Source organism: Lissotriton vulgaris, chromosome 2_1, assembly GCF_964263255.1.
Source record: "Lissotriton vulgaris chromosome 2_1, aLisVul1.2, whole genome shotgun sequence".
NCBI lineage: Eukaryota > Metazoa > Chordata > Amphibia > Caudata > Salamandridae > Lissotriton > Lissotriton vulgaris.
Genome location: NC_141687.1, coordinates 629274018 through 629346106, shown reverse-complemented (window position 1 = coordinate 629346106; position 72089 = coordinate 629274018).

The window sequence follows — 72089 nt, the reverse complement described above, 5'->3', positions numbered from 1 at the left end:
TGAGGAGGCAGATCGACGATATCTGAGGAATCAGGTTTAGAAATTTCAAAGGCCTCCAGCCAATTCTCCAAATTGAGTTTGGCCCAAGGGCATTTCAGCTGTTTAGCCAGGGTAGGAGGGACGGGGGAGAGGACATGGGGAGGAAAGGGTGATAAGAAAGGGGTTTGACCAAGTCAGAGGAAGAGGGGCGTGGCCTGAAGACTCCAGGTATAGCTCTCCCCTGGCTTCATAGTCTCTGCCATTAATCCTCCTACATCTGGGTGGTTAGGGAGCATTTCTCTGAGAGCTATCCATATCTGGAGCCTGTATGAATTAAGGATGGCCCGTCATGCTCAGTATCAAAGGCGCCATCTTATTTTCCCTGCATTTGGGTTGGGTTAGTACCAGACTGCCTTGGTCTTTTTTTCCTGGTCAGCCCCTCTCCTTCGTCAACTGATGGCTCTGATTCCTGCTAAAAGCCTTTCATTTAATTCTGCCTCTGATTCTTTCCTGATTGGTGCCCTGTACCTACTCCTGCTTCCCTTATACGAGGAGCGCACTGCCCTGAGGTTTGGCTGTACTTCTTGGGTGCATGTTCTTTCTTTCTCTAGTCTCAGCTCATGCCTGACTTCCTCTTCCCATCTATTTAGGCTCATTAACTCTGAGCTATGTGCTGTTCGCCCTTAAACTCACTCTCTGTCATCTCCTCGGCTATCTGGGAAAATCCTGCAGCCTTCCTCTTGTCATTAGTACCCGGGGGACTGGGGCTCCTTTCCTCTCCCCCACTTGCTGAGTCACTATCTAGAACTGCCACAAACCTCCCTGTCACTCGTGTATGTTCGCCTGAACCAGTGGGAGTGCGTGTTCTCCATGCTGTTGAGGAGAGGATGTGGTAGACGGGGTGGTCGAAGTTTTGGGGACTTTTTTCGAGGGACATGGGTTTCACTAGAAGCGTCTGGACTAGCTGCCCTTTTGGTTTTCGTGCATGGGCCTAGCTATCTGTCTTTCGGTGGGGGGCCCATTGGCGCCTAGTATTGGTGGACAGCCAGATTTACGGGGCGCAGCAGTTGCATTCATGCCACCGCAGCACTGGCGATCCAAACGCCTTATTACAACTTTGTCGGTCAGGGCCTTACATTATGCTGGTAGTGCGACTGCAGCACTGCCATGCATATTACGAGTTTTAGGACCCCCAGCGGTGTCATGGAGGTTTTTCTCCCATGCATGAGGGTGCATGCAAGGGGGCACATGATGTGCCCCTGTGTGCATGCACACAATGTTCCTGCATTGCATGGATAAACAGTCTATGCAGTGCAGGAACTTGTATTGGCGTTCCCACTCTGGTGCCTTTTTCAAAGGTGCTGTCGTGGGACCACCTAAGGACCGCCTGCCAGACCAGGAGAATACTCCTAATCTGGCAGGCAGCCGGCAGTCGACTTTGGTGGTGTGGGAGCGTGCCGCCCTGCTCCCACACCACCAATGTCATAATCAGGCCCTTATTATGTTTCTTTGCCGTTGTGGGAAACTTATTTCCATGCGTTTTAATCCATAATAATTTTAGTGATTTTGTGGGCAAAATATGACTTAAATCTTTTTGGGAGTCTTTGTATTGTTCTAATCGTGGGGACAACTGTACATTGTGGCCTCTTTCAATTTTACGTACTATGAGCTCAGAGCTATTTACAGATACATCAAACAATTCAATCTAGACATTTCAATAAACACAGATGACAATGCATATGAATGGTTGCAACACAGGTGAAAAAGAATGCAATATAATGACAGTATCCGCACAATACCAACTTTTCCACACAGTGCAGTTTGCAATGAATAGCAGCACCCTTATATGAAGTATTAAAACATAGGCAATAAAAACATGCAACAATAGGACAGTATTTGCATAATATCAATTCTTGTACTATATACAGTTTGCAATAAATAGCAGCACCATAACACCATAGGTACATTACACAAACTCAAAAAAAGTTAACAGAAAAAAATGATTGGTTTGTCAAAAATCTCCTAGTCTGCTTCTAGCAGATTCTATCCTGTAACCAGGGGAAGCTCTGCGGAGTACACGGTACTAAGTGAGCCTGATAGTCTGCCAGTATGGACTCTGGGACAAAGGTTATAGTGATAGATACAGAAAAAGAATGACTCTAGAACCACAGGCCCTTCTCGGCTGAGCACAAGTTACACCTAGTTTCCCAGGTCCTAATCTTTTCCCCTAATATCAGAATTGCACCCTGTATTACACCCAGGACCAAGCGTACCATCTGTGTCGCACCCAGCGATCCAAGCGACCAACACCTCTCACTCCTTTCAGAAACCAACGGTTTTAAGAAACCAGTAGAACTGAGAAAACCTTTTAGACTAAAAAATATTAGATTGAGATGCCACTCCACCCAATCAGGTTAGCTCTATCACCAAAATAGCATCCTGGGAGCCATAAATGGCTATACAATAAATATTCACCTTTCCTAACGTGCAAACTATAGATAAAAGGTGGCTTCCGCAGGATCGCCTCCGAGGCAGCGTTACGAGTACTTAGCTAGGGCTTATAAAATAGGTAATATGCTACATTCTGTTGGTGGCAAAGTACTCAGGTTATCTTTTTACGCTGCTCCCTAGTTTTCCATATGCCAAATGCATTAGATTAGGTTCTGATGTAGTCTCTTGCCCTCGGAGACAGCTGCTTCAGGACAGATCTCCGCCCCGCAGATTCAGAAGAACTTACAATCAATTGCCATGTCTGTTCACCTTCCTTGATGCGCAAATGTGAATCCATCTTGGCTGGGTTTCCTTCCTTTGGCTGCAGTTGGGTTTGAGGTTCCAATCAGCTCTGATGGTGGCTCGCCAAGATGTTACTTGAACATAAAATCCCTTGAAAAAATGAAAGAAGAGTTGTTTGGCAAAAAAGGAACAGTTTATTTAATTAAACAGAGCAGCCGGGAGAACAGTTACCGGCACAGGGTCTGAGGACAGTCTCAATTTACAATCGGTCTGCTGCCTCCTTTTATTACAGTTGGTGAGGAATGTAAGTTGCTGACTTTGGAGTCATAGATTAATTATCTAATGGAAAGTGCAGGTGGGTAACGTGTCCAGATGTCCTGCATGGGGAGGGTGTGATCACTGCGTGTGCTGTGTCCTCATTGGCTTTGCGTTCCTAACTCATGTAGCATCTGACTTTATCGTGTATAAGGAGCATGCATACCCCTCCAGCCAGTTGTGCTTTATTGGGGCCAATCTCCCTTGACCATTGTAGTGTCTCTGCCACCAACAGAATGTAGCATATTACCTATTTTAAGCCGGAGGTTTTGTTAACTTCACTTTTTAAAACTGTCACGAAATTTACTGCTCTTTTAATCACAAAACGCTCTTGCTCACCTGGCTGAAAGCGCTGCTGCTACGCGCTAATTCAGACCCCCACCTTCAGGGAAACGCCATCACCGCCAGCGCGCCAAAGGCGTAGCCACGCCCACTGCGAGGCCACGCCCATCACATCCATTACAAATGTGTCGACCTCCCCAGCGCAGCGGACGAGCGCAGCGGGAGCGCCGCTTGCGCGCCGAAGGCGCGCCTAAGGCAAGCCCGTCTGCGCCCGTCCGCGCACGACCGGGCCTAGGGCCAGAACCCCTGCCCGATTCCCTTCACCCAACTATAAAGTACTCCCGCAGAGATCTATTGAGCCTCAGACCTCCCCCACCCTCCTGTGATTACATCTATAATCTCAAGGGACCTTTCACTCGTTGCTCCCTATGCAAACCAGTGCAGCTCACGCTACCCACTAAACCCAGCAAACCCGCCACCCTTAACTTTGCCTCTCTGAATTGCCGTTCACTTCCTAAACATGCGACTCAGATTGCCGACATCATAGAAGATCATGGAATTGATATATTTTTCCTCACGGAAACATGGCTCGGCCCTCATTCACAATCAGACATGGTCCTAGCAACACCACAGGGCTACTGTATTCAATCCTTACCCCGTCCTCTAGGCAGAGGAGGCGGGGTAGCCATCATCCATCGAGAACACCTCCACTGCAAAACCTACGACGCACAGATTACCGACGCAGAAAGTCTGCATTTTACCGTCACACTCAACCCAACCACCTCTCTTACAGGACTCCTCATTTACCGCCCTCCCGGCATCCCGGGTCCCTTCACCTGTTCGCTTCTGGACTTGGTCACAACTCAGGCCCACTCCTTATCAAACTATATGATAGTTGGAGACCTGAACATCCACCTAGAAGACCCGGCCAACTCGGTAGCCTATGATCTGATTCAAGATCTAGCGGCTTTCGATATCCGTCTATTAAACTCCGGAGCCACCCACACCAAGGGCCACCTTTTAGACCCCGTATTTACCAACTCGTCCTCAATGCTAGCAAAGGAGGCCTTTCCCCTCCCTTGGACAGACCACTTCCTGGTCTCTTTCCAATTACCTGGAACCTTCACGAAAAACCGTACACCCCCTACCTTCAGCAAGGATAGGACCTGGCCCAGACTCTCCACGGACGAATGGGCTCAGACCCTGGAAAAAAACATCCCTGCTCAGGCCGAAGACCCAAATACGGCAGACAGAAGATTCAGAGACTGGATTACCGTCTCCCTAGACCTTGTACTCCCACTCAGAAATAGGGAAAATAAAAACGGCAAACATGGATCAGCACCATGGTACTCCGCAGAACTAATAACACTTCGCAAAAATTGCAAAAAGGCCGAACGACTCTGGAGAAAGACTTGGCAACATGCCAACAAAGAAGCCTACCAGTCTGCGGTCAAACTCTACAAAGAGGCTATCAAATCAGCCAAAGCCTCTTACTACAACACACGAATACAAGAAGCATCCAATTCAGCCCGAGAATCTTTTCTGATCGTCAAAGAGCTGACCAAGGTCCCCACCACCTCCTCTTCCAACACCCCCAAAGTTGACAGAAGTAACGAGCTAGCCAACTTCTTCAACGAGAAAATCACCCGCATCCTGGCCTCCCTCCCTCCCCCCAGCTCCCCCAGCCTCACGGAAAGTAGTACTTCCCTCGAACCGACTGAAAGCATTTGTCGTCCATCGCTTCAGACTTTCCGACCTGTCACCCCCGCAGAGGTTGAGCGAACCCTAGTAAAAATGAAAAGTGGATCCCCTTTGGACCCAGCCCCTATCAGGTTCCTCAAGACCGTAGCCTCAGTAATTGTCCCTACCATTACGGACCTTATCAACTGTTCGTTTTCCCATGGAACCGTCCCCGACAGCTGGAAGAGTGCTGTGGTCAAAGCACTCTTAAAAAAACCCCAGCTAGATCCATCGGACCTGTCCAACTATAGGCCAATATCCCTACTCCCTGGCATTAGTAAAGTCACCGAGAAATTGGTAAACATCCAACTATCCCAGTTCCTTGAAACGAATAAACTGCTCCGACAATCCCAAACCGGATTTCGCCCAGGCCACGGAACGGACACCGCACTCCTTGCAGTGATTGAAGAGGCAAGGGGCTTACTTGATTCAGGAGGATCAGTGGCAGTGATCCTCCTGGATCTAAGTGCAGCCTTTGACACGGTCAACCACCGTGTCCTTCTGAGTAGACTGGCAAATGCAGGACTTACCGGGACAGCTATCAAATGGATCGAATCCTATCTTACAGGACGCACTTTTCAAGTGTGGGATGACAGCCACCACTCATCCACCCTCCCACTCACTAGCGGCGTCCCCCAGGGCTCTTCCCTAAGCCCGACGCTTTTTAATGTCTATATGGCCCCCCTCGAGGACGTGGTAACACCATTTAACATCAAAATGGTGAGTTACGCTGACGACACTCAACTAGTCGTCCCCCTGTCCCAGCTGATTGACCATCCTGAAAATCTGACTAACTGCCTCATAAATATCCACAACTGGATGAACGAATCATCATTGAAATTGAATGGGACTAAGACAGAGGTAATGTTACTCGGCAAGCAATGGACAACTATCCCTCCCACAATATGGCCCGATGTGTTCGGAGAAATTCCCCCCCCTAAATCTGAAATCAAGACACTCGGGGTGTGGCTAGAGCCACAGCTCACGATGAAAACCCAGGCAACCAAAACCTCGGGCACATGTTTTGGGCTCATGCGTATGACCCGTAAAATCCTGCCCTTACTCCCACCTATGTCCAGAAAGCTCCTTATCCAGGGCCTAGTGTTGTCCCGTTTGGACTACAGCAATCTGGTCTACTTGGGAGCCCCCGAGGCTACCATCACGAAACTCCAGCGGACACAGAACGCGGCAGCACGCATGATTACCAACACCCCCTCCAGAATATCCGCCAAGCCAGCCCTCAAAACCCTGCATTGGCTCCCCGTGCGCCAAAGGGTGCACTTTAAAGCAATGTGTACAACACACAAGCTTTACAACGGATCTGGTCCAGCGATCCTTACTAAAATGATCACACCTTATACAGCAACCAGATCGCTACGATCTCAAAATGAGAATCTAGTCCGCATCCCCAGATTCAAAAAAGCCCGCACAGGAGGCCGACAATTCTCCGTTCAGGCGGCCAAGGGCTGGAACGCACTCCCTCGCACCCTCAGACTGGAATCCAACTTCCTTGCTTTCCGCAAAAAACTTAAGACCCATCTGTTTCCCAAATAACACCCTTCGGTTACCTCCCCTCTCAATAGGATTCAAGTTACATAGCGCGGGGATGCCCTTGGGTCACCAGGCGCTTTAGAAATCGCTAAAAATAAATAAAATAAATAAATCTGCTCATATGTGTGGGATTGATCTAAGGTTTCCTGTTTGTGCGTTTGTCTGCTGGCTACATGGCACCCAACCTATGACCTATCAATCAGTGACGTAGGGCTTAGTTTTTTGCTAATCGGGGTTGATGTGGAGTTCACAACGGGCGAATTCTTTAATAAAGATGCAATTTCCTTCTCATAAATTAATATATTGTTTTTCATATTAGTACCAACTTCTTCTATATTAACAAAGATGGTAGTGTTATATGCTGCAACATAAAACCCGATTTGAGCAGATGTCCTTGTTCATTGAAACAATAATTGTCTATCATTATTTTACTTGTTTGACGGCTAGTTTTCCCTTAAACGCATGTTAGAGACTTAGGCCTCCAAAGTGTTGTTTTTTTATTTTTCACCACTTTTTCTACCTTGCATATCTTTGTACTTCTTAGTGGAGAAGTGTGGCTCACTGGTTAGAGGAGGCAGACCCGGGACCAGGGTTCAATCCCTGACGCGGCAGGGCCTTGAGCTCAAAATGTCCTCGGACGCGATAATTCTCACCTCGGTGCCTACTCGAACCATGGGTTCACAGTCTGCAACTCTGGGCAATAGCTTGCTTAATCTCCAATATGGCCCCACCACGATGGGATGCCTGGTCTTCACCTTGGGGATGCCCAGTAGGGGTAATCTCGCAGGGAAAGGCCAGGACGGGTTCCCAAAGCAAGCGCCTTGCGACCTTACGGTGAAAGGCGCTATATAAGAACGTATGATTTACGATTTACTTCTCTCACTACCTTCCCTCTTTAATTGTCTACTGCTACTCGTCTCTGTATCTCCCTTTCTAGCTTACCTTGCTCCACATCACCCCTCAGTGTATTTCAATCCTTTGCCCTCACTAGATTTCCTTCCCCCGTCTTAAACTCTTTCTGCAACTCTCTTTAGTCTAAAACCTTGCCTATCTATCTACCTCTTCTTTTTCTAGCATTCTCTACAGATAGTGCTGGCTACTTCTCTCTTTAGTTTATGTCTCTTTTTATCTCACCTACGTCTCAATCGCATGTATCTCCTCCTTCCTTCCTCCTGCGCCCTCTACTTTGCCTCTCTTGCCTCACTGTTCACTTTATTTCTCTGGCTTTCTCCTGTCTCCCACTTTCTACTATTTCTCTTTAATCTGCAGTGTCGGGGGTTGCCGTTGAGCCAGAGAAGTGCACACATAGAAAGAGGAGGGACAAGACAGCAGAAGAGAATTATGGAAAAAATAAGAGCGTTTACCTATGGAATGTAGAAAATTGTTGGTGCAGTGATTTGATTTTCACCGTTGTATGAAAAATGTCACTTCTGAAGGGGATGGGAGGCTTATTTATGATTGGAGATATATGATAATTAAAGCTACAGTCTCGAGTGATATGTGTGCATATGTTTTCTTTTAATGTTATGCTCTGATCAACTAAATAACCATAAAGTCTCCTTTGCCTTGTCTTTCCAACAATGGGATGATCCGGCTGGCATGACAGTGAATTCCATGTAAAACGTTGTTGAAAGATGAATAATCTTGAAACAAGAACAAAAAGAAAAGGATTGATCACCACTTGTTCTAGGTTTCTTTTGGTACTATTTGGCTTGCAGACACTAGGAGCTTGAGGTTTTGGCTGTGTCTGCTGTACACGATTTGTTAAAGGTGTGATTCAGTATTCTTTGGTATTACAAGAGCTTGAAACAGCTGAAAGTGGGTAATAAATTCAAACTGTTTTGAACAGGACCTGCAAAATGTCTTGCCTGCTGTACCAAAAATCCTCAACATGGAACTGGCCTCACCACAAACGTTTTGTTTAGCACCCAATTCTTTAAGGGTGCAACTGTCTGTGCAGTGGGACAGGGACTAGGGGTTTTAGTTATCAACTGCTCCATAATTACGGCTATATTTTACTGACAAACTGAAGATGGTCCATTTTTGGGTCTTGCCCACAGGCAGCTTTTAGACTTATTGCTAATAATATATTAAGAGTGGGCTTCAGGCCCTCCTTTCAGCCATTGATTTTCTTCGACCAGTCTCTTTCACTCGTGGCTTGAGACTTTATCAGTTACATCTTGGTGTAGCCCAGTGGAGTATTTATCTCTCACCTAATGATATTGGCTGTTGGAGTATATCTATCCACCTTCACTCGAATGCTTGCATTGAACTACACGAGGGACTACTTTTACAACTACTATAGCTCTCTCTGTCCACTGTTGCTGGCTCCCTTCCATGAGTCTCTTATAGTGTGCTAGCAATGTATGTAGAAGCACATTAAACCCAGAACTATTGGCGTCCCAGTGCTTGTTTTTTGCATTAGGGTACACAAGGGGTGTCTCTATTGCCCTTTTGTGAATTAATGCCCAGTGTCTGTATGAGAACTCTCCCTGACTCAGAGCCAGTAGCTGTGACCAAAAAGCTGTGGATAGACCAAGCAACAACCAGTAAACGAGTTTCACCAGGTCTAAGACAACTATAGTTCAGTAAAATGCAAAACATGTCAGGCTTTTTGCTCGAGGGCCTGCGAGCTGCACCCAGCAGTTGCAGATGTTACAATGTATGTCCATTGTGCTGGCTCAGGAATCTTGGTACAAGCAGGCTGATTTGCAGTTTTGCTGGCGGAATTTATCTCCCCCAGTTTGGCAAGTGTTCAGGTTGGGTGTAGAAAGCCTCCTCTGGGTGTTTCAAGGAGAGAACCAACCACAGCAGAAATTGTGCCACTGAAATGGTGTCGTTGAAAGAAGCGCTGGGCAAGTAATCTTCAGGAATACAAGAACAACATTTTTAGCACTTTTGCACTAGAAAACCTCCTTAAACCACTGAGAACTGACACTGCACAGCCCCGCCAGCCAGTGTGAAGGTTAGGGCTCTCTGAGAGATGCTGACAAGCGTCCTTGGTTCCCTGATGCCCCCCGCTGCTGTTTGGATGACAGATGTAATATTGTCTGCGTTGCTCTGGACATAGCACATCCTAACCCTTCATTATTTACTTTAGAGTTAAATGTGATTTATTTATAACTTTTGACTGCCTTATCCAGTTTTAATCTTTGTGTGTCCTTTTTTTGATAACGAACCTGTTACCTTTGCGCAGTAAGGACATTGTAAGCTCTTTGGGTTCTATTGCTAAGCGTTTATACAGTGGCTCGCTGCGCACATAACCACGTGCTTTAGCTCCTGGGATGGCCCAGACCTCCAGCTATGCTAACTAAATGGAGCAAAGGCGCTTAACAGTTTACCGCTATCTTTACCACCGAAGATGCTTCTGTTGGGCAGAGGGAGCTCAGCCACACCTCACAGTTAAATGCTGGTTTCTCTCTGATGCAGCCTGCCAAGAGCAATTGACTACCCTATCCGTAGTCCTTTTCCCTCCTTTAACTGTACACCTACCCTAACCTAGCCCATACTCTACTCGTAAGACTCACCCTTAGCCTATATAGAAACCTCACACTCACCCTAAAGCTAACTGTGAGACAAACTCTACTTCCAAACCTAAGCTAAACCTTCATTCTAACTCTAAATCTTATTCCAAGCCATAACACGAAGCCCAACTCTAATATTATGCCTAATGCAAACCCTACTCCTAATTCTAACTATAAGCACATGGCCTCAACCCTAAACCTAACACTAATTCCAAGCCTAACCCTAAATCTTGCCTAACTCCCATTGATAACCATTTCTGTAATGCTCAATCTTAGACTTACCCTATCTTTTACCATAACTTAAACTCTAAACCTAATTCTAAGCATAAGACTACAGCTCCAGCCTTAGAACGATACAAACCTCAATCAGCCAATCAAACAGGACTTGTAAAGTGCAGCTAATCACCCTTGAGGGTATCCAGGCCCTTAGAAGCCTGCTGCTAGGCAGGTCTTGAGTCCTTCCTGATTTCCAACGTAGAGGATGAGGTTCGGAGGTTAAGGGAGAGGTCGTTTCAGGCCTTCGCAGCGTGGTAGGAGGAGGAACATTCTCCAATTTTGTTCTGGCGGATGAGAAAAAGTGGGCAAGGGAAGCAGAGTTCAAGTGTCTGGTGGGTTAGTGGAAGTACAGGCGGCAGTTGATGTATGCTGGTTCTTGGTTGTGTAGGGATTTGTAGGTGTGGGTTAGCATCTTGAATTTACATCTCTTCTGAAGGTGGGGCCAAGGGCGCTGAGGTAGGGGGTGATGTGGGTTGATTTGGGCGGTCGAGGATGAGTCTAGTCCCCAAATTCTTTATGCTCTGCAGTCTCTTCAGGAGGTGCAAGGTGATTCCTATGTAAAATACATTGCAATAGTCCATCCGGCTGGTCACTAGGGCTTGAGTGACGGCTCGTCATGTATTGACTAGGAGTCACTTGAAGATCTTACAGAGTGAGGAAGTAGGCAGAGGCGACTTGGTTGATCTGACTTTTCATGGCGAGCTTGCTGTCTAGGATGATGCCAAGGTTGCATGCATGGTCTGTCGGAGTGCTTGTGGGTCCAAGTTCGGATGCCCACCTGGTGTTGTTGCACTAGGAGGTGTTGTTCCCGAAGATCAGCAGTTTTCTTTCATCCAATCAGTGATGCTCGCCATGCACCTAAGGAAGTTGGCTATCATGGTGGAGGGGGTCTTCCGATGGCGAGAGGATGAACTGGGTGTCATTGGCTTGGGATATGATGTATAGTCCATGAGTCTAATGATGTTGGCCTATGGGGTCATGCAGATGTTGAACAGAGTAGGGCTGAGGGATGAGCCTTGAGGAATGCTGCAGATGATGTGACAAGTAGTAGATGGATTCTCTGGGTTCTCTGGGTTCTTCTGATGAGGAGGGAGGAGGTCCATTTGAAGCTGTCTCTTTGGATACCAATGTGGTAAAGCCTTTTGATAAGGGTGTGGTGGGATACGGTGTTGAACACTGCTGAGAGGTCAAGGAGGATGAGGGCCGCAGTTCCTCCTTGGTAAGGGAGGGATTAAATGTCCTTGGTAATAGCAATCAGGGTGGTTTTGGTGTTGTGGTTGGTACAGAATCCGGATTGTGGAATGTGTCCATAAAATTGTTGTTCTTCAGGTGTTCCATGAGTTGGTGCATGTAGGAGGTTTGCGTAGTATATGGTGCTCACTTATGTAAGTGTAGAACCCTGCACTAATCCAGACAACCCTTATGATGATTTTAGTGGTCTTAGACAACCATAGAAAGCTCTCTAAGTGGTAGCTGTGCAAAGCAGCCTACAGGCTTAGTCCATAAAGAGTGTAAAGCAGATGTTTTACCAGTACTTAATTTTATGGCATAGGTTAAGTGAAAAAGAACCACACAGTCTAGTTATAAAAATATGTATTTATTATAAACACTCACTAACACATTGCAATATCTCCTACCTGGAGATGTAACCACAATACACACAATACTCTGATAATAGAAAACGTAAGTAGCACAAATACACAGGAGTCTCCAGGGGGAGACCAAACCATATACTAAAAGAGTGGATTGCGAACCACGCACTAAGTCGAGGCTGGAGCCAGATGACCTAGAAGAGTCAGGAACCCAAGGAACTACCCAAGGTATGTACCCAGGAACCCCACGGAGACTGTGTGCAGAGTGGGAACACGACCGCAGACTCAATACAAGTCAATAAGTAAGTCACAGTTGCAGTATTAAAGAAGAAGGACCCTTCCCAGCGGAACCTGAAGAAACCCTGTGGAAGATTGAATGTTGGAGAGCCACCCCACCCGTGGATACCCCAGGAACCAGTATACCTACACCAGGGGAGCGGGTTGAATAGGTGAGAAGTGACTTCAGGAACCGCTGTAGACCAGAGTGGAAGACTTCAGAAAAGATGCCGCTGGGGAAGAAGGTGAAAAAGTCAGGTGGCATCCAAAGGTGGATTCAATATGAAAGGTACCTGCAAGCAGAGGGGACAGAGTCAATGCCACTCAGGGGTGACCGGGAGGCACGGATGACGAATGCCCACCGATGTCGGAGCTACGGGTGAGTTGACGGTGCCCTTGAAGTTGCAGCTGTGCGGACCAGGCGACGCTGTGGAAGACCAGCAGCTGTTCACGAACTGTCCCACGTCGGATGTCAAGAGCTAGGGGGAGAGTGTCCGGAGGGGGCACCAACATGCCTTGGCAATGCCAAACAACGAAGTAGTCGAAAAAGGTGCTGTGTCTGGACCAGCAAGGTCCAAGTAACTCACCATGAGCAGGTCAATAAGAGCAGGCCCGAGCAAGCAGGGAAGCCCACTGGAGCCACAGAAGACCCAGAAGAGGACCCACAGGCCGGAGGCACTGGAGTCACCAGAGGACCTCGAGCAGCTCACCAAATGATGAAGGCCCATGGTGTAGAGGATGCAGTGCAGGCAAATATCTTGGCTGCAGGAGATGCTTGAGGCTAGAGCTTCTTGGAGCCCGAAGATCTCTGGTGAAGTCACCAAACCTTGGCAATGGCAAGTCAGCACGATGCACTGGGGTACTGCTCTAGAGGTTCCGACTGGGGATACTAGCTTCAAAACTTGCGGTGAAGACAATGCAGGCCTCAAGGCAGTTGCAGAATCATCACCTGTGTTGCTGAACCTTTTGGAGTCAGTAGGAACTCAGGAACAGCAGACCGGTCAGCTTTGTTGCAGTGCCTGCAGATGCAGGGAAGGGACTACTTCACTTCAAGGGAGATCCCTTCGGGTGTCTTGGATGTCCACAGGCCAACAAAAGAACCTGTATGGAGCACAGGGACAGACGATACAGAAGACTGACAGGATGACAAGACCAGAAGCAGCGGCCATCCTCCCAGTTGCAGTCTCGGTTCCCAAAGCGAAGTCCAGCAATGTTCAAAGTGCCCAGATGGTTGATGATGAAGAAGTTTCGGATCTGAATTTTCTCCCACAACGAATCTAAGGAACCACCCACCGATAAGCCCTTAAGTACCCTAAGGAAACAGTTGGGACACTTCAGGTGTCCCTCCCACGGAAGGGGCTGGACTGTGGGGAGGATACTCCCATGTCCTTTGTTCAGTTTCGCACCAGAGCCTCTGAACTGGTTCCAACTGGAGTATGCAAGGAGGGCACCAAATGTGTCCTTCTAAGCAGTCTAGTGATGCTGGCAAACACCCCCACCCTGTCCCAATACACAAAGTCCTGTCTGGAAGGTGGTCACACCTCCATGTGACAGGAAATCTATTGTCCGCCTTCCCCTGCTTGAGCTTAGCTCAGCTGCAAGAGGGCAGAGTTGTGTCTCTGGTCGGCAGTAGCCATAGTTTGCTGTCTGGGTCTAGAAGACTGGTACAGGGAGCACAGAGGGCCTCCAGAGGAGCTTTACAGTGCATGGAATCATACCGGAAACACCGTTTACAGTGTTGGGGTATGATTCCAACATGTTTGATACCAAACACGACAGGGTTTATCACAGCCAGTTTAGAGCTAGCCATTGTGTAATGACGCATGGCCACTCTATATATCGTAATGGCTGATGCACTTACAACCTGGGAGAATGGACTCAGAGGGTCATAGAGGTGTCCTGTTCATGGTGGGGTGCCCTCATACTTATAATTAAGCATCCTGCCTTCAGGATTCACAGGCCTGCCTTAGGGGTGAGTCATAAGTTTTAAGTGCAGTGACTACAAATATAAGGAATCTTATATCTGTCGGAAGTGGTACTAGAACCAGCTTACACAAGCTGCAGTAGCAGGCCTGTAGTCACAATTTCAGTGGTCTTCCATGGGTGGCATAATACATGCTTCAGCCCATGGGGGACCCTGGTGTACCTTTGCCCTGGGTACCTTGGTACCATATACTGGGTACTTTCAAAGGTACACCAGTAGGCAATTTGGGGGGTACCTAAGTACTAACCATGTTCAATTTAGGGGAGAAGCACAGCGACTGGGGTCCTGATTAGCAGGATCCCAGTCAGACTAGTCAGTAAAACATAATGAAACCAGCAAAAAGCAGGTGTGACCATGATAGCAGATTCTACTTTCTTACTCCGGTTGATGGCTTTGTTAAGGACTTTGGTGGGAAAGCGGAGCAGAGAGTTCTTGAGTTTGCAAGGGTCGGCGGCCGGTTTCTTGAAAATGGGTTTGACCTCTTCACGTTTTCATTCTTCAGGGAAGGTGGCCGTGGTGATGGATGCATTGAAGGTGGCGATGAGTTTGTTGTTGTTCATCAGGTCCAACTTTGCAACCATGTACATTAATTCCAACTTCTAGACCAATTCCAATCTGGCTTCCATCAAGGCCACAACACTGAATCAGCACTTACATACATAGTTGACAACAATCTGAAAAGCTGGATAAAAATGAAGCGTGCCTTCTCATCCTCCTTGTCCTATCTTCTGTGTTTGATACTGTTAAACACAACAGTTTACTAGATTTACTTGAACATAGGATGGGGCTGTCAGGAATCGTACTAGATTGGTTCACTTAATTTCTCCACAACAGATCACAAATAGTTAAGGTAAATCAATTCCTGTCCTTTGCTACATGGGTCACCTTAAGGGTTCCCCAAGGGTCCTCCCTTCCACTTACTCTTTTCAGCCTCTAGCAGATTCATTGAAAGCTTCCAACATTCAATATCACATGAACGCAGACGACACCCAACTGTATTTTAAAATATCTTCCCCAGATGACATAAGGTCCCTCAATACAACTCTACATAATATTCAAAACTAGCTAATGCATAACCATCTCAAACTAAAAACTATCGAAACAGAATTTCTCCTCATCGCCCCACCCAATCACAAACCAAAGATTGATTTATGGAAGAAGCATTTAATAGCCCTCAGCTGCTCTCCTCACATTATGGATTCTGCAAAATCTCTGGGGATAACATTTGAAAAGCTCTTGACTATTCAGGAGCACATCAGTGCTGCCAACAAAGGAGCAAACTACCAAATGAACATTCTAAAGAAATTGGAGGCATATCATCAACAACCGGCGATAATTATCGCTAAATGCACTTAGCGCTAGGATAATTATCGCCGGCTACCGCTGGTTTCTAAAGCGGAGATAGCGTGCTATCAGCAACGCTTATCTCCAAAGTGATAGAAATCAAGGCGCAAGCTGCTAAATGTGCGATTATTGCTGGAAATCCAGCGATAATTGCACAACGTTTGACGAATGCTTGCTGATAGGGCAGGGCAGACTTAGCCATGATATCCACCTTCCATAGAATATCATGGCTAAGTCAGATGAAAAGCAGGCGTAAGGAAAGTGGCGATAACCGAGGTTAGCGCTACTTTCTTATCGCTCTGCAGGTTAGTGTGAGGCTAGATAATAGGAGAAATGTCGGTTAGCGACATTTCTCCTGTTATTCTGGGGAGGAACGCCCACTTTGCATCTCATTAGAGATGCAAAGCTGGGCGTTCAGGGAAAGGACGCTGAGGCAAGGTTTCACGCGATAGTGTGACATTGCTAATAGGGCGATACAATTATCCCCGCTTTGGCGAAAATTGTCTTCATGATATACCCCTCAAAACCTTTCCTCCCTCATGACGACCTCAAATCAGCGGTCTAAACCTTAGTCATTCCAAGATTGGATTATGGAAGTGCAAATCTATGTGGACTCCCTAGATCCACGCTGGCGCCTCTAAGGGCCTCGCTTAATGCTGCTGCCAGACTCTTCACTGGAAATAAAAGAAACAAACACATCTCCCCAGACCTAAAGTCCCTGAACTAGCTACCTTATGAGGCAAGAAAACAACTAAAGCTTGCTTGCATGACTCACAAAGGCATTCAATACAATACAGGGAAATACTTGGCACAAACATTATAACTATCTGGCTGAGACAGATCCTCTAGAAGCAACAACTCCCTGCTTCTAAAATCACAGATATTTCATTACAAAATGGAGCCTTCACAGGTATTGCCCTTAACTTGTGGAACTCGATGCAGTCAGCAAGGGCGCTCTTTTTCGTCTCTTTCAGGAGTTGATGGTATTGGTTGAGGGATGCCTCGAAAATGTCTGAGTCCGTGGGTTCCTTGATGGTGTGCCATTTCCTTTCAAGTCACGTGCAATTGTGTCTAGTGGTTCTAAGTTCTGTGGTGTACCAACTGGCCTGTTTAGAGGATCTCCCAAGTTTGGTGGGATTGACGTGTGCAACTCGGCCAGCACAATCAGTGATCCTGGCAGAGAAGTTATAGATAACCTTTTCTAGGTTGGTTGCGGTGTCAGGGTGGGAGGTTTTGAGGGCTTCGGTCCACTGGCTTTCTGATACTTTGTCCCAACTTTTGTGTGAGGTACCTCAAGTCTAATCCTCAACCTTGCCTTACTCCTAGACATAACCTTTCCTCTAATCCTCAACCGAAGACTTACTCTATCTTTTATCCTAACACTGACCAAAAAGGAAAGCTCTAACTGTAACGTAATCTTACACTGTCAATATACTGATGTTTATGAAGTGATGTGCAGATGTAGTGGATTTAGTGTAGTGGCGGTGCACCTCTACAAGCATTTGTGTTATGGCCAGTAGCCTACATCTTTATACAGTTATGTTGTGGTACAGGTCACGACTTGTGTATTACAGTCTGTCTTTTTTCAGAGATCGTCATTTTAACTGTTAGATTAGTATAGGTGAACCATAAATATGTGGTCTTTATAAAATCAATGCCTCTGAGTGGACAATCAAACACTGTCAATATTGATTGTGGTATGTATTGTACCATTCATGTACAGATTTCTACCACTTTTGTGGCCTTGAAGCACTCTCTTGGGTGATTGAATGAGAGGTTGCCCTGCCACTTGTATATGTTTATAGTGTAGTCTATGTAGGAAGCAGAAGCCTCTTCTAGATAGATACCATCCTCCTGTTGTCAGACATACGGGCAATCGGTTTCACCCTGTGGTGGAGTGTGTGAGGTGAATTCGGAAAGTTGGGTCCTGCGACCTATTCACTACCCTTCAGGTGGTTCTTGGTAGATGTTCTTTATTTTTGAAGACCAGAGGGGAGAATTATGCATTATCTCTTTAAGGTGACAACAGGATGTGGGAGCACACCACTGACCTCTCAGGCAAGGTTCGCCCCTGGGATTCTAGGAAATGCAGTCTCTTGTAGCTCGCCCTGATATTTTCGAGTGTTTCGCCAAGGTTGGCGCAGATAATGCTGATCTCAAGACACGTGTTTCTGGTTTATTAACCGTCATCAGTAGAGAATACAGTCTTGTATTTTGGGGTTTGCTGAATAGGCTGCCAAACATTATATCAGGTCCGGTACCTCTCACTGGCGCGCAGGTGCTTCATCCATGAGCTTGTCAGCTCAATGACTCATGGAAGGATTAAAGTAAAATGTAACGAAAAGTCATAAAAATGACACAAGTCTAGTAAGAGGCACTGTAGATATTATGTTTTAAAATGTTTAAAGCATTATTGGCTTTGATAATCAATGACCCAGGCTCAATTTGAAATTTACCACACTGGAGGACAATGGATACACCAACCATGTTTGTCCTGGTTAAAGATTTTCCCTTCTGACTTAGTCCTTTTATGTCCAACCCACAGCAGAAGTGCACTTTTAAAGACCCCCAGTCTTAGAGGAGGCACTTAAAACTCACAGGGTGTCAGACAGAAGCCAACAGCAGGATACAATCCAGGTCCATTTGCCACTGGTAAGTTGTGTAATTCCAAGAAAAGGCCACTTTTAGCTTGTATCCCAGTAGCTTAAAAGAGAGGTCAGCCGTATGACACTTGGAGTCCACTTTTACCTCTTTGTCCTGGGCACAAGAGGAAGCAAGTCCAGTCTTTAAGGGCTCCTCTCATGTCACAGACAGCAATGCTTTTCTGAGCTTCCTCAGGTCCAGGAAGCATTCTGAAGTGAGTGCCTGGAGGTACCACGTTAATGCTTGGCACCAGTTGGTAGGAATGACTCCTGGGCCTAACCAATGGTGTAAACGATCCTGGGGCCAACCCGACGCACTTTGAGCATTTGGGCAAAAGTCTATGGCCACACTAAATTTGGGCTACAAGGGATGAGGGTGCATGTGGGAAGTGTACTATGGTAATCCCAGTGTCCTCCCACATCTACCAATACAATCCAATTTCAAAAATCTGGTAGGACAAAATCAGAGTACTTCAGCAACCAGACAGTGAATCAACAAGAATTTTCTTGGCACCAAGTGCTCTCCCCTTTTAACTGGACCCCAAGGATTATATGTAACCCCAGAAACAAACTCTAGCAGGAAAAAAAGTAGAGTCCTTCAGCAACCAGACAGTGAATCAACAAAACAAGAATTCTCTTGGCATCCTGTGCTCTCCCTATCAAGTATGCCCCAAGTGGTAGATGTGAATCCAGCAGAAGTGCTTCACCTCCTACGCAGCTCCGCCGAAGTAGCTGCTGCCCCTGACCCTTGCTGGTCAGAATTCGAGGCCCTCTATCACCTGCAGGCACCCCCTTGCGACTCATTCCTGGTGGTCCAGTGGAGAGCTTCTCTGCTCTGCCGTTGCTCTGCCCTCTGTCTCTCTGCCTTCGGCTCTTGTTTTTCCTTTTTCCTTCTCTTTTTAACTTTTTACTTTATTCATGTTTTCTGCTCTTTTTATGCTTCTGCTCGCTTGCCTCATTTGCGCCTTTTTTCCCTGTTCCGCTGCTCGCCCCCATGGACCCACCCCCGTCCAGTGCCACTTCCTGCTTTCCCACCTCACAGTTGTTCAGCCCACCCTCTCTCACTACTTATGTTACCGGCAGTGTAGCCATGCTACTTACGTGCCAAAGGCAAGCCTGTCTGTGCCCGCACGAGCCTGGACCATGCCCAGTGCCACGGACCCTGGTTCTTGGACCATCCACTACTACAACGCCAGCAACCTCCAAACTCTCAACACTCAACGATATGCCGCCTTTCGCCAGGCATCGCTGATGGGCACCCAAGACCCTTTTTCCTGCCAGAACTGCAGCTGCACCGTCACCTGCCACCGTACACCAGCCGCCCCTCACTGCATGACTGACAAAAACTGGATCCGGCATCCTCAACTGCATCCTTCTCAACACACACTCCCTCCATAAATACGCTGTGGAGATCTGGGACCTGAAATGAAATGAAAGCAGATTTATAACGCACAAACTCAGCCCAATGGGCATCAAGGTGCCTAACCAAAATAATTGCATGTCCAGAGAGCTGATTACTAGTAAGCTTTCTTGAAACACCATGTTTTGAGGGCCTTTTTAAAGAGGGGCAGTGAGGATAAGGACTTAAGCTCCAGGGGGAGTGCATTCCAAAGACGAGGGGCAACTATAGAGAAAGCTCTTCCTCCCCATCTGGTCTTCTTAGTCCGAGGCTGTCGACCCCGACATCGTCTTCCTCACTGAAACCTGGATAAACCCCTCATCCACCCCAGACATCACCACCGCAATCCCAGACAGCTACAAGATCATCCACTAGACCGCACCAACAAACCAGGGGGACGCATCGCCATCATACACAAAAGCACACTCTGCCTCACCACCCATGCAGACCAACCTGGACACCACCCTCTGTGGCACCCTCATCTAATGACTTCCCGGACTCCGCCCACCCTTCAGCGATTCCATCATTGACTTCATCGCACCCTACGCTCTCGCCTCCACAGACGACATCCTCCACGCTAACCTCAACTTTCACCTGGACTACTCTAACAACAAAAAACCCTTGACCCTGCTGCAGAATCTCACCACTGTCGAACTCATATAACTGGTTACCTCCCCAACTCACTCAGCAGGACACACGCTCAACCTCATCTTCTCCGCCAGTGACAACATCACCTTCAGCCACACCACCAAGGTCCAGTGGACTGACGAATGCTGCGTCCACTTGGCCTTCACCACACCCACCGCACACCACCAAGCCCACCGCTATCCTTGTAGAAGCTGGAAAAAAAATCACAGACCAGCTCACCACAGCCCTCAGTAAATCCCCAATCACCAACATCCACAGACGCCAAAACCGCAGCACGCAACCTCCCCTGATGGATCTGCACCTTCGCCAACACATTGGCCACCCTGAAGAAAGCCCCAAGCAAGGGAGACTCTAAAGCCAGCTGGTTCTCTCCCACTCTTCATGAGCCTGACGCACCTGTAGACGGCTCGAGAAGAGATAAGAGGAGCAGCAAGACCCTGTAAGATCACTCAGCTTTCAAGACTGATGTCACTGCACACCACCACCTCATCAGAACGACGAAGAAAGAGGCCTTACAAGAAAGGATCAATGCCAATGCACTCAACAGCAAGTAACTTTTCGCCGTGGTCAAAGAATTTGCCAGACCAAGCACAGAGACAGCAGACATCTCTCCCTCCAAAGACCTCTGCAGCAACCTTGGCACACACTTCAACTGCTTGATCAGGGAGATATAGGACAGCTTTGACAGCCTCGATACCCAAGACCCTTCCACCCCACCTGCAATCACTGTACCCCATGGTGCCAGACTCCATCAGACCCTGCTTAGCTGGACCCCCCTCACAGCGGAAGAGATCATGAGGAACATCCACTTCAGAGCACCCTCATACACCTGCCCACTCCACATCTTCAACAGAACAGGCATCACCATCACCCGCTAATTCCGACGCACCATCAACTGCTCTATCTACCCCGCCACCTTTCCTGAAGACTGGAAACACACAGAGATCAACCCCCTGCTGAAAAAACCCTCTGCCGACCTGACGGACCTCAAGAACTTCAGACCCATCTCGTTTCTCCACTTCCCAGCCAAGGTCATCGAGAAGGCCATAAACGCCCAACTCTCGAGTTCATCTAAGCAAGCCACTTCCTGGACCTCCTCCAATCTGGCTTCTGAAGCAACCACAGCACTGAAACAGCCTTCCCCGTCACCACAGAGAACGTCCGCACCGTCCTCGACTGAGACAAAACTGCAGCCCTCATCCTCCCGGACCTCTGGGTTACCTTCGATACCATCTCTCACAGCACCCTATGCATAAGACTCCACAACAACAGCATTTGCGACAAAGCCCTGGAATGGATTTGCTCCTCCCTCATCATCCGAACACCGAGAGTCAGACTACCTCCGTTCCTCTTGGAACCCACAGAGATCAGCTGTGGAGTGCCTCACGCCTCCTCCCTGAGCCCCAAGCTTTCCAACATCTACATGGCTCCGCTCGTAGCCATCGTCAGGAACCACAGACTCAACATCGTCTTCTATGCTGATGAGAGCCAGCTGATTCTTTTCTTCATCAACAAACCAACAGTTGCCAAGAACAACTTTCACAACGGGATGAAGGCTGTCGCCACATGGAAGAAAAACAGCTGCCTCAGCTCAACTCAGAGAAGACTGAAGTCCTCATCATGGGCTCCAACCCCCTCCGCCAGGGATGACACCTGGTGGCCTGCAGCACTTGGAACCTCCCCCACACCCACAGACCACGCGCCTTGCCTCTGCATCATCCAGGACTCCTCGCCCACCATCAGCCACCAGATCAAGGACATCTCATCATCCTGCTTCCACACGTTACACCTGCTCTGAAAGATCTTCAAAGGGATCCCCACTGAATCCAGAAAGACGGTCAACCACGCACTCGTCAGCAGCAGAATCGACTACGGCAACACACTGTACGCCGGCACCACCCAGAAACTCCTCAAGAAACTGCAGAACATCTAGACCGTCACCGCCAGACTCATCCTCAAAATCCCGCTGTCCCTAAAACACTAGCCACATAAGGGACCTCCAGGTCAAAAAAAGAATCACCTTCAAGCTCCTCACCCACGCCTACAAAGCCTTACACAATTCGGGCCCTGCGTACCTCAAATACCGCCTTGCATTCCACGTACCCACCAGAGACCACCGCATCCACCCAACTTGTCCTAACTATCGTCCCATGTATCCGCAAACCCACAGATGGAGAAAGATCCTTCTCTTACCTGACCTGGAACATCCTGCCTTTCCACCTCAGACAATCACCGTCACTGCCTCAATCAGGAAGAACCTCAAGATATTTGGTGAAGTTCAGAGGATTCCAAGCAGCCAATTCAGGTCAGTCTATAGTTTGCTCCTGGGAGGCATTTTACACTTATTCAAGGCTAATTACTGCCTGTAAGCTGGCAAGGACATATGTTAATTAGCCTCTGACAGTTTGGGCAGGTAAGGAGAAATGTTTTAAAAGTTAATTTTCCCTAATATTAATTAAAAGCCAGACTTCTCCATTGTTTTTTATAACTATTAAAATAGTTGTTTAATTATTTCTCTAGCTAGTCCCATTCCCTAGTCCCATTCCTGAGATACAGTATGTGCATCTGTACTGTGGTTTTCTACATAGGACAGCTCGGCCTGCCACAATGAAAACAGCTTTTGGGTACTAGTAAATGTAAGGACATGTTAACATAACATTTCTACATGTACTATTTTTAAATAACCGTGCACCCTTTCGTGCAGGCTACAAGGACTATATAGGAGTGACTTATTAATATTTAAAACTGAAGTTTTTACCTATCAAAAGTATTAGTTTGGAGAGGTCGAATTGCAGTTTTTACACTGCCACAGTCAGGCTACAATGTTAGGCCTGAAGCCATGTTTGCACGCCCACTGTAGTGAATAGCACAAGAGATGCTGCATTGCACTAGTGGCATTTAACTACCAGGGACTTATAGACAAGTTAAATATACCAATTAGGAGTATGCCAATTCATCCGTGTTAAAAGGGGTATCATGGGCCCTTTTTTTACTGCTAAACAGGTGTAAATTGCACAGAGTTCCACAGACAGCAAAAACAGATAGGACAAAAACTGGGGGTGCACCAAGCATAAGATGGTCTTTTCTTACAGGGGTCCCTATATTTATCTGAGTAACATGAGTAAGGTTGGCATCCATGTTCATTCCCATAGCCATTACTTTAGCAGAGAGGGGTGATCATGGGCCAAGATCCAGGGACCAAAGGGCAATGGTAAGGTACTGGGTCCAGGCTCCACATGTGAGAGTCTCTTTCTGATGAGTTAAGATAGAAGTAGTTACTCAACATCCTGTTGTTTACTGCTTGGTGGAAGGGGTCTATGGCTCAGATGCCCAATTGCAAGTGTTTTTCCAGCAAGATGAAAACGTGGGTGTCATGGACATAGCTGTGCGGGTGAGACAAACATTTTTTATGAGGTCCAGAAGAGGACTGAGGTAAGGACTGGTTCGAAGTAGGATGGCTGTGCAGTTATGAGGAACACCTCAGCTGTCTGTGAAAGGCACAATTAGCCTAGTTAGAAATATTTACACACACCTCCCACATGTCAGCCCGTAATTGCACGACCAGAGCTACCACTGGACAACTAATGACATTTTGGATTCCTGCCTATCCACTGGAGACCTAGTACCTGATTTGTTTGAGGGCAGTCACATAGAACATTCCAGAAAACAGCAGGTGTGCACACTGGAGAAAATAAAGATAAGTACTTAAAAACTGATAACTTGTTATGATAGATAAGAAACTACAGATGATATTTAAAAAATAAATTACCTCTTCATACAAACATGAGCAAATTGTTAAGGATTATCCGGTAGTGATGAAATGTTCTTGAAAAATACCACAGACATTATCACATGTTTCAATTGTTCCCACGGTGCAAAAATAACAAAAAGTGGAATAAGGCACCACCCTCTAAGTTTAAAGGGTCTAACACTGGAAAGTTTACTATACCAGTGATGCCTGTTTTTGTATTTATTTGATAATGTGCCCATGATTTCTGGTGTATGTGGGCAATAGAAAAGAACACCAAACTTTAGAAAGACTGCACACAACTCAAACGTACGTTTGAATACTCACAATTTCCCAGTAACAATATTTTAACAAATACAGACACAATCTGACCCAAAAAAGATTTAATATTTTTGAGAAACTGACAATCCAACACATGGAGGGGATAAAGAATTACAATTATCTCAGCAAAACAAGCGCTTTAGAGAGAAATTAATTGGATTACATTATTAAAAACTGTACATGACATTTTGTACTGTGCAGAGGGCAGTACCAAAAGCACACATAAGATCTCCCGGATTCAGAAGTTTTCACTCTGTGATTTGCCAGATCTGCAGTGCATTGACTGTCAGATCAATGGTGTCTGCATCCTCCACACCTGGGTGGTTTCAGAGCTTCCGCCCTTTTAGTGACCCGGAGAAGGTTCCACAAGTGATGGGGGACTGTGGGACTTCAGAACTCTGCGCAGCATGCAGGATGTCATACTAAGGGCTTCTTCATAGTCAAACAAATACAATGAGCTCTTGGGAAGGGATAGAACCAAATCTTCTAAATGGAGCTTTCCAAGATGGTGGTCTGTCCATTTGAGGATGCTTGAGAGCAACGCATTTCGTTCCCTAATTTTTCTGCAGGATCTTCAGTCCATTGTTACTATTTTTGTCTCCATTTTTGACTTCAAAAAGCTTGGATTATTTTCCTTCTGGGCTATTCTCTTGGCCTAGCCTATCTCTTTTCAACTTCCTGATGTGGGGAAGAATGTGGTGCCTTGCTGATCTGTCAAGCACCAATTAAAAGATTGCCCATGGAGGTTTTCCCCCTCTTTTTGACTTTGTCTTTCAACTGTGACCCTTCATAGGAGACACAACGCATTTTAAGTAGGTATGGGCGAAATGCGTGAATTCGCGGTACGCAAATTCGTGCGAAAGCGAATTCGCGGTCCGCATAATCTGTGAATTTGCGCGAATTTGCAGATTTTTCTTTTGCGTGTTCGTGGGGCACTTTGCATGTTCGCGGGCCTCTTGCAGCGCACCGACTGCGAAATTACCCATGCGGTCATACATGGGCGCAGCCATCTTGTCCGTGTTGCGTATTTTCCGTTTCCCGCCGCTAGTTGCATTCTCGCGTTGTGTGCGGGGCGTGATTACGTGGTCGCGGGCGTTTTTGCATGCTCGCAGAGGAAATATCGCGCAAACTTACCCATGCGGTCCTCTATGGGCGCGGCCATCTTGTTTTTCATTCATTGCTTTGGTTCTGGGTATGCTATTTCAGTCCTTCCCTAATCTTTGCAATCCTTTGTTTCTTTGAACTTTTTAAAAATCTTTTTTGCTCATTATCTATCTCTCTATTTTTCTACATCTATATTTTGTGTTGTTTTCAACTTTTTGTTACTTTAATAACTACTTTTTTTGTTTTAGCTCTCTCTTTTTTTTTCCCCTATTCTTTTCTTCTTTCGCCCAGGACCATGGCAAAGGGGAAGGGTCCCGCACCCCCTAGGCGGCTCTCTTGCAGGCGCTTGAGGGCGGAGAATGTACAGGCCAGGGAAGTCTTTACTGCAGTGGAGGTGGCCGCACTCATTTTCTATGTGCAGCGCCACCTCCCGAAGACCGTGGCAGCAGGGGGAAAGCTTGCTTCAGGGTATGGCCTCCGGGAGCGTCGCCAGCGGTGGGATAAGGTGTGCCGGGCCATGCGTAGGGAGTCGGCGGTCCGGCGAAACTACCAGCAAGCGACGCACCAGTGGTCGGACCTCCTTGACCGGGAGCAGGATCTGCTCCATCTGCTAGGTGTGGAGATGCCTGGCCTTGGTGAGTAGCTATTTAATAACTACTTTGTTTTCTTCTGCTCTGTGTTATATTGCTAATATATGTTTTTCCCGAAGAGCAAGAATGCTGCCGATTCAATTACATTGCAGGTAAATTAATGTTTAAATAGCTTCTGTCATTGCCGGTGCTCGCCTGCTCAGTGGCGTTGCTACTATGCTTACTTGTTTGCAACTTTGTGCTCATTTGAGAGCAGAACCGCGTAATGCTAGAGAGACTAGAGACTCAAGTCTAGACCTTCCTTTGTACTCCTGCTGCCACTAAGAAGAGATAGTGGTGGATTGATACGTTGAGTATAATATTTATGACTTGTTATTTAGTAGTAGGACATTTTTTAGTGGTCTGCAATCACGATGACGGACTGTGCCTGTCACGTCGCGTGCTGATGAGTGCTGGCAGTCGTAGTAGAACCTTTTTGTTGTTGGTGTAGTTAGTGATTTGCATAACTTTCTATTAGACGGTCTGCGAATCCAGCAATACTGTACTATCCTCCTAGTTGACCAGATCAGATAGGTAAATACATGTAGTGCATATGTTGGTAATTTGTTTCCTTGAGATAATTTTAGATTGTGGTCAAAGAAATCAAATATTTCAAAACAACAATCATCCATGTTGTGTTTATTTCATGTAAATGGGGGAGTGCATGGACCTCCTGCACTGTATCCTGTGGCACTCTGGTTAGAGAAAATGAATTCTTCAGGGAAAATTCAATAGGTAATAGCAAAATCAAAAATAGAATATCACAGTTCATCAAAGTTCATAGATAGGATTTATTTTGGGAGTCACGTATTAAATCATAGTGACAGAGTTGAAGAAAATTATCTTTATACACGAATCAAATTCAAGGAAATCCAATTGCATTATTGGTGTCCCTATGCATTTTGGGACTGAGGCCCTTCGTCAGGGGACATATTGAATTTTCCCTGAAGAATTCATTTTCTCTAACCAGAGTGCCACAGGATACAGTGCAGGAGGTCCCTGCACTCCCCCATTTACATTGTTGAATCTTTGAGCCCCCACTGGCCAGGAGGGACTCTTACCTGGGCACCTGAAGACTCACGCACGTCCGTGTTTAAGTTGACCCAGCTGAATTTTGCACTGAGGGTGTGCCGCCATCCCACTCCAATGTGTTTATTTCATGAGCATCAGCACCTCCCAGGGGCAAGGAGACTACCACAACAGAGACTCCGGTGGAACAAGGTGGGCAGGATCGGTCCTCTGCAGGCTCTTCTGCTGGCCCCAGTAAGTTGTTCTATTGTTATATTAATACTTATACTTCCCTAACTTTTACAGCTCCTATTCATTACAAACTGTTTCCTAATTCAATTTTTTTCAAAATAGTCTTTGATCTTCTTCTAGACTGTTTCTTCATTCTTATCCTGCCTCTACCATCACTCTCTGTGCTACTACTATTTACTATTATTATGAGTCGGTCTGTGTAGGTAGCTAAGCTTGCCCAGTCGGCAAACGGTGTTAAACAAAACTCTGATCCAGCAATAGCTCTAGGCACTGAGTGCAGTCCTCTGGGTTGCCCTTGCTGTCTATTCTGGTCTTCTTAATGTAAGTGCTTTGACAATTTCCAACAACAAAATGTCAATGTGTCCACCAAGAATAAGCTAGCAGTTGGCTTTTTTGATTTGATAGGAGCACATATCATACCGCTAGTGTTTCAGGGACAATTCTGCACATACAGAAGTATGGGCAAGAGAAATAGGACATTGTTGATGATAGGTGCAGTTCGACTTTTCACATACCTCAGTCCGAACAGAAGTTGAACCCCCAATCCCCTGACCGACTATCTAGTGTGTCTGACCAATGATTACGACCCAGAAGAACAGAAGAAGACTACCACCGAGTCCCGACCTATCAGAGTCACGGAAACATGCCTGCAAAGTGCAGTAGTTCAAACCCTTCCGCCCACTCATTCGTGAACAAAAACCACACAGTGTTTGTTAGTTTGAAAGTTTTATTTTCAAATAAGAAATAAAAAAACTATTTCTTTATTTTTAATAGCGCAGTATTCCGAGCGAGCACTGGTAATAGATGACGTTAAAGTTTAAACGACATTCCCTTGAATTAATATACCTCAACTTAACACATCAAATTATTAGAATAACTGTGTGGGAGCCCCCACCTTCTTTAAAGTACTTAAAGTACTGCTGGTGATGAGGAGTAGGTGGAGAATTGTTCTGTTGGCAGAAGGGCAATTAAATCTTCTTTCTGTAATTCGAAAAATGGTGCACGTTAAAAAGCAAGCATTCATCAGTTGTCCTAAAAAGTGTAGCATTTAATGGCTAACCATATAAAAGGTTAACATCCTCCCCAAAACCGTCACTTTTTTTCATTCCCAATAATAAAAAATTGGTTATTTAACATTTTCTTCCATTACGAGATGAAATAGGGGGTGTTGTATGGCATCTGAAAATATGACATGTTTTTTCTAGACGTCACAACCTCGGATGCAGCACCTAACACCACCAGTGCCGGGGCCAGCAGTGCGGAGGGGTCCACTCCAGGGGGTGATGCGGCAGCGCCACAAGTGCCACCAGGAGGAGCTGTGGGTGATGGCTCAGCGGCGGCAGACGGTGGTAAGTTATTATACTCCTTACTTATTGACATTTTTGAGTAGGCTCGCAAAGGAGTGTATGATGTACTGTACAGTAGACAGTACACTAGTACAAGTACACTGTACTGTTAAGAACAGTTACTAATTTAGAACTACATTTTTTCCAATCACGGAGAAGACAGTCAACCTGGACTTAGTAATAGCATTAGCGGCGGTAGTTCTCGGGTAAGTAATGGCCCCCTCTATTTGACTTCAACTCAGCTGGGAAACTTTTATCGTGAAGCCAAGTCATATCAGATGAACTTGAGGGATGTGAAGAACGAAAAGGGAAAGAAGGGTGAAAGGAAGGACGAGCGAGTCGAAACATTTATGATTGTAAAGAATGATACGTGTTTTTGAATGCAGGCAGAGGTGGCTGATAGGAAGGAATCAGATTCATGGCTGCTTGAAGCAAGGATGGTTGGAGGAGAAAGAAAAGATGACTGCCTGTGTGGGTGAATCGGAAAATGCATGTGTGGTGTGCATTGCAATTTATATCATTTGGGTCAAACTCAAATGCAACTCAAGACGGTGGTTTACCAAATAAAATGAAAAGTCTGTTAGTTGGTTGTTGAGAAAAAGTAAACTTGGTACAGTTGAGACATTAAGAAGAATGATAGACGTTTACTTTGGAAGCCTGGATGGTATCTTCTTCTTCCTCATAGATAGCAGAGGTGTATGTAGTAGAGCAGACACTCAGTGGATGAACAGTGTTACTTTGAACAGCATGTCCGTGCCAGAGTAGCAAAGCTGAGGAAATCCAAATACTAGAAGTTGGGATTGTTCAGAAATACTCCCTTGACTAACAGTACAGTAGTTTACTTTGCAAGCACAGCATATATTGTGTATGTATTGTATAGTTGACATTATATCAAGTCAAGTCCCTTCCTCCGGCAATTATGGGTACCACACTCACTCCCTATGTTAAAATTTTCTTTCAGCTGTGTCATGGGTGGACTACCGCTGTTGTTCACTCAATCTATCAAAATAAGCAAATATCATATAAGCAAAGATCATGTGATCGGCCGGATATATGATCAGAAATGAATAATCTTCATTTTCCTTTTGTAGTAGTCAAGGCCCGGGGGCAGTGCGAAATATAAAATTACACTGAACAGTAGCCCTTGATGTAACCGAGTATGGCCAGTACCACCCCTATAGAAAAGTAAGAGCTTCCTGGCCCCACCTGCATGTACTGCTTAAAGTAATTCCAGTCTGCGTCATCATGGCTTGTGTCTGTTTTTCTTGGGTGCAAGCTGAGTGAGCTGGCATTATGCCAGCTACCACAAGTTCACGTACAATTCATTTCTTTTGCAAAACAAGAGAAAAAAAGAACACTGGTGTAGTCTCTGACTCTCTGACTATGTAGTAGTGAGTCTATAGTGCTGCTAGTAGAATTCCTGAAACTCCCACTAATGTCACAGGCCTACAAAGACGGCGGAAAGATACATGCCAAAATGTTATACTGTGCTTGCAAGTTGCTAGTGTCTGTGAGACAACTTTCTGTTGAATTATTTTGACTTAATGTTAAAGACTATTGGCTACAGTACTTTTCTTTCTTTCTTCATATAGATGCTCCGCAACAAAAAAAGCTCACCCGGAAGGAGATGGCTGTCGGGGCCAGGGCCCGTAAGATGGAGGCCATTTGCACCGAATATCGGCGGCTGTGGGATCGGGAGCAGGAGGAGGAGGCGGCAACTACTGCATCCTCCTCCAGTGCCCCAGGGGCCACCAGCCAGCAGCCTCCATCGAAACGGCGCCGTGGCCAGACAGCCTCCGCCGCCGCCACACAGCAGCAAAAACAACAGCTGGCCCCCCAGAGCCTGGATGGCACGTCTGCGCCGACTCCGAAAGAGAGTAGACTACCTTGAGCGCTTGGCAGAGAAGCAACAGCGCCAGCTCTGGGAGCTCCGCAAAGAGCTGCGGGACCACCTGTCCACAGGACACTGCTGGAGGAAGTGACTGTCTGTAATGACCGACTTTTTCGATCCTCTTTAGAGGGAGGATGATGGAAGATGACTCCAGCCTATTACCCTTATAGTATAGGGATTAGGACTATAAGTAGGACCTATCCATGAGGCATAGTAGTGTATTCTCGTACCCTTTTCTTTAGATCAGGGCTTATAAACTTAAGCTAGGGGATAGATATATAAGTATTAGTGATGATCCATCCTTTTGCAAGAGTGTTAGTATATCTTTCATGGAGTTATGCTTATTTTGGGCCTTGTAGGCCTTAAACGGGACAGACTCCATCTTGCTCTCTGCCTGGTAGCTTGAGAGGCTTTCTAGGTCAAGTGTAATGTTTTAGTTTCGAGGTGTTGTTCGCTTGGAGAGAACCGGTTCAGGCTGGCCTTATCGAAAGACTGTATTTTTCTCCACTCTGAAGACACAACTTCAGGCCGGCCGGCTGGGAACGTGTCCTTGGTACGGGGAGGTACAAGAATTTGGTGGGCGGCAGGTTACTGGCCGTAACTTTCCATGAAAGGACAAGCTTCCATATTAGCGAAAGTGTTAGGCGGCGAGTCAGTCAGTCTGTAGGCAGCAGCTAGCCGTTAGCATCTATGCCATTAATTATTTTCCAGGCAGACAGTCGCCATTTTGAAGTCCGAGAAAGATTTTGAAACCGAGACTCTCTGAGAAAGACTGAAGGAGAAGTGGCGCGGAGCGCACAGAGACAGAGAGAGAGAGAGAGACGGTAGTTAATAGCGAGCAAGGTTCCAGTGACTTGGAGGGAAGCAGAGGAGATCGAGCATAGCGGTGCAGACGTGTACCCGTGACTGCTAAGGTGTGATTCCGAGACGAGCCAAGACACAGACGAGAAGGGAACCTAGATGACTGCCGAACCCCGACTTCATATTAACCAGGTGACCTCCGCCCTTTCCCTTGCAAAGCGCGCGTTCTAACCTTTTTTTTCCCCCTCCCTTTGTAGAATACATATATATATATATATATTGTGTAGTATTGTGTTCATTTTTATTGTAATAAAACACCCCAGTTCTTAGTGAACCGACATGTGCCTTGTATTCTTGTTCAATCAGGGTAACCTTGTCTTCTAGTCAAACATTGTTTGCATGAACGGATGCGAATCCCGATCAGGTAAGAGATGATTGAGCAATGAGGAAGAAAGGGAACATTTGATGTCAGGAGCAGAAGGTACATATTGCAATTTGGAAAGCCATACTAATTTCTATTATCGTAGTTTTATCCTGAGTAGGCAATGAGAGACTTCTTCCCTAAGTGATCATAGGAAAGTGATCGTCGTTGGTACACGGCGTTAATGAGAGCACCTAAGATAGACGGTGTGTAGGTCTGCCGGATTGCGGATCGTGTATGAATGAGAGCACCGGAGGGATACGGTGTGGAGGTCTGCCGGATTGTGGACCGTGTGTGAATGAGAGCACCGGAAGAATACGGTGTGGAGGTCTGCCAGATTGCGGACCATGTGTGTGTATGAGAGCACTGGGACTGCAGGCCCATGTGTGTAGACACGCCGGATTGCGTGTCGAGTGAGCACTGAAGGAGATCAGTGTGTGAGAATATATAATCAGACCTGCCCCAGGGCAGATTAGTCTGGGCCTAAGTGGCCGCGAGACTAGTTGGTATGAATAGGATATTATAGAAAACCTATGCACGTTTATTGCGATTTTTCCCCATCCTTAGGTACGAGATGTACATACATATATACCCATACCCATTGTAAATACGTTCTAAGGAGGGAGGTGATTACGTTCCGGCTGGGTTAGAGGGGCTCCTAGGAGCTGATTCCATCTGGTCCGAAAATCCGGTCCGTACACTGTCCCTTGCCCCTTTTTTAAAGACTGTTGGGGGGTGGGAATTGGGCGTTGGGAAAGGGACTTGAAGGACATTTCGACATTGGTTGGGCTTAGGAAGGGGGGTGAGTTGGGTTAGTTTATTTTTGTTAGGGGAAATATATTCATTTATTTTACATACTTAAACATAGTATACGCGTTTGTTGGACTTGGCCCTTAAGGCAGGTTCACCCCTAATCTTTTTGCTTTAGATCTGTGACCTGTATGGATGATTTTCTGGTCTGTGCGCACTTTTTCCCTGTGTCCCAGAGTAAAGTGCGTGCATGTAGTTAGGTTGGCCTGCTCTCCCATAGGAATGCATGGGGAATGTCTGTGTCCCTAGTAGTTCCTGATGCGTGGGGAGTGCATGCTCGAATTTGGTATGTGCGAGCTCGTGAGAATGAATGCTTCGCAATGGTGTATGTGGCATGTGTGTGTCATGTGTAGAAATGCCACTTCTAGGACTTGGCATATTAATGTAAAATATGCCTGCCGTGTGATTGGCTGGAGCTGGCTGGTGAGCCTGGCTCCAGGAAGGCTGGATGGGTCTGCCCGGTGGTGAGTGTGAGATTAGCATGTTGCTGGCTTGGGAGGAGTGCCCCTGGTCCCTGATGGGCCTGGACTTTCCCCACACAATGCTGGCTCCACCCCCTGTAGTGCGACTGATGACCCTAGCCCTGCCAGTGAATAGAGAGGGTGGTTGAGGTAAACAGAGTACTTCAAAACCAGCTGCGACTGGTTTTCCCCCACCCTGCACCTACAGACAAAGGGTTTTACAGTATAAGAAGGGGCTGTGTCCCCATACAATTGTTCCTTGGTTCTTCTTGTGGATCCTTGCCAGAGGGGGCTGCTGCTGCTGGGGCCAGGAGGACCGCCACTTGGATTGTCTCCCTGCCTGGAGACCCAGTGAGCTGGCTCTGGCCCTGCCTTGCCCCCCCTGCCTGCCTAAGAGACTTTGTGCTTGGCTTTGTGCTGAGAGAGCGCTGCTCTCTGCCCTTCAGTGCTGGGGAGCGCTGGAATCCCCTGCCTAGCGCTTGAGAGCGCTTTATTCGGCTCCTAGCGCTGTGAGCGCTTTATTTTTGTCCTGTGGCGCTGGGGAGCGCCTGTCCTTCATTGCCAGAGCTTAGGAGCGCTTTGTGTGTCGACGGTGCCCACCCGGCATCTGCCCGTTCTGTTTTGCCGATTTTCAGCAGAGCGAGTGCCCACCTCGCATTGCCTTTTATTCGAAGGCCGGAGCCCACCCGGCATTGCCCCGTTGTGTTTATTTATTTCGAAGCCGGTGCCCAACCGGCATTGCCCTGAGATCACCGCCGCAGCCCAGGAGTGTGTGTTGCCCCTGCCGGGCCGCCGCGCTGCCTGCGACGACCCGGAAGTGCTCGTGTGCCCAGCCAATTGCTGTGCGGCCCGGGAGAGGCGAACCGGAATTCCTGCCCCCGGAGCCGAGCAGCAAGGAAGAGAGGCAGCCGGCCGTGCCCGAGGCTCCCCGTGAGGAGAGAGGAGCAGCGCGAGGAGAGCCGGCAGTGTTCCTGCCCCCGCAGCACCAGCGAGGTACCGGTGAGTGCGGGGACAGGGTCCTTTGTTCGTCGAGCGGCCCCGTTGGGAGAGGGCCGCTCCAACGTGGGCAGCATTTCTTTGTGTAGAGCCGGTTGAGGCTCTTGGGGCTGTTGCCCCTGCTCTGAGTCCCCCGTGAGGGACTCCAACAAAGCCCCCATCAGTGTTGAGGAGCCCCGAGGGTCCTGGGGGCAATTCGTTCTGTGAGCCCAGAGAGGCTCGAGGTCAGTTCATTGTGCGTGAGCTTGCGAGGCTCTTGGGGACATCTGTCTTTGTCCCGAGTCCCCCGAGAGGGACTCCAACGATGCCTCATTGTTCTCTGAGCCCCGAGTGGCTCTCCAGTTGTTCTGGGGTCCCCCGAGAGGGGCCCCCGTGCCCTCATTCGTGTCGAGCCCTGAGAGGCTCAGGGCATTTCCTGTTCTTCGAGCCCAGAGAGGCTCTTGCGCCCACAGTTGCTTTGCGAGCCCAGGGAGGCTCTTAGGTGCCAGTCACCTGTGTTCTTGAGCCCACGAGGCTCCAACGTTGCCCTAACTTACCCTACACCAGTTGCCCAGCACTTTGTGGGCAACTGCTACGTTTAGGCTTGTGGTTTGTGCTGCCTGCACAGACCCCCTGACATTGAGACTCAGGGCATTCAGCCCCTTGCGAGGCCAGTTGGCCTGAGGGACATTTCGAGTGTTGTGCTATGTGCACCCCGCACATTGTAATTTACTGATGTATGTGATTCTTACGCAAATGTTCTAACCTGCACCTCTAAATGTGTTTAATGCCTCATGTGCAATTGTTGATGTCCCACTTTATGTTTATCCCCTTTGCTGACCTGCTTAGAGGATTGTTGATGTCCCATTTTATGTTTAGGTGTCCTTCCCTTTGCTAAGAGTGTCCTGCTTAGGTGTTGGTATTCCTTCCTTAGGTCCTGATGATAAGGTCCTAGTTCCCTGCGTGATTTTTCGTACAGTGTTTTAGGGTTGCGTAGGAGGTATTTACACTTTTCCAGTGATTACTGGTTGTGTGCTACATGTACTCTTTTGGTGCTAATCATTATATGTTGATGTGCTAAGTGTATACCTACAAGTATTATTTTCTAACAAGTGCCTACCCCTGACAGTGGTCCATGTGACCCTGTCCTGTACATAATCCCTTGTAAATTCTGCCCGTGCCTCTGGCACATTGTAAAGTTTGTGTGTTATCTAATGTGTTTTTATTATAATACAAAGGCTATTTTTTATATAACCTTGTGTGGAGTTTCCTTTGTGGTGGGCCTTGGGTGTTGTTGCTGGGGTGCGTGTGCAAATACTTAACTCATACCGCCTCCAAGTTTAGCCTTGCTGCTCGCGCCACGTTACCTAGAGGGTGAGCAGGGGTTATCTTGGTGTGTGACTCCCTTGCCCTGACTTAGGAGTGGTGGTCTCTGACTGACTTTGGCGTGAGCCCTGGCCAGCCAGGGACCCCGTTTCTAACATTGGTGGCAGCGGTGGGATAAGGATTTGTGTTTGCGCTGTACCACAGTGGCGACAGGCCACACTTCAAAGCTCTACATTTTTTGATAACCACATTTTGGGGGTTATTGTTTTTTAGGTGAAGTTCAGCATTGCTTCTCCTGAAAGGTGTCATTTTGTATTTTGTCCAGTACCTTGTTCCCCGCCCTGCTCCCAGAGTTTGGTACCTGTGTCGCTTATGGTCAGGTTGAGAAAATCAGGGGTGGTAGAAAATGCCTTACCAGTCCGAGGGGAGGGTTGTGTGTGAATGAGTGTGTGTTACGCTGGACAGTGGAGTGCAAGTTCTCTGAGATAGGAATCTTGCTGAATTTTGTTAATTGTATTCTCCTGTTTAGCTCAGACCCCCAGGTTCCCTTTGTCAAACTTTTCTTGAGAACGTCCGCCAAAATGGAGCCAGTTTTTGATCTCTGTGGTCTTTTTAGGTACAGTAGATTAGAGCTGGTCAGATTCTGTGAAAAGGGAGGCATAGAGGTGAGTGAGTTGGTTACTCAGTCCCAGCTTAGGGACAGCCTGATCCTATGGCAAAAGGATCAGTGGGATCGTGAGCACAGTGAGAGAGATAGGGCCCGGGCCGCACGCCATGAGGGTGGTGAGTCTGTGAGGAGCCCTGAAGATTCTGATGAAGAATGTGAGTTGTATGAGGATGACAGTGGATGGATGTCAGCAGAGAGTGAGGACCCCATAGATAGGGAGTCCCTTGCTGGGTCCAGTGTCAGTACCAGCGCCCCATCCCTTTCCCTGTCCCCAGAGGAGTGGTTGGATAGGAAGGAAGAGCGGGAGCATCAGCTAGCGATGGAACAGCTCAGGTTGGAGCATGCCAAGCTAGAGTCTGAGAGGGCCTTGTTCAGGGAGAAGGTAGCCCTAGAGAGTAGGTTACCCCCTGAGTGCGGTTGTAATTGTCTGGATTCCCCAGGGAGGGTGGGGTCCAGTGGTGGCAGCTTTTTAAGTGTTAGTGTAGACAGTCCCACTCCCAGTTCCCCGAGTATGGTTCCTGTTTCCCCAGAGGAGGAGAAAAGGTTGAGGTTTAGAAACCTTAGGAAACCGTCTCATCAGTCTTGGGAAGATTTTGTGGATGACTGTTGTAGAACCCTGTGTGATTGGGTACGGGAGCCCACGAAATGCGATTGGGACATATTGTTTGATATGTTTCTCAGAGAGCAATTGCTCAGTGTTGTTTACCCAGGATTGCGCCAACACCTAGTAGGGTGTGGATTGTCTGAACCATACGAGCTTGCAGAGGAAGCAGACCGATGGGAAGGTGCAAGAGGTTCCTTAGCATCGCTAGTGAGTGATTCCAACAATAGTGGGTCAGGTTTTCTCCAACCCAGCGTGGTGGAGGAGGGTGAGAGTAGCCCAGCTAGGTCTCAGTATAGTGAGGAGGGTGTAGGGGCTTACTGCCTGTCTCAGAGGAGCGGGAGTGAGTGTGAGACCGAGAGTCCCCAGATGCCCGAAGCCCTGCCTCAGAGCCTGGATGGTTTCTTTAGGGAACACCAGGGTGGGGACCTATGCTTACCTGTTAGTCCACTTGAGGGAGATCTCCTAGTGTGTGGAGGACCTGGAGCATCTGTGAGCGGAGCTTCTATAGTTGTGGAGTCTGGCAGTACTGCTCCAGTAGGAAGAGTACAGAAGTCCAGTGAAAAGAGTGATTGGGGGATAGGATGTGAGTCCCCAGAAGTCCTGGAGTGCCAGGCAGTGATTCCACCAAAAGGTTCTAGACCGGAGGTTGGAGGTCCAGGTTCAGGGTTTGCCTGACCTGAAGGGTGGGAATACTGTAATCAGTGTCCTGACCAGTTCTTTCTCCAGAGGTACCGCCCCGGTTGGGAGGGAGCAGGACTCTGGAAGGGGGTGCAGAGGGTGGGAAAGCCCACCTCTGACCCCGGTACCACCTGAGGGGTTAAACCCTAGGTTGGGAGAATGGTGTTTAGAGGGTACCCCTCGCAGGAGGAGGAGGAACCCTAGGAGGAGAGGTAAGGGGAGGAGAGCCTTCCCCGAGACTCCTGGTCCACCTAAGGTTGTAGACCCTAGGCTGGAGAACCAGTGGCAGTCTAGCCCTGTCTTGCAGACAGGAAGAGTGGAGCATGGCTATTATGTGTCAGGGGTTACTACCCCCCACTTTGTGAGTAGGCAGGAACCAGTGGCACCTGGGTGGCCTAGGGCCTGGTCCTGGCCGAGGGCAGCTGGAGAGTACCAGTGGGGTAGTCCAGTTAGTCCCTACCATAGTTTTAGAAGGAACCCCAGGGGTTCACTGTGGCGTAAAACAGGAGGGTGTCCCTGCAGTTGTGGGCCCGCGTCCGTGTTTTATCGCCCCAAGCAGGGAAGCCCATCACGGTGGTGATTGGTCTGCCCTGCGTTTTGGCTGGAAGGGGGCTGTGTTGGACTTGGCCCTTAAGGCAGGTTCACCCCTAATCTTTTTGCTTTAGATCTGTGATCTGTATGGATGATTTTCTGGTCTGTGCGCACTTTTTCCCTGTGTCCCAGAGTAAAGTGCGTGCATGTAGTTAGGTTGCCCTGCTCTCCCATAGGAATGCATGGGGAATGTCTGTGTCCCTAGTAGTTCCTGATGCGTGGGGAGTGCATGCTCGAATTTGGTATGTGCGAGCTCGTGAGAATGAATGCTTCGCAATGGTGTATGTGGCATGTGTGTGTCATGTGTAGAAATGCCACTTCTAGGACTTGGCATATTAATGTAAAATATGCCTGCCGTGTGATTGGCTGGAGCTGGCTGGTGAGCCTGGCTCCAGGAAGGCTGGATGGGTCTGCCCGGTGGTGAGTGTGAGATTAGCATGTTGCTGGCTTGGGAGGAGTGCCCCTGGTCCCTGATGGGCCTGGACTTTCCCCACACAATGCTGGCTCCACCCCCTGTAGTGCGACTGATGACCCTAGCCCTGCCAGTGAATAGAGAGGGTGGTTGAGGTAAACAGAGTACTTCAAAACCAGCTGCGACTGGTTTTCCCCCACCCTGCACCTACAGACAAAGGGTTTTACAGTATAAGAAGGGGCTGTGTCCCCATACAATTGTTCCTTGGTTCTTCTTGTGGATCCTTGCCAGAGGGGGCTGCTGCTGCTGGGGCCAGGAGGACCGCCACTTGGATTGTCTCCCTGCCTGGAGACCCAGTGAGCTGGCTCTGGCCCTGCCTTGCCCCCCCTGCCTGCCTAAGAGACTTTGTGCTTGGCTTTGTGCTGAGAGAGCGCTGCTCTCTGCCCTTCAGTGCTGGGGAGCGCTGGAATCCCCTGCCTAGCGCTTGAGAGCGCTTTATTAGGCTCCTAGTGCTGTGAGCGCTTTATTTTTGTTCTGTGGCGCTGGGGAGCGCCTGTCCTTCATTGCCAGAGCTTAGGAGCGCTTTGTGTGTCGCCGGTGCCCACCCGGCATCTGCCCGTTCTGTTTTGCCGATTTTCGGCAGAGCGAGTGCCCACCTCGCATTGCCTTTTATTCGAAGGCCGGAGCCCACCCGGCATTGCCCCGTTGTGTTTATTTATTTCAAAGCCGGTGACCCAGTCGCATTGCCCCGAGATCACCGCTGCAGCCCAGGATTGTGTGTTGCCCCTACCGGGCCGCCGCGCTGCCTGCGACGACCCGGAAGTGCTTGTGTGCCCAGCCAATTGCTGTGCGGCCCGGGAGAGGCGAACCGGAAGTCCCGCCCCCGGAGCCGAGCAGCAAGGAAGAGAGGCAGCTGGCCATGCCCGAGGCTCCCCGTGAGGAGAGAGGAGCAGCGCGAGGAGAGCCGGCAGTGTTCCTGCCCCCGCAGCACCAGCGAGGTACCGGTGAGTGCGGGGACAGGGTCCTTTGTACGTCGAGCGGCCCCGTTGGGAGAGGGCCGCTCCAACGTGGGCAGCATTTCTTTGTGTAGAGCCGGTTGAGGCTCTTGGGGCTGTTGCCCCAGCTCTGAGTCCCCCTGAGGGACTCCAACAAAGCCCCCATCAGTGTTGAGGAGCCTCGAAGCTCCTGGGGGCAATTCGTTCTGTGAGCCCAGAGAGGCTCGAGGTCAGTTCATTGTGCGTGAGCCTGCGAGGCTCTTGGGGACATCTGTCTTTGTCCCGAGTCCCCCGAGAGGGACTCCAACGATGCCTCATTGTTCTCTGAGCCCCGAGTGGCTCTCCAGTTGTTCTGGGGTCCCCCGAGAGGGGCCCCCCCTGCCCACATTCGTGACGAGCCCTGAGAGGCTCAGGGCATTTCCTGTTCTTCGAGCCCAGAGAGGCTCTTGCGCCCACAGTTGCTTTGCGAGCCCAGGGAGGCTCTTAGGTGCCAGTCACCTGTGTTCTTGAGCCCACGAGGCTCCAACGTTGCCCTAAATTTCCCTACACCAGTTGCCCAGCACTTTGTGGGCAACTGCTACGTTTAGGCTTGTGGTTTGTGCTGCCTGCACAGACCCCCTGACATTGAGACTCAGGGCATTCAGCCCCTTGCGAGGCCAGTTGGCCTGAGGGACATTTCGAGTGTTGTGCTATGTGCACCCTGTGCATTGTAATTTACTGATGTATGTGATTCTTGCGCAAATGTTCTAACCTGCACCTCTGAATGTGTTTAATGCCTCATGTGCAATTGTTGATGTCCCACTTTATGTTTATCCCCTTTGCTGACCTGCTTAGAGGATTGTTGATGTCCCATTGTATGTTTAGGTTTCCTTCCCTTTGCTAAGAGTGTCCTGCTTAGGTGTTGGTATTCCTTCCTTAGGTCCTGATGATAAGGTCCTAGTTCCCTGAGTGATTTTCCTACAGTGTTTTAGGGTTGCGTAGGAGGTATTTACGCTTTTCCAGTGATTACTGGTTGTGTGCTACATGTACTATTTTGGTGCTAATCATTATATGTTGATGTGCTAAGTGTATACCTACAAGTATTATTTTCTAACAAGTGCCTACCCCTGACAGTGGTCCATGTGGCCCTGTCCTGTACATAATCCCTTGTAAATTCTGCCCGTGCCTCTGGCACATTGTAAAGTTTGTGTGTTATCTAATGTGTTTTTATTATAATACAAAGGCTATTTTTTTTATAACCTTGTGTGGAGTTTCCTTTGTGGTGGGCCTTGGGTGTTGTTGCTGGGGTGCGTGCGCAAATACTCTCATACCGCCTCCAAGTTTAGCCTTGCTGCTCGCGCCACATTACCTAGAGGGTGAGCAGGGGTTATCTTGGTGTGTGACTCCCTTGCCCTGACTTAGGAGTGGTGGTCTCTGACTGACTTTGGCGTGAGCCCTGGCCAGCCAGGGACCCCGTTTCTAACAGCGTTCATATTATTTTGTGTGGTGGTGGACGGGGGTTACTGTACGTTTGGTTTCTTCAAACTTACCAGCATGAATTATCTGAACGTCCAAACTTGCTCAAAAGTGCCACTATCAGTGTTAGTGAATTCAATTGCCCTACTAGTACTTTACTATTACTACTGTCAGTCTGTCCTCTCCTCCGAGTCCTAGCCCATTATTCTACCGCCCCAAAATGCTTATCTTACCTGTGATTCGTGTTTGAGAATAGGGCTAGACACAGGGCTGGCTGCATGGCAAATGGCGATGAAGGTTTGGTGTTGACTTGAATCCTGGATGGATGAAATATCATCGTTGTGCTGGTAGTAGTAGTGGTACACACTGGCAGTAGCAGCATATGAAAAAAAAGGAAATGAAACATTGAGTGGCCTGAGCGTAGCATTAGAAACAGTAAGATAGATATTACGGTAGAGAACAGTGCCATACATTGTAGCCTAAGCAGTGCTAAAGTATTGTAAATATAAGTAGTAATTGCGTGGAGTATGGCTACTATAAGAAATAGAATTAAGGCAAAGGACACAGCAACTTAAGCATTAAGCATTCCATTCGGCACGATTAGGAGGAGAATGTTGTTGATGATCAATTCACGATGGCGCACATGAAATTCTGATTTGAATGATTTTTCTGTTGCTTTGACCTTATCCACCCCAGCAAGTGTGTGAAATTTATTGTTGTCATTTAGTCAAACCTCAATGAAAAACCACACAGCCCGGGGGAAGAGGGTTAGGGTTTGAAAATTGGATGGGAATGGGGGTTTTTGGGAAAGTTTTGTGGAGAGAGGAAAAAACACAGCATGGACAACCAACAAATGAAGAGAAACAAATCTTTGGATTTGAAGATATCCATAAATCTTTTAAGGGATATAAAGGAAGTGCACTACTGCATGCATGAAGTTGTTTGCTAATGGATGGTTAGGTTACTGAAAAGTAGTATTACTACTTACTACAACTTACTAGTAACTATGAAGAAACATTTTGACAGCACAGGGCTGCAGTAATTACGCAATTTCACTTGCCTCTCTGCCCTGAGAGAGAATAAACACTTACTATTAGTACATTAAATTAGTTTTAAAAATAGCAAAGAAACTTATCAAATAGCTGGAGGGATGAATTTGAAGCAGAGAGCAAACAAACGCACAGAGTCACACTCGCAGAAGTTCAAGTTCACAACAATAACATTTAAAAGATAAGGAGAATTGAAGAAAATACTGTAACTGTATGTTGTAGTTGTCCTGTTGAATTTGTAAAGTTGCATGCATCCAGCCATTCCTCTTATTTGCGGTACTCATTCATTTCATCTGACGCTCCGTCGATCAATCTTGGTGACCAGACACACTGTTCACTGCCTGCCTGATGCGGAATTGCGGATCGCTAATGGTAAGCCTGAGTTAATCGTTTGTTCCATGGAACAGGGTAAAAGATGGCCTGTAATTGTTGATGGAAAAGCAGGAAGTGATAAAAACACCACAGAGAAAAAAATATAAGGTACGCCGTGTAGTGCAAAAATAACTTTCAGTTTCAGAGGTGACAGTATTACATACAAGCATCATTTCGAAAGTGCCTACCCTGACCCTGAGTCTCCTTTTCAAGGATAGTACATTAGTAACTATGGGTGAATTTAGCGGATCTGCGGTCCGCAAATTCACACGAAATCGCAAACAAATCCACGAATTTGCGCGTAACTGCAAAAAAATCTGAGAATTTGCGGATTTTCCCGCAAACTCGCCGATTTTTTTGCGATTTGCATAACTATTACTGGAGTACTTTCTACTGCCGAATCCAGTAAGTGCTACCTCGTTGGGTAAATGTATAGTGCTTTTCCTACATCTGCAATAACGCATTACCGGCAATGTTAGCCTATGTGCCAAAATGCACCTCAGAAACAGGGCCAAATTCCCCTTCGCCTCAACCTACAGTCAAACTGCTACTTTTACACAAAATTAGACCTTCCCAGCAGAGCTCCCAGACCCGCCTAAACCCACTCCCAAAAATCTAGAACACCCCACATTACCCTCACAAAAACGTGCAATACTGCTACCTGCAGAGGCCTAAATTCAAATCGTGCCAAACCGCACTCTGAAAGTATGCCCTAAACACCCCTTTTCCACCATGGATTTTCTTCAAACCACTTGCAATCAAAATTAGGCCTTCCCATGAGTGCTCCCAGACCCCTAAACCCACTCCCAAAAATCTAGAAAACCCCACAGTACCCTCCCAAAAACATGCAATACTGCTACCTGGCATGAGCCCCAACTTAAAATCGTGCCAAAACGCTCTCTGCAACTAGGCCAAAACCCCCCTTTTCTACCATGGATTTTCTTCAAACCCCTTGCAATCAAAACTAGACATTCCCAACTCTCATCCCAGCTAAGAAAATCTGCTAAGAACCACCTACAACACACTCCAATCGCACCCTAAAAACACGCAATAATCGAAAATTAACATGGGCGCCTATAACAGCGGTTTCCCTTCCTCGAATTTGCCTAAACACACCCTTCCCATCAATTGATTCCTCCCAAATTTCATGCACAACCACCAATTCCCCCTCCCTACTTTTCACAGAAGCCCCGTTCCCCTAGCTCAACTGGAACAACGCAAACACACTTTCTCCTTGCGCCCCCAAACCGCCTATTGGATAACATGGCAAATCGTGCCTTGACAAAAAATTGCTGTTTTCAGCACTTCCACTACTTCGATCCTCTTGAAACTTGCCAAAACACTTGTTCCAGCGATTCCCAAGAATCTCAGCAAGGCAGAGCAAAATTGATCCACTGGAAGGTGTATGACTTTTCACCCAAACCCACACTCTCGCAAAACACCAAAAAAGGCCAAAATTCGGCCAATTCTGGACCAAAAAACGCCAACCCCCCCTAAAACCTTGCCAACATCATTATGAACGAGCCTGCATTGGGCCCTGAGCCCTACACCCTGGGAACCCTACCAAATTAAACCCAAAAACCCTAGTAAACCGCACTGAACCACCAAAACAGCCCTAAACCCTAGATATGCTTTGTCTGTCTGTGGTATGCTACATCAGGTTGCTTCGCTCAGTGGTACCTGCCTTGACCGTCTGCATGACCCTGCCCCAAGCATGGGACAAAAATCCGTTACGCTGAAGAATTCGTGAATTTTCGGCAATTTCTGCCGAAAATCCACAAATTTCGCGAGCGGACCGGATTTTTGGCACAGACAGACAAAGCATATCTAATTGTATGCAGCAAGCCACATAGCCCCAATTTCACATGAACTGCTGTCCGGACTCTGCCTGGCATAACAACACTACACTGCTCCGACCACCCCATACCACGACTAGACAGACATGTAGTTCTGCTGTAGTAGTTGTTATAGACTGGTTTACCTGTTTGCCACTCACGAATTGGCCATAGTTCTTCCGTAAACCGACGCTGATGATCCATCCATCCCAGTGAGTGACTGTAAAGAAAAAAGATATATTATTTAATCAATCATCATGGTATATTGGCAAACAGTAAGTACAAGTACATTTTACATATTGGAAATTGCAGAGTAGTGGCCCCTGCAGTTGAAGTACAATTTGAATTAAACAAGGTAAAAAAAGCAGAGTAGACTTGAGTTACAGTTAGTGTGTAAAAGATTAAATAATGGAAGATATATGATTCATTTCATGCACAACAAACAAACAGCAATTACTTTCATCAGTGTCACGACTGCTGGCTCCTCAGGATCAGACCGATGCTCAAAAGGGGTCCACCTCCTGACGTCCCTGCACTCTGACTAGCTATAAGCATACAGAGCACAAAAGCAGTCAAGCGAGGGATAGGTAAGGGTAGGAGCTGCGGTGGAAGGGACGCCTGTAACAAAAGAAGGCACACATTAATACTTGCAATCCTCTTCCTACCCTCCTGTACTGTCTCACTGGATATAAAGCAGTACCTGGTATATGATCAGGAGATCAACCCTTCCCTTTTCTGAGATACTTCTCTCATAAAACACGGTTGACCTAAGGTTTAAAAATAACAACCGGTTAGTCTTGGGGAATCATACATATGTCACGGTCATATATTACTTCACACAAGAAGCATACATACCAATCACTCTATCCCAAAGAATCTTTAGAATATATGGTCTTTCTGGCGATCTCTTTTCCTGGGTGAATATAGTCTTCCACCAAGAGGCTCCCAAAACAAAGGAAATCATAAACCGTGACCAAGGCTTCGCTACCCTAATGTCTCACGGTAGGAATATGTCACGCTATATAGTAAATCCATCACAGTCAAATAAGAATGCAAAATCCGTCTTACCGGCAGACGTAGGAGTTCAGAATATGACTCACTGTGTTTTCCGGTAGTCGAGTGCGACTCCGGGTGTAGGAATGACGAGGCCAAACTCTGGAGGGGGCAATCCAGCGTCTCCCAGGTTGTAGGTCCCCAATGTTACCAAACACTGGCTCAGATACCTGATACGGTTAGGAGGGGGCAATCCAGCGGCTCCCAGCTCTTATCTCAGGCATACCTCATTTCCAGGATCATGCGCAACGGCGCTGTTGCTCCACCGAGCAAACACAACAGGCCTTTTCCTGTTTGGGCGCGGAGGGGGCAAATCCAGAATCTCCCAACACCAAACACAGGAAACCAAAACAAAACTTGGCTTAACGCTGTCAGAGGCATTCTTGCTCAGCCGAGCATGTACGCGTTCTCCTCTCCGCAGCCATGGAGTCAACCATGCAATGTAGGAGTTAACAGAGAATCCGAAGCGGCTCCGCGGGTACAGGGCGTCCGCTGAACCACAACAACTCCAAGGACAAAATCACGTGCGAGGACCTCTGTCTCTTGCGTTACTAAATGCCTTCCTGGTCCTCCCCCTAACGCTAAGCATTATGGGAGATGTAGTTTCACCTCATTATCGAATATTCGGCAGGCACGTACGTCAGATCCTGACAATCAGAGCCAGACAGCCATTGCTGTCACTGCATGCCATCTTCTTCTCATTATTCATTACCTGTTCCACTTTTTGTCCGCATCTTCTTCTGAAAGTGAAGGCCCACAGGGCAGCCTCTCCTGTCAATTTCAGAAGTAACTGTCAGCAATCAGCATGTAGTCAGTAATTCCAGTACCACTTGAGGGGACTCGTCTACAAAGACAAAGTTTCTTGATTCTGCGTAATCCAGCCATGTGCCTTGAGGGAAATGGATAGGGGGAGTCTGGAGGAGGAGGATAGAGGAGCATGATTGAGTTGAAAACTTGTGAACTTCAGGAATGCAGACTGCGGCACCTTCAAATCAATAAGGAAATAAGATGAAGACAGTGCTGCTGATGGACTTGTTGTGATTAGGTGATTAGAGTTTTGTTGTGGTAAAAGTTGCAAAAGAAAGAAAGACACACAGGAATAAAAGTGAATCAGGACGAGAAAAGAAAAGGAAGTCATTTTCAGGCCTCGGTGTCAGGGAAGTAGAGCTTGTCCTCAAACTCTGTGAATTGAGACGGTAGAAGGTCAGCTAACAGAGAAGAACTTCCGTCACCTAAGTCGGTGTCCTCCTCTTCTTCCTGCGTGCATTCACGTATTTTGTAATCTGGTGGTATGAAGTGCTGATTCATCTTGATCATTGTTAACCTCTCCACATTTTTGGGCGAGAGGCGGGTCCTTTTTGAATTTACAATGGCACCAGCAGCACTGAAAACACGTTCAGAAGACACGCTTGCGAGTGGGCAAGACAAATAATTTAGAGCCAGGTTGGTGACCAGTGGCCATAGATGCCTTTTCCTATACCAATACAGCAATGGGTTCTGATTAACGAAGACCTCTGTTGTGTTATCCAGATAGGCCTGCACCCTCGACTCAAGGTTCACCAGGGTTGCTCCACTTTGCGTACCATCTGTGGCCTTTGCATGACTGGAACGAGCAAACCCTTGATGAGTTAGCTAATCCGCTTCCGACAATATTATGGCTGGGCCTGGTGCAGGTGAGGATGATGATATGGTAGCTGGTGTCGTTAACGGCTGTGAGGGAAAGTGACTCCCTTCGGCCACAGATTCAGAAGTGGACCTTGACGCCGGATGGCCTCCTGATTCAGTAGTACTTCTGCTGGTTCCTTCAATTTTCTGCCGCTCTTTTTCAAACCGAGTGGCTGACAGAGCTAGCCAATGTTTGTACTTTGAAAAATCTGCTTCATCAAAAGGAATGAATGTTTTGCTGGCCACTGCCTTTTTGTACCATGGATCCAGAATAGTGGCACACATGTAATGTTGTTCTGTATGTATTTTTTTAAGCTTTAATTTTCAACTAGGCGGCTTAATAACCTCTCCTCCAACTGATGTGCATCTTGTTTTTCAGCATCATCTCGGAACGTTGAAGACACCGCCTTCAGTTGGTGCTCTAGCATGCGCAACAATGGGATAGCTTTGCCCAAAGTACAGTCCTCCCATCTGACTTCACGCGTGAAGACCTCAAAAGGACGAATCATGTCTGTCAGGCTTTTAACTAGCTACCATTCCTCCAACTCTAGCCACATGTCTTTCATAGAAGAACCCAGTCCATAGACATACTGATTGATTACCACCCACTGCTCAGACAGACTCTCAAGCATGTAGAAGGTTGAGTTCCAACGTGTTACCACCTCCTGGATGAGTCCTCTGACTGGCAGTCTACGTTCACGTTGCATGTTCCTCAGCTGCTTCCGGGCATTAAAAGAATGGCTGAAATGTGTGCAGATTCGTTGGCAAGTGGTCAGTAACTTGCTGACTGTCTTTTCTTTTTTCAAGAAATCTTGCACAACAATGTTAATACTGTGCGCCAAACACGGCACTCTGAAATAGTCACCATCATGCATGGCCTTAACTATATTAGTGCCATTATCCGTGGAAACATAACCAATCATGCGCTTTCTTGGATGCAGCCATTCAAAGACCTTACTGTTAAACTCCTCCAAAATGTTTACTGCAGTATGAGATTTCTCCATGGCAAACATGGCTACTGTTGCATGTTTCCGAGCAGCTTGAAAAACTGTGTCCGGGTCAACACCTGCATTTATTTTGTCTCTAACCCCTGCAAAAGAGACCCAGTGTGCAGTGAAGCACATGTAATCAAGGGCTTGGCAACTGGTCCACATATCTGTTGTCAGGTGGATAGTGTGAACAGCACTCTTCTGCAAAGCTGCCCCAATCACCTCCAGCACATCTTGATGTAGTGCTGGAACCGCAACTCTGGCAAAATAGGACCGGCTAGGAACCTTCCATTTAGGGCAGACTGTAGGCCCAAATTCTTGAAAACCCACACCTTCCATGAAAGAAAAAGGGAGAAGCATTTTAGCCAGCTTTGCGTTATACAGACGTGCCGTTGGGTGGTTGCGTTCAAATGGTGCTTCCGACTAAAACATGCTTCTAATGGTGGTCTGGACCGTTTTACGTGATGATGATGATGCAGACTTCTTCAAACCAGTTAGGCTCATTGATGTACTTTTTCACATTGGTGTCTCTCCCAGACTATTAGTGTGCCTCATACATGTTGCAGGGGTAGAGGGTGTGCTGCTGCCAGGGGTACTGGGTGTACCAGAAAAAATGTCTATCGCTTCTTCACTCCCCCCCCTGCACGATAAGCCCCTTGTCATCATCATCAGCTGCAATATCAATGGATACATTTGGATTTGTTGTACTTGTCTTCTTGGATCTTCCTTAGGTGCGCATCCCAAACGATAGTGTGGTGTTTTTTGAGATGACCTCTCTGGCCTCCGGTGCCATAGATGGTACCAAGCTTACCCCGACTAACTACTTGCTTACAAATTGAACAAATGACCATGTTTTCTGCCTTTGTGCTAACACTAAAGACGTCCCAAACTGGGGACTGGAGATGTCTGCTGGTGGTGGAGGTGCTACTTTCAGTCTCAATGCCAGATGGGAGGATGGGCGTTGCTGAAATGTACTCTGTTGTGCACTTATTACAGCACCACTACTTGAGGTAATGGAGGTCGAGCTGGATGGAGGTCCCTGCCAGCCCTTGTGACGAGAAAATATGGAAGCTGTAGGTGGTGTTGGTGAAATAGTTAACTGCGTTGGTGGTGGTACCAGTGCCACGCCGCCCACATTCCGGTCAGCAGCAATTCGGGATAGTGTAAAAATGTCTGTCTGCTGCATGCCCACTGGGGCTAGAGTGACGTCTGTGATGACTGGGTCGTTGTCAGACTGTTCATCAGCAGCAGAATACACCACTTCTTGTTCGTCGTCATCACCCATAATTGAAAGCGTTGCAGGAACCTTCCTTTTAGTCTTAGCTACCTTTGTCGGCTCCTGGCGTGCCTCACTCTCAGACTCAGAATGCATTGTTGTTGGTGGTGGGTTCCAATCAACATCAAGATCATCAGAAGGAAGGGGGCTTGAAGAAGAACTTTTAGTAGCCCTTCTTGATCTTTTTCTTTTTTAGGTCTCGCCTGTCGATGCGCATGCGCATCGAGCAAGCGAGACTATGGGGGCTTATCCACTCTTTGTCCAACTTGCAAGGAATCGTGGCGATTCCTTGCAGTGCCCGTGACTTTTAAGCTCAATGCGCATGCGCATTGAGCTTAAAAGCGCGTGCACATGCCCCCAGCCGCCTGCCTTGCCTACTCTCCCGCCCCCTCACTTCTTGATTGCACGGCCGCTAGGCCGTGCCTCCCCTACTCTCCTCCTCCTACTCTCCTCCCCTCGCCGTCTGTTCCCGCACTCCTCCCACACCCCCGCTCCACCCCCTCCCCTGCCTGCCATGTCGCATTTCTCCTCCCCCCTCCCCCCAGCCGCCTGCCTTGCCTACTCTCCCGCCCCCTCACTTCTTGATTGCACGGCCGCTAGGCTGTGCCTCCCCTACTCTCCTCCTCCTACTCTCCTCCCCCCTCCCCTTATCTGGCCTTCCCTCCGTCTGTTCCCTCTCCCCGCTCCGCCCCCTCCCCTGCCCGCCGTCTGTTCGAGACAATCATGAAACCAGATGCTTTGATGCAGACTTCACTGCTTTTAGTGGAGCTACTCCGCCCCCTCCCCTGCCCGCCGTCTGTTCGAGACAATCATGAAACCAGATGCTTTGATGCAGACTTCACTGCTTTTAGTGGAGCTACTGCGGATAAACGGCTTCAGGGCGCACTGTCACTCAACAGTTGTGGCAACTTATGCAATTGTGCATGAAAAGCTGCTTGTTTACTTAGTGTGCGGAATTGTAGTGCCTAGAAGCACAAGGCCAAGACCTGAGTGGATGTGCTGAGCCGCTCCTTCTGCACAGAGAAGGAGTTCCCTGCGGCTCACACCAGTGTTTATCCGTACGGGCAGCAGCTTCCTGGCGCTGTGGATCAAGGAACAGACCATTATTTCTTTGAAGTCGTGGAATGTGCTGTGACATCACCTTCTGTCGCAGACCTGTGTTTGGTTGTCTCTCGCTTTCACTCAACAGTTGTGGCAACTTATGCAATTGTGCATGAAAAGCTGCTTGTTTACTTACTGTGCGGAATTGTAGTGCCTAGAAAGCACAAGGCCAAGACCTGAGTGGATGTGCTGAGCTGCTCCTTCTGCACAGAGAAGGAGTTCCCTGCGGCTCACACCAGTGTTTATCCGTACGGGCAGCAGCTTCCTGGCGCTGTGGATCAAGGAACAGACCATTATTTCTTTGAAGTCGTGGAATGTGCTGTGACATCACCGTCTGTCGCAGACCTGTGTTTGGTTGTCTCTCGCTTCAAGGCCAAGGCTGTGCTTGGACTTGCCTTCTTTACCTCCAGACTCATGAATCAGGGATTCACCCAGACCAAGCCCCGTTCTTTCCACAAGGCACTCGTGGATTACACCTCCTCCGACGTGCTTCAAGAGTTATACTTAACTTTTCAGCCACACACACTCGCCCAAATACAGGTCGGTACCCACAGATTGAATATGTGGGTCAATGAGGCAATGCCACCTCAGTCTGTTTTTACATGGGCTGGTTTGGGGTTTCGGAGCATATCCTTGGTTCAGTTTGCATTGACCAGTATCCAGCTGGTGTTGGGGGTTTGTATTTAGCACGGCAATGGCAGCGCCCATCAGTTGTGTGATCCCCTTTCAGGGCTGCCCCTTTAACAGGATCTTTTAACTAAATGGACTGAAGATCTGAACTTGGATACACAGCACATTCACTGTGCCCAGTATTCCCTTTTGGGTAAGCCGGGGCCTGGGTTCGACCTCGGGGTCACAGGTTCAAATCCCAGCAGGGCCACTCAGCCTTTCATCCTTCTGATGTCGATAAAGTGAGTACCATTGGACTGGGTATCAATAAACATATGTTATTCAGTGCCAGAATACACGCCTGCGTGAACGTGCGCTTTACACTTTAAGTTAAGTGCTTGGATTTGACCAGACTCTTTGCATAACAACACCTCTCACACCCTCACTCACCCTCACACACACTCACACTCACGCAACGTCACACACCTGAAGACTCACACCCCCTCACTCACACTCACCCTCACACCCCCTAACCCGCACACCGCCTAACGCTCACACCCCCTAACAATCACCCCCTAACCCTCACCCCCTCACTCTCACCCCACACCCTCAACCCTCACCCTCACCCCCTCACCCTCACCCCCTCACCCCCCCACCCTCACCCCCTCACCCTCCACCCTCACTCACCCTCAACCCCTCACCCTCACACCCTCAACCCTTCACCCTCAACCTCTCACTCACCCTCACTCACCCTCAACACCTCAGCCTCACCCTCACTCACCCTCACCCTCACTCACCCTCAACCCCTCACACTCACTCACCCTCACCCTCACTCACCCTCAACTCCTCACCCTCACTCACCCTCACTCACCCTCACCCTCACTCACCCTCACCCACACTCACCCTCCCTCAACCCCTCACCCTCACTCACCCTCAACCCCTCACCCTCACCCTCAAACCTTCACCCTCAACCCCTCACTCACCCTCACTCTCACTCACCCTCACTCAGCCTCAACTACTCTCACTCACCCTCAACCCCTCACCCTAACTCACCCTCACCCTCACTCACCCTCAACACCTCACTCACCCTCCCCCTCACTCACCCTCAACACCTCACCCTCACTCCCCCTCACCCTCACTCACCCTCACCCTCACTCACCCTCACCCTCACTCACCCTCACTCATTTCTTGTCGGTGGGTAAGGATTTTCAGCCAGGAGAAGCTACAGGAAATTTATCCTATAAAGCAGTCGAATTTTCAGTCATAAATTACCACTTCTCATGGGAGGGTGCGCAATTCTACCTCCACCGCGAGATGGTTTTGAATAAGGAGGGACCGAATCTTCCGTGATGTTCACCGCCTCCTTTTAAGACGTCCGTAAGTCTGCCCGAGTCAGAAATGCTCCGCGTTCGTGCACACTTGCACAGGGTAATACCCAAGAAATCCTAGAATAACCAGCCAAGACGCAAACCTGTAGAGGTCAACAGAGTTTCTAACCATCAGCCTGGACTAAGAAAATCCAACCTTTGATCCTACTCCTCTCGCCCCTTGCGAAAGGAGGTTGCCCACCCACAACTTTCTTTGTCCTGATGAAGACCCTTTCGTAAGGAAAAGATTCCTACTGGTTTTGGGTCGAAACGTAGACGACTACACAACCAACGACCAACTCCGGTCCCTATTCAGACACCTACGGCTTTAACGGAGTTAGGCCTGTTTTGCTAGTTATAATTTTGGACTCTATAGGAGCCTCAAGCTGTGGCCCTGATTTTAAGGGACCACATGTACATTGTCTTAAAAACATGAATAAGACTTGTCACTGAATGATTCAGACCACGTTTATCCTATCCCCTACACTTTCCCTCACGCCACCCTCTCCCCGTTGTGAATGTGGGCACGTACACTGTAGATAAACTTGTTGGTATCAAATAAATGTATAATGAGTACTATATCCATTGAATAGGATGCATGCAATCTTGAATTAAAATCTTTTTTGCATCTAAAAGTTTTGTTTTTTGAATTAATGAATACAAATGGTATGAATTTGTAATCTCTTTTCTCGAGTCTCGGGACCCCTTCCTTTCATTCTAATTGCTACCCAGGTCCCTTCTGACTTTATTGGGTTTAACCCTGTTTTTTCATAATGCAACTGATAACGGCAGCTTAGACCAAATGGCAACTTTAGATTCCAGCCAGTCTACCGCACAACCAAAATTCAAACTCCAGAGGTCTTGCAGGTTACGGCTTAGCCACACCCCCAAATACTTGACCTCGTCTGCAGCACAGCGCAGTGGATATTCCGATCTCACCTCTATGGTCTTATCCGTTAAAGGAAACACCACAGATTTTTTCCAGTTTATGGAGACGCCCGACAGACCGCCAAATCTGATAAATTCCCTTGTATTGGGTCAAGATTTACCGACGGGTTTAGGATGTATAGGGTTACATCGTCGGCGTACATGGATATTAAAAGGCTTCTAGTGCTAAGGCCTATCCCTCTGGCTGTGTGGTATTGTCGTATTCTGGCCGTAAGTGGTTCCATGACTATCGCGAATAGTAGTGGCGATAGTGGGCAGCCCTGCCTTGTACCCTTCTTGATCTTTTTCTTGCTGGGGATCTGGAAGACAATGAATCATCAGGAGGAGTGGCTTCCTCTGATGATAACTCTGCTTGAATTTTGATTTCCTGATGTGCCGCTACTTCTGGAGGAACAAGCATTGCGGGCAGTTCCATGCTCCTCTAGTTGCGCCTCTCCTTGCTCCTCTCCTTGCGCCTCTCCTTGCGCCTCTCCTTGCGCCTGTCCTTGCGCCTGTCTTTGCGCTTGTCCTTGCGCCTGTCCTTGCGCCTCTTGCACATGTACTTGGGCTTGTACCTGCGCTTGTACTAGTTGCACCTGTGGTTGTTGTTGCGGCTGTGGTTGTTGCAGTCGGGTGAGGAACGAGTAGGTAATACCGAGCGGTTTCACCGATAAGAAACAATGCTTCCACAAGGTGATCCCGCCCTCGCCTGAGACCATGAAGTGCAATTTAGCACCAATACATATACGTCATTAAGATACAAATCGTATGTATAACACGCATGTTTTAATTAACAGCGCATAGAAAAAATATTGAATCAATCCTATTTATTTAAATATAGGAGTGGTATATACAGGGCTGGACCCTGTATGGTCCTGATGAAAAGCTTGGGGAGCTTGAAACATGTCGACCATAAAACACTGATTTAGCCCAATTTAAGGTTAAATAGCAGTGTTACCCCATTTTAATATACCAAACTAGGAGCAGAATAAATTGTTGAGGCCCACTAGCATGGTATTTTTAAATCACACATCCACTCCACCACCACAACACTTTACACCACACATAGCCTTTCACAAATATAGTGCTCCTGCGTAGTTCGGTATACAACGGTTACAACGCAATTTTTACAACGCACTACCACTACAACGCAGCCATTACAACGCATACCATTACAACGCATTGCGCTGGGGGGCGCTCTAGGATAGGGAATAAGTTTAATTTTATATCCAACACCTTCCCTAGTGTCCACGGCGACTGGAGTTGGAATATAAAATTATACTTACCACTATCCAGCACCTCTAAGCGCTATGCGTTGTAATGGTATTCGTTGTAAATACCGCGTTGTAATGGTATGCGTTGTAAAAGTATGCGTTGTAACGTCATACATCCGCGTAGTTCACTAGTCGCAGCACGCCCCTTTTCGTAGAGAACTGGGATGGCCCCAATGATGAAGCATGTCACTGTGGGGAAACCCCGGTGAGTGAGGGGACTCTAGAAAGAAATTTTTCTTTCTCTTTTTGGTAAGCACTGACATAATTTATGCAGTAACCATACATACAAACTAGGTCTCTGGACCCATTACTATGGGGTCCTAATTTTTTGGTTGTTGAACACTCATCAGATGAGTTGCACCCTGCGTTGATTGGATGCTACTTTCTTGCGATGAGCCAACATCACTGGTCGATGGTGATTGAGCAATTATTACAGTGGCTGCCTCTGCAGCACTCAAGGACTTGGACCTAACTTGGCGTGGTGGCACAGAGCCCAATGAAGCAGAGGTGCTGCTCCCAGCTTGGTCCCCGGCGGATCCCGCTGCTGCAGGCGTAGTTTTTCCTCCCCATAAATGTGCTGGTCAACACACCAGTCTCCTTGGTAAGTGGCGCCACTTTCTTCTTCTGCTCCTTCTTACTTGCAACTTTCTTGGTAGAGGAGCTACGGTCACCTTTTTTTGGGCCCATCCTATTCAGATGTCAGAAAAGCAGGCCGCAGTTGCACGAGTTGCAGAGTTGTCTGTGGCCACACGTGACGTTGTGCTGCCAACACCGCAGCAGGACTTCTTCCTGGCACTGATGATGAACGATGAGGCTAATTCGTCTTTGTGCACCTAAAAGCAAACAAAGCCAGAGGAACATCAGTTAAATAAATGTTGTATATGTCGTGCCTCAATTAATACTTTGCAACTAGGCATTTATATTATTACAACACACGCCAAAACGGAAAGACCAAAAATAAAAATTGAAAATATATTTCTAATAAAAAATGGATGTTTACATTAATAGAAGAGAGACCACACAGAGAGAGTTGTTTCATGCACCACTGAGTACCCCTGGCCATAATGGATGAAAGCAAGGCATACTGGCCTGTGTACAGCAGGCCTATGGCACAAAGCACACTGCCTGGCTTCAAAATGGCCCCTTGACCCCCAGCCACATGGCCAGGCCCTGCCTGAACCAGGCCTCAAAATGGCCCCCACCCACATGGCCAGGCCCCAAGAACACCCCAAAAAGTCGAAAAACACACAAAAATCACCACAATCCAATGTCATCCATGCTCTCAATGATGTTTAAATTCAAGACACCCCACAGAAAGACTTGGTCCATGCACCACTGAGTACCTCTGGGCATTAAGGATGAAAGCAAGGCAAATTGCGTGCAGGCCTGAGCACACTGCCTGGCTTCAAAATGGCCCCTTGACCCTCAGCTACATGGCCAGGCCCTGCCTGGACCAGGCCTCAAAATGGCCCCCACCCACATGACCAGGCCCCAAGAACACCCCAAAAAGTCGAAAAACACCCAAAAATCACCACAATCCAATGCCATCCATGCCCTCAATGATGTTTAAATTAAAGAAACAACACAGAAAGACTTGGTCCATGCACCACTGAGTACCTCTGGGCATGAAGGATAAAAACAAGGCAAACTGCGTGCAGGCCTGGGCACACTGCCTGGCTTCAAAATGGCCCCTTGACCCCCAGCCACATGGCCAGGCCCTGCCTGGACCAGGCCTCAAAATGGACCCCACCCACATGGCCAGGCCCCAAGAACACCCCAAAAAGTCGAAAAACACCCAAAAATCACCACAATCCAATGCCATCCATGCCCTCAATGATGTTTAAATTAAAGAAACAACACAGAAAGACTTGGTCCATGCACTACTGAGTACCTCTGGGCATGAAGGATAAAAGCAAGGCAAACTGCGTGCAGGCCTGAGCACACTGCCTGGCTTCAAAATGGCCCCTTGACCCCCAGCCACATTAACCAGGCCTCAAAATGGCCCCCACCCACATGGCCAGGCCCCAAGAACACCCCAAAAAGTCGATAAAACACACAAAAATCACCACAATCCAATGCCATACATGCCCTCAATGATGTTTAAATTCAAGAGACTTCGTCCATGCACCACTGAGTACCTCTGGGCATTAAGGGTGAAAGCAAGGCAAACTGCGTGCAGGCCTGAGCACACTGCCTGGCTTCAAAATGGCCCCTTGACCCCCAGCCACAGGGCCAGGCCCTGCCTGGACCAGGCCACAAAATGCCCCCCACCCACATGGCCAGGCCCCAAGAACACTCCAAAAAGTCGAAAACCACACAAAAATCACAATCCAATGCCATCCATGCCCTCAATGATGTTTAAATTCAAGACACCCCACAGAAAGACTTGGTCCATGCACCACTCACTACCCCTGGGCCTACTGGCTAGTGAGGCTTTACAGGCAACCCCAAAATTAAAAAAAAAACATATAACAGTGAGCTAAAATTCCATGACATAAATGAGATTTAAGTTCAACAAAACTCACAGAAACAGTTGTATCATGCACCCATGACTAACCCTGGGCCTACTGGATACTGTGGCTACCCAACAATATATTTTTTTTAAGTTATGAAAACGTTTTAAAATTGTAGTGGCAGCAACGGCAATGCCCCAAACAAACAACACCAACTTACTTGTAAAATCTCAAATCCAAAAGTGATCCAAACTCCAAAGTCCAAAAAGTCCTCAAATACAAATATCCAGCAGCAGCCACAAAAAGTAATCCTTCCAGCTCCAGATCCAAATGAAAAGTGACCAGGACATGGACAAAGCACTGGGAGGAGACTGCTGGACAGGAACAGGAAGTTGGAGACTCTGGGGCACTTCCTTCCCGCAACCCCCCAAAAATGGACTCCTTGCACAAAAAAGTGCAGCCCAATGTCAAACTGAGGAGTTGTTCTGATCAAAATCAAGATTTTCAGAAGGTTTATGCTGCCTGCAGTGTTTTTCTTGTGCAGAATTGCAATTTTTGAAAGTTTGGGAACGCGAGCTGTTCAAATCTCCCGCCGGAAGTCAGCTGCGTGCCGCCTCTACGGCGATGCGTGATCGCGGGCCCTTATGATGTACTCGGTTTGTCAAACTCTCGCTGTGCAAGGTGGCGGGCCGCGATGACGTACTCGCGGTCGAAAAACTCTTGCGCGATCACGCAGCAAGATCCAAAATGACGCAGCACACGCAAACAGGAAGGAAAACAACTCTTCGAACTCAGAATCACGGTAAGTCAATGCCGCACGCGCGTCATTGTATTTTTCAAGCGCGACGAAGCAAAAAAATCCGCCAGCTTGCGAATTTGCAGATTTTTGGGCAAATTTGCGGACCACAAAATTGCCAAAAATCCACAAACTCCATGAACGGAACGGATTTTGCGCCCATGCTTAATTTTAAGTAAATCATTTTATGCAGGGTGCCACTGTGGTTCTTGGAGGGAGCCTTGCATTCAACGGGTAATCAAGATGGGTACACAACAGTTGTTCCCACTGTCCCCTCCTTAACAGTGCACCCACCTGGAATGAATGATAGACTCAAAATAAAATGTTTTTTTATGAACTACATAAATCGATGGAGAGACTGTAAAGTGGGTAGCACGTGATCTTGGATGTGAAGAAAGTGTTTATTAGGAAGGAGAAAAAAGGGTGACCTCGTAACAATGGACTATTACTACACACTGTACAATTAGTACGGTTGAGTAAGTTGATAGTGTGATTGAAAAGTGTTAATATAATATAGCATTTTTTATGTTGATCATTGAAGTGTTTTTATGTAGATGATCAAAGTGAATCTAATTACCACACTACTCCTGAAGAAAGGAATTTTATGCCAGAAATGCACCGAGTTGCATGAAAAGATATAATATTTATAACGAATAACCATTAACTTAGATTGAAATACTTCAAAACAAAAGAATAAAATAAGCATAACTGTATTGAAGCAACTTGTGCGCACTGGCTTTGGGGCAACATGAGCCCCTTCGTGTTTGGTGATTGCTGTTTGCTGGCTAGAGTAAAGCACCAAGTAACCCTGAATATTAAATAACGAGTACCCAAAATACGAAGTGTTTCATATTAGAAAATTGCATATGATCATCTATGACAATTGCAGTGGGACTGCCTTATTTTAGGTGGATTCAATAGGGGTTGGTCGGCCAGCACAGATATTCCCATCTCTGACGTCCAGTCCTCCGTATTGAGGCCTAAGACCGCCAAAGATGGTGGTCCCTCATCCACCATCTATGTTACCATGCATGCCACTCTTTGTTTTGCTTAACCTTATGAAAGATTGCCATGTAAAGTGGGGGCAGAAGGCATATACTGCCTACTGAGCTTGATAAGGAGCACACCTCAGCATGTAAGTGGAGAAAGGTGGCACTGGACAATCCACATTCACATTGAGTGCACATTTGCGGTGCCCACAGTGATTGAGAGAAAACATCAACCACTCAACAAGAACAATGAAAGAATTTCCAAAGCTTTCGTCTGCGAAAAGGCTTCTCCGTGGCAGACACAGACACATAAAGGGAGGAACCTGAACATAAGTGTGGTGTAATATCCTTAGACTGTGTAATAGAGGACGAATATCTGCCAAACTGGTGGAGAGACACACCGCCAGCAAAACTGTAAGTCAGCCTGCTTGTGCCAAGATTCCTGTGCCAACAAAATGGACATAGATTGCAACATCTGCAACTGCTGGGCGCTCCCTGCAGTTCGTAGGCCCTTGAGAAAAAGCCTGACAGGTTTGTGTTGCATTTTACTGTACTAAATTTTCTTAGACCTAGTGAAACTCATTTACCAATTGTTGTCTGGTATAGCCACAGCTTGTTGCTCATAATTACTGGCTCTGAGTCAGGAAGAGATATCATACAGACACAGGGCATTAATTCACAAAAGGGAATTAGAGACAACCCTTGTGTACCCTAATGCAAACAAGAACAAGCATTTGCAATGCAATAGGTCTCGTATTTAGTGAGATTGAGCTATTGACATTGCAAATAACAATGCATTTTATTTTTGTTTTCGTTTTTAAAACATAAATAAAAGGCACTGGGATTTACAATGCCAATAGCTTAAACTTGTGTAAATGTGAGACTTATTGTATTGTAAATGCTTGTTAAGACTGGGCCCTACAGCCCCTCTTGTACAGTGAGGCAGAAAGGCACAGAAAAAGTAGAACGGTCTCCCATACTCTGTCACCACCAGATTAGCCTTAATAGCTGTTGTGAAGGGCATGTGCTGTCTACGTGCATAACTGCCACACTCTGCATAAGATGCAAACACTTTAGGCAAGCTCTTAAATCATCCTGGCATAAAGATCCCAAGAGCTAATGTTCCGAACCAGGAAGTAGCATTTCAAAGCAGAGTGTGACACTGCGTGCGTAGGTGAGCAGAAACAACTCCAGACCATCAATTAACAGCAGTTGGGCCGGTATGAACAACTTATTTACCTCTTCACACTATTTGTCGAAGATGAATCAGGATTTAGAGCCGATCTCAGAGCTTTTACGGGAAAGAAAACACAATGGAGGGTCTCAAAACATTCACCAGAATAATGCTTGCCATACACAAAGTAGAATTTTAGATTCATTCCCTCTTGAATAATATAGTGTCCAGCAGGTAATCTCACAATAAAAGAACAAGCTGTCACCATTGTGCGAATGAAAAAAAGAAAGTGCTTAAAGACTAAATGAAGTAGACAGTGTAACGCTGCAAGTAAAAGATCCAGTCCTGATGGGAGGAAACAAAAGGAGACAGGGCGGTAACAAGGCGGGACCAAGAAGCCTCATTATCAATCGGAAGCCAGCATTTACCATGGACGATGACGCCATCCAATGAAAAATATGGGTGGAGCTTCCACGGCACTTCCACATCTGTTCCTACTACAATATGCCTCGCAGAGTGAGCAGCGCAGGCGCTGCAATACTAGACTCGACCTAAAAAACAAGCACAGGGACGCCAAAAGGTCTGGGTTTAATGTGCTACCACATACACTGCTAGCACACTATATGAGACACATGGAAGGGAGCCAGCAACAGTGGACAAAGAGAGCTATAGTAGTTGTAAAGTAGTCCCTCATGCAGTTCAATGCAAGCATTCGAGTGAAGGTGGATATATATACTCTTACAGCCAATGTAAATACTCCACTGGGCTAAACCAAGATGTGTCTGACAAAGTTTCAAGCCATGAGTGAAAGAGACTGGTCAAAGAAAACCACTGGGTGAAAGGAGGGTCCTTTCACCTAATGTCTAAAAGCTGCCTGTAGGTAAGACCCAAAAATGGACCCTCTATTGTTTGACATTAAAATATAGCCGTAATTGTGGTGCAGAGCAGAGGATAACCGAAACCCCTAGTCCTTGACCCACTGCACAGACAGCGACACTCCTGAAAGAATTGAGTGCTAAACATACCTTTTGTGGTGAGGCCAGTGCCATGTTGAGAATTTTTGGGGCAGCAGGCAAGACATATTTTGCAGGCCCTGTTCAAAACAGTTTTGAATGTATTAGCCAATACTTCAGTTTCCCAATTTTAGCAGATAACATGGATTACAACGAGATTCTGAGCAGGAGGGGCACGTTTATGGGTCTGCTGCTGCTCACATGACAGAGGGTAGCCAGATCATAGATCTTTAGGGTAGGTTGGTTCCAAGCTGATGCACCCATTGGGATGAGTGCTGAAGGGCACATAAAGGCTATTGAAATGAAGAGTCAGGTGACAAGTGGAGAAGGTGGCAGGAGAAGGGTGTTGCTAGCCCACTGACACTTCAATTATAGCTCTAAGAAGCTGGCTTGTTTTGTGAAAGCAGAGAATGTGGAAGATTCCCCTGGCTTCCTTGTGGATACCGCCCCAAAGATTACATATCATTGATGTAGTAGTGGTAGGCCAGTGGGGTAGTTTCTGTGCAGTGGCATGCCAGTGCATTTAAAGTAGAGGCGGCAACCTAGACACCGTTGTGCAGCTTTCAGCCGTGGTTGTCCACAGACACCAGTGCTTATTCCCATGATGCAATGTGATTCCCATGATGCAAAGTGAGGATATCGTTTACGGAAACAGTCAGCCCCTCTGTTGCTGTCACAGCTCCTCGGGGGCTGGCAGCACAAAAGAGGTGCCCATGCACACGGTCGGATTGGTAACGCGGGCACACGGGCAATGCCCGAGAGGCCAGAGTCCAGTTCTAGCTGTGGCTGCTTTTTTTAGCAGTCTGGGGGGCCGATTTGGGTGGTTTCTGCGTTGTTCAGATACCGCCAGCGGTGCCTGAGTGGCCTTTCTGGAGGCATTCGAGCGTCCATTACCTCCATTTTATCAACGGGCAGAGGTGTCACTCCCTATCTCTTGCTGGGCCGGCCCATCAATGTATGCATAGTGAGCGGAGGCCGGAAACCTGAGCTGAAGTGGTCTCACGAGTTTTCAGGTCTGTAAACTAATCCATGCATTATTTTTACCCCCCCACCAACTCCCCTCCACCCCCCTTTTTCAAAATAAAATGTCACCGAAGCAGTGTATTGCGGAAAGGCAATATGCAAATGTGGGCCACTTTTTTTTGCGTGCCTGGGCTGGTTTTTAATCCCAATCCAACCCTGCCCATGCATGGCTAATACCGTGTGGGTGATAATCTTGACAGCACAGGTGTGCTTGATAGGCTTTGAGTAGCCCGCAGAGGTGACCCATGGGGGCAGTCAGTCTCAGCTGCTGGACTGTGTTGGGCTTGGCTACCAGGCGTGCCGAGGGAACTGCTGGAGAGGTGCCCAAGGCCTCAGGACAGGTGCCAGGGCTGGGCCGGCAGTGCGGGGCAGATGCCTCTGACACTGACAGGTCAGGACAGGCTGACATGATCATGCATGCCCGTGAACAACCAATCAGACACTTTAGTCAGAGTCAGGAGACAAACCACCCTCGTGCATTGGCGTTTAATGAGACATGGGCCACAACAACTCCGGGAGTGTTTACAAATAGAGCGAGGCAGCGCTCTTTCACATTAAGGACCTGGAGTCCAGATGTGCTGTGGCCCCCACAGTCTGCACTGGATGTTCTCTTCGGTGTTCTGCCTCCACGGTGCCCCTTCCATGTATGTGATCCCCATGCCACATGTATGAACTTCCCTCTTTGCTGCTCGTATCTGATTCCTTTTACATTATTTTATGTCTTTTTTTAATTCTTGTGTAGCTCGATTGTGACCATATTCAATGCTGCCACTGCACTTCACGTGTTTACGAAGACAGAATGCGCATACACACAAAAAAACGATTTTACGTAGGCGGAAAGTTACACAATTTTAGTTCCATGAAAAAGTGATGCACACAAATAGAGTACAGTCAACATTCCGACATTGAGTCCTAGGGCCTGATTTGGTGTTTTGCGGACGGGTGTCCTGTGCAACACACTGACGGTCTACCTGCTCTGCTTGGGCGGACTGCCATGCTTCGGATGGCAGTGCCCTCTCTGGCGCGGACATCGGGACTGCTACAACAATGCCCTGACCGAGATGTGGACTGTTGATGTAGGTGCATCATATAACGCGCCCTGTGTAGAGTGGATGGTCTGATGTTATTTTTCTTTTGAACCGAAAAATATCTTTCAAAATGCCACCACACCCTGGTAGAAAGCTCCCGGGATGGCAGGTCCATTAGTTATTTAGTAAAATAATGTATCTGGCTTTGAGAGTTTGCCCGCCAACACAACCTCAACATCATCTCTTACGCGGATGACACTCAACTAATCCTTTCTCTCACCAATGACCCCAGCACCGCCAAAACTAACCTACACGAAGGAATGAAAGAAGTTGCCGAATGGATGAAACAAAGCCGTCTGAAACTGAACTCAGACAAAACAGAAGTCCTCATCTTAGGTACCTCCCCCTCTGCATGGGACGACTCCTGGTGGCCGGAAGCCCTCGGAAAAGCACCCATCCCGACAGACCACGCACGGAACCTAGGCATCATCCTGGATTCTTCACTCTCAATGAACAGACAAGTCAGCGCCGTATCCTCTTCCTGCTTCAACATTCTTCGCATGCTCAGAAAAACATTTCGCTGGATCCCCACCGAAACAAGGAAAACAGTCACCCATGCTCTGGTCACGAGCCGACTGGACTACGGAAACACCCTCTACGCAGGCACTACCGCCAAACTCCAGAAGAAACTCCAACGAATCCAAAACGCCTCAGCCAGGATCATATTAGACATCCCACGCAACGAACACATCTCTGGTCACCTTAAAGACCTCCACTGGCTACCCGTCAATAAGAGAATCACTTTCCGACTGCTAACCCACGCACACAAATCACTCTACGACATCGGACCAGAATGCCTCAACTCACGACTGTCCTTCTACACCCCCTCCCGCCAACTACGCTCTTCCAGCCAAGCCCTCGCCACTGTACCTCGCATCAACAAGACCACCATGGGAGGCAGATCCTTCTCATACCTGGCTGCTAAAACATGGAACTCACTCCCCGCTTACCTTCGCCTTACCCAGAACCACCTAGCATTCAGAAAGCAACTTAAAACGTGGATATTTGACAAGTAATCCTCCTCCCCTTTCTAAGCGCCTTGAGACCCTCTGGGTATGTAGTGCGCTATATAAATTCCCCTGACTTGACTTGACTTGACTTGACTTTTGATAAACAAATACATTTGCTTAGCGGCTACCAAGAACATGAGGGCTGCTAAGCAAACTTTCAGTTCCTTCAGAAGCGGCTCCTTGTAAGGCAAAGAGATCTCCATAGGGGCCGCGGAGATCTCAAAATATGGTGAGTGGAAGTCCAACCAGGGTGATGGAGGTAATGACCTACCACCCTGATGGACTGCCGGCCGCCCTCCGTAACCTAAATCAGGCCCTGCTTCGGTGGTGAGCACCAAATATTGGGGGCACTGCCTAAGAATTCACATTTTAAGGTGATACTTTTCTTAAACTTGAGCCGGTTGAGTTTTAGCGAGGTTTCCCCTACTTAAGCTTTACAACCTCCAACTAAGGCCAGTATGTTGTCTAACGAGCTAGGAGTACCCATACACAGAGCCTTGAATGTGATGCGGCCGGTCTTGTATGTACTACAAGCCTCTCGAGGCAGCCCGCTAAGTCATGGTGGGGTGGTCAATTTTTGTTATTTTGGCAATAAGACAGTCAGCAGACTGAAGAGCAGTTTTCAGAGTTCCAAGCTGGATCTTAGGAGGTCCATGGACTGGGTAATACAATATTCAGTTATAGATATGAACGTATCTTGGATTAGGTTCTTCGTATTGGCAGGAAGTGTCTGCAGTTGTGAAGGCTTCTGAGAGAGCAGTTGGCACCTTTTACGATTCAATTTGTATGGGTGTCAGGGTTTCACCAATGTCAGAATTTCGGAAATGCTTGTGATAGGGATCATGAGGAGATTTGAGAAGTCAATTTTCTAGTTAGTCTGGGAGTTTTCCAAATATTTGTGATAGGCGACTTTGTGTTTTTGCAGGAGCTTGTCTGGTGTTTCAGCGTAGAGGGTGAACGAGACGGGGACCAGTATGGAGCCCTGTGGTGCACCCAAATCTGATGGGTGACTTTTGAGGTGGACTTGCTAGTTTTAACCAACGGAAATTGGATTGTGAGGTAAGACTTGAATCAATTTAGAACAGTGCCTTTGAACCACAGACATTCAAGTAGGAGATTGAGGAGTATCTCATGATGAGGTGCATTGAACGCTGACGACAGGTTAAGAGAGCACTAGGAGATGCAGGTTTCCTTTGTCAAGGAGTTGGAGGGAGTTGTCTTCGATCTTGAGGAGGCTTGGTTCAATACTGTGCCCCCATCAAAAACCTAACTTGAACAGCCTTAATGGCCTATTGTTTCTGATGAGCTATTGTGCTGCACGACCATTCACTTTTCCACACATTTTTGGAGAGCCTGGGAGGTCGGTGATAGGTCTGAAATATTCAGTATGGTGGGATGTGCTCAGCTTTCTCTATCACAGGAATTTCATGGCAGATTTCAAGGACCTACAGCACACTAAGGAGTTAGGCATTTATGAAATTTAACAACAAAAGTGTGGGGGCATCCTGATATTCTTTGGCTATTGACAGTGGGTTGGGATCATCTGTATAATGTAAATGTAAATGTGTGTGTCTTGTAAAGCGCACTGCTACCCGGAGGCGTCCTGGAGCTATAGACCGCTGGGGAATCCGTCCTGGCTTTCCCTGTGAGATGTTCCCTCCTGTATGTGATGTCTGGTTGCTGTGATGACTTCAGCAGATTTTGTTTCATGGCTGAGGCAAAGGTGCCCTAATGGTTGAGAGGTCCCTTGAATGGAGCCGTTTGCTTTGTACAGGAGATTTTTTTGCATTTGCAGTGCTGGATAGGACAGTGACCCAGGCAGATCCTGGATCCGGTAGGTATTATTAAGATGAAATGTACCGAATGAGTTCTAGTGCAAGTTGCATTCAGTGACACTCACACTTTGTGTGCTTTGTCTTCAGAGCTTACAGGGGCACGGGTGTCTCCATTTTCAGTTCCAGTTGGGCCCAACACAAATGCCTCACTCAATTGCCCATCTGCGCTCCTTTTCTTTGAATCCTATTCAGATTGGACGCTAGTTGGAAACAAAGACACTCACCTTGCCACTTTGCAATGTTTAAGAGATGAACCATGATGAGTGAAAGTACCAGTGGAAAGTTTTCAGATTTTTTTCAGCTTGGCTGGAATTTGAATGAGATTGTAATTATATCCTTAGAAGATTGTGTGAATTCATTGCGTCTGAGTAGTCTTTAGTGATGTAGCCATTTCATTGAAGACTTTTGGATTGATGTCTCGTGCGGTTTACGGAGATCTTTGGATGTGATAAGTCAGATTTAGCCGCTGAGAAGAAATGGAAACAAGCATTTACAATGCAACGGTTTCGCCCTTGGAAAAGTTTGAGCTATTGGCATTGTGAATGACAAACTTTTTATTTATGGTTGGTTTTGAAAACAGATAAATAAATGGCATTGTCATTTACAATGGCAATAGCTTAATCTCTCGCAAATTCGATTTGTATTGTAACTATTTCAGTTAGCATTTTGCACTACGATAAAAACTGGCTTGTGCATTTACTCCTGCAGAAGAGTATCAAGAGGAGAGTCAGCAGGCGTCCCTGTAGGAGGTAGCGTATTCAAGACTGTGCAATACAATACATGCTCCCTTCCCAACTCACTTGGTCTCGAACACCCAGTCATACACTGCACCACCATACATTGCGACACAAATCTGGACATACATTAAAACGCAGAATGACCAAACGAAACGGACTAAAAAAAAAATAAACCCCGCCCACGGCCTTAATGACGATCGGAGAGGGAAGAAATGGATTACCATTTCTGGAGGAGCTGCAAATCGAGAGGAGAGCCCAACAGTGGAACTTCCACCACTAAGCTATCTATGTGTGTCTGGTGTAATCTCCTCTGGTTTTAGCCCTTGTTCAACAAGCTTTTCAGCTGCGCCAAACTCTTGAGCTAGGCCCCACAGTTGTATGTGGATTCTCTCTCTTCTGTTTTAGTTTTAATTCTCAGCCGCACCTACTTCCTGTCAGCACTTGACTATCCAGAGAAGAAGCATCTTCTAGGAAGAACCCCAAGGCTATGTTGCATTTTATTTTAGAATTGCGCCATCAGATAATTGGCTTTCTGCTGACTCGCTTAATCAAAAAAATCATCTGTTGGTTGAGCGGATAAATTATACAGATGCTCGGGTCTCCAGCCTTTTTTCTGTTCTGCTGACATATGTGTTTCTTTATAACAAGATGCCGCGGTGCAGTGCATAGCTTTGACAGGGTGATACATAGACTTGATTTCGGTTAAAATAGCAATGTCTGTTTAACACTTTTTTAATTTCAAGTTTCACCTGCCTTTCAGCTGTGACATGTTACTTTAATGAGAAGCAAAACATAAACATACTTTTATTGGGACTTTTTTACAAAATTATAATTACGTTTCCTAGTTTAGTACTAGCGAATACATAAAACACAGCCTTTTTTTGTCACCTCAATTTAAACAGCATTAGCAAAGCCTTGAATTCTGGGTTTAATGTGCTAAAACAGGTAGCACTAGCACTTTGCAGGAGCCAGCAGGAGCAGAGAAGGCTACAGTTGTAAAGTAGTCCTTCATGCAGTAAGCACTAGAGTAGGGGTGGAAGAATACACCCAAATATGGCTCAGTAGACGGCTCTGGGCCGAAACGCGTAGACTGTCCATCTGTTTGCACTAATTGCACTATCAAAATATAACAAAAATGAAATAAAGAAAGTTTATACTGCACCCGAGTCTACAGTGCCGAGTACAAGAACACAAGGAGCGATACGAAGATAAGGAGACCCAATATAAAAAAAAATCTGTGTTGTATAATTAAAAGAAACCATATATAATCCAGCATAATACGCAGTAGATGTGTATAATCTCTCACACCTGTTCTTAAGTAATTACTTCTTTACACCTGTTTACCTCTAAGCTGTGGGGCATCTGAACGTCAGTAGATTTTGAAGCCAGGTATTTTACTGCTAAAGTCCGTATTCCCATTGTTAGGCTAGATTCATATTGTAGGCCCTAAACTCTCACTTTTGGGCAGAACAGACTTCCGGTTCAAGATTCTGGTGTATCCCTCACATACGTGCCCAGCACACATGAGACTCTTCAAACCGTAAAATTTGCTCCGCTCCGTTTCTTTCTGAAGGTTCTTTGGATACTGTTCTGCAGATTTACATCTTTGTTACGTTTACCTGATATTGTCTCACATATACTGTCATAAATATTTGGAAGGGCTTAACGTAGATGGCTCAGTGAGATGCACGATTGCTTCTAACACACCCAGCCACGGATCTCCAGGTCACAAGTTATAAAACCAGCAAGGCACACGGACAGCGGGGGGGGGGGGGGGTCGGGCAGGTACAAGGACAGCGGGGGGGGGGGGTCGGGCAGGCACACGGACAGCGGGGGGGGTCGGGCAGCACACGGACAGCGGGGTGTGTGGTTCCGTGGTTCCGAATTGGGTTCGATAGTTCTGGACCCGATTTATAAAGATCGTCGGAAATGGACGATTTTGGTCTCTACAGACCGCAAATGGCGAGTGTAACGTGTTTGAGTGTTTTCGTATGAATCGATATAGGAGAACACTCTGCATGTGAGGATTTAGTTTGAATCTCCGGGTTCCATTTTGTATGTGGCAGCCATTTTGTATGGTTGCCCTAACATAGGCCCGATGACTGCGGCCGAGAAAGTCCTTGACACGTACGCCTTAGTTGACTTCTGGTTGACCAGGCCGAACTGACTCCTCGCCTGGGGCGAATCCCGCTGAGCCAGTTCCTTGTGCGGCAGCTGGCATGATAGAGATCAAAGGGCAGGACGTGCCCGAGTTTATGATACACTGTTCCCACTCCTCTATCTCCTTTCCATCTGTTTCTGCCTTTCCTTTACGACATGTTCATCGATCTGGGTTGAAGGGTTTATGATGGGTTTGTCCGGCCTGATCGAACAGGAAACCAAGCATGTGTGCGATCGTTTTTGGTGGGCTGGACAACGGAAAAGGGGATTGTTTTTGCCTGTCGTCATTTGCTACTTTTGAAATGCTACATTGCTATTGGTCAGTTTGTATGCACCAAATGTAAATTGTGATGTTGCCAGAGGCGTAATTTTCGGCATAAAAGACCGTGTTCCGTTCATAGAAGTGTGCAGTCTCTGACGAACTACCCGTGTGTACTTCGTAGATCTCTGTCCCTGGTTGCAACCAATAAACTTTGGTCTTTGACGTCATCAAGAAGTATCCTGTGTCTCTGTTTGCCAAGACAGGGGAATCCAGGGTCTTTGGGTGTTGCCCTGACACCGCTGGGTTACCGGATTAGTACCGGTTCTGAAAAACCCAGTACCTCAATGGGGGGTCGGGCACGCACACGGACAGCAGGAGGGGGTGAGGGCGTGCATACGGACAGCGGGAGGGGGGCGGGCAGGCACCATAAGACGGGATACACAATACAAGCTGGAAAAGGCACGGACAGCGGGAGGGGGAGGCGGGCAGGCAACATAAGACGGGAAACATACAAAGTGAAAACATATTTATAAACAAAATGCTCCTTACCTGATCGCTTCGTGGGGACTCAAATCTTGCAGCCAACTCCAACAACAAACACTTGTAAAAAGAAGAAAACAGGCCGACTCGAAAAAAAAAATAACACACACCCACCGCCGCGATGACGATCAGAAGTGGGTGGAGAGGGAAAAAATCGCGGGAACGCCCCCGAATCTGGTCCGGCCTTGACGGACAGATCCGGCTCCCAATGGCTAGCCTCCATTTATGGAGCTAGCTAATGGGAGCCGGGGGACGTTCCTGAAGCCAATATTGTAAACAATAGATTTCGCCTGCGCGAACTGCTTGCGCAGATCGTCAGGTCGAAACCTAAAAAATGGTCAGGTTAATATAAAAGCTGAGGGCGGTGAATTTGGAAAAAAATACTGTAAACAAAACTTCAGGTCGGATAACACATTGCAGCAAGAGCTAAGTAAACTGGAAAAAAGAAATTAAGGAATAGAGGAGCATATTAGCAAGAACCTCGTTAAAATTATCGCCGTTTTAGTGGCAGGAAACTGCCTCTAAAACAGCGATAATGGGCTTGCTAGTATGCCTTATAGAATTGCAATAGAAGCCCAGGTTAGATGTGCAGGGCATCTAACCTGGGCTTCTATTGGAATTCTATAACGCATATTATGAAGCTCTTCATCGCCATTTTAGCGGCAGTTTCCTGCCGCTAAAACGGCGATCATTTTAACGAGGTTCTTGCTAATATGCCCCAGAATTCGTGAGTATATGCTGTATTTTATATACTCACAAATTCCATCGATGTATTGAACAGCTAAGACATAGTTGCCCAAGTTGCTCGGGAGAGAACCTTTGTAACAACATACAGATGCTATACCTTTGTTTCATTTATGAGCCTTGTGTCTTCTTAATCATCATAATTAACATTTTGGCGCAATTGTAGGAATGTTGATGAACATCAAATGACACTTTTGTTGAAGGCTATTACAAAGAAGTGTTTGATCTGGTTTTTCTTGTATTTCTCTTGTAGACCCCTGAAGAAGGGTTGATATGCGACCCGAAATGCATTGGGTTTTGTAAAAATTATTTTGTTCTGCTAAAAATGATGGAATCATGAACTAATGAATTAAAAAGTAACACATGAATGAATAAATTCATGGAGTAATATACAACGAACAAGTATTTGATTTTCTGTTTGAGAAGTAATGGAATCGAGTTAAGAAACATATTATTTCAGCAAAAGGTGCACATCCTAGGGACTGGTTTGCCCGACCCATGTAGTTTTGTATGTTTTATGGCACTGTCAGACACAGTGCAATGGATGTAGTAGCACACAACGAATCAAGTGAAGTTTGGATTATCAGTCAAATTTGAATGCACTGAGAAACAAAACTGTTATAAAAGAGTACAGTGGTGCAGAGTAGTTTATATAGTGGTGTACAGTATAATGGTTTAGAGTGCAGCGGAGTATTGTGAAGTAGCGTAATATGTTACAGAGTAAAGTGGCATAGAGTGCAGTGGTGCAGAGAAGATTGGCACAGAGTGCGCTGCTTCTGAGTAAAGTGGTGTAGAGTGCAGTGATGCAGAGTAGAGTGCAGTGGTGCGGAGTGGAGTGGCGCAGAGCGAAGGGGCTCAGAGTGGAGTGGCATAAAGTAGATTGTTTCAGAGTAGAGTAGAGTGGTGCACTGTAGGTTACAGTGGCAGAGAGTGCAGAGTAGATTAGAGTGGATTGGCATAGAGTACAATGGCGTAGAGTGGAGTGGTATCGAGTAGAGGGCATTGACGTAGAGTGAGGCATAAACAGAAGTGTTGCAGATTAGAGTGGCATGGAGTGGAGTGGCGCAGAGTGATGTGGTATAGAGGTCAGCAGTGAAGAGTGCAGTGGTGCATAGAAGAGTAGTGTGGGATAGAGTGCACTGGCATAGAGTAGAGTGTTGTAGAGTGGCATAGAGTAGAGAGGCAGAGAGTCAAGCAGGTTAGAGTGGAGTAGTGTAAAGTATAGTGCAATGACGCAGTACAAACAGTTCAAATGCATTTTTATGTATTTCGGGTGGGTTTTTCACACTTCATGTGTAGATATTTTTTAGATATGTTAAACATGTTTAGAATTTTAGTAATGTCGTACATAAGAAAGTGGAGTGGGTGTTGTATGGTGTTTTAGATTCAAAATGAATTTTCCTGATTCATGCCCTCATATAGGTACAATTCGCGTTGGCCTGATATGGGCAAAGAAATCAAGCCCTTATTTAGGCATAGCCTATGCTACCCAAATACAGGCATGGCTACTTTCATCCGTTCATCGAACGTCACAACGATTTCTTGGAAAACCAGACTCTTAAGCAGAAGGGACTTCCCTAGCCTGGATAATGATTTCTCCAAGGAACTCATTATTATGCATGAACAACTATTCCTTAGGGGCTCATCCATGATGTTCATATGCCCGACTTTACGTGAAATCTGGCATTCCTAAACACCTTCAAGGTATAAATATACCTTCACTTGCTATGGCGAAGCACGGTGTCGTTCGGTGCAGTTCGACTACCTACTTGCCCGACGCAGCTCGCTACAGCAAGTGCCGAAGGAAGCCGACTCTCCAGCTGACACACTGACAAAGAAGCTGACATCCTCCTGCCGAGAATTCAGCTCTAGTGTTTCTGACTCCCCTTGCGGGGTCTTGGGAAATCAAGTCCCGAGACAGAGATACCAACCTCTTTCATTCTGAAAGTATGGAGCTGTTTAGAATCT